The sequence below is a fragment of the Erigeron canadensis genome, chromosome 5, assembly GCF_010389155.1.
Source record: "Erigeron canadensis isolate Cc75 chromosome 5, C_canadensis_v1, whole genome shotgun sequence".
NCBI classification, from domain to species: domain Eukaryota; kingdom Viridiplantae; phylum Streptophyta; class Magnoliopsida; order Asterales; family Asteraceae; genus Erigeron; species Erigeron canadensis.
The window spans coordinates 41,177,880-41,249,750 of record NC_057765.1 but is presented as its reverse complement, the minus strand read 5'-3'; the positions used below and the strand labels follow the sequence as shown (position 1 = coordinate 41,249,750).

At 33.1% G+C, this 71,871-nt stretch overlaps 7 protein-coding genes and 1 long non-coding RNA gene across 22 annotated transcripts in view; 5 read left to right on the top strand and 3 right to left on the bottom strand.

The window, feature by feature from the left end:
• Positions 1–7,334, top strand: part of LOC122600862 (mucin-17) — a 13,312-nt gene extending 5,978 nt beyond the window's left edge. For 2 of the 4 annotated variants that reach the window (XM_043773641.1, XM_043773638.1), the window contains exons 6-18: positions 1–43; positions 202–536; positions 633–1,093; positions 1,172–1,224; positions 1,335–1,442; positions 1,514–3,153; positions 3,237–3,345; positions 3,534–3,714; positions 3,973–4,040; positions 4,187–4,296; positions 4,855–5,604; positions 5,719–5,809; positions 6,949–7,334. The exon at positions 1–43 is cut by the window's left edge and continues 455 nt beyond it. In XM_043773641.1, coding sequence (XP_043629576.1) covers positions 1–43; positions 202–536; positions 633–1,093; positions 1,172–1,224; positions 1,335–1,442; positions 1,514–3,153; positions 3,237–3,345; positions 3,534–3,714; positions 3,973–4,040; positions 4,187–4,296; positions 4,855–5,604; positions 5,719–5,809; positions 6,949–6,971 — 3,972 coding nt within the window. In that variant the 3' untranslated portion in view covers positions 6,972–7,334. The remainder of the gene's footprint in view (positions 44–201; positions 537–632; positions 1,094–1,171; positions 1,225–1,334; positions 1,443–1,513; positions 3,154–3,236; positions 3,346–3,533; positions 3,715–3,972; positions 4,041–4,186; positions 4,297–4,854; positions 5,605–5,718; positions 5,810–6,948) is intronic. The other 2 variants (XM_043773640.1, XM_043773639.1) reach the window with 2 other exon arrangements.
• A 738-nt stretch (positions 7,335–8,072) lies between these two features.
• On the bottom strand, positions 8,073–14,383 carry LOC122600495 (O-fucosyltransferase 29-like). 2 transcript variants are annotated; one of them, XM_043773220.1, is made up of 9 exons: positions 13,820–14,383; positions 12,609–12,699; positions 12,405–12,481; positions 12,099–12,187; positions 11,813–12,002; positions 10,953–11,134; positions 10,256–10,358; positions 9,848–10,176; positions 8,073–8,845 (listed from the first exon to the last, which is right to left on the bottom strand). In XM_043773220.1, the coding sequence occupies exons 1-9, from the start codon at positions 14,102–14,104 to the stop codon at positions 8,422–8,424; spliced, it is 1,770 nt and encodes a 589-aa protein (XP_043629155.1). In that variant the 5' UTR covers positions 14,105–14,383; the 3' UTR covers positions 8,073–8,421. The 2 variants fall into 2 exon arrangements, with proteins under 2 accessions (XP_043629155.1, XP_043629156.1); XM_043773221.1 differs by having other exon boundaries at positions 12,609–12,693.
• A 29,951-nt stretch (positions 14,384–44,334) lies between these two features.
• Positions 44,335–45,603, top strand: LOC122602369 (metalloendoproteinase 1-MMP-like). Its single transcript, XM_043775063.1, has 2 exons — positions 44,335–44,707; positions 44,789–45,603. The coding sequence occupies exons 1-2, from the start codon at positions 44,335–44,337 to the stop codon at positions 45,457–45,459; spliced, it is 1,044 nt and encodes a 347-aa protein (XP_043630998.1). The 3' UTR covers positions 45,460–45,603.
• Positions 45,604–46,648: 1,045 nt separating this feature from the next.
• Positions 46,649–50,004, top strand: LOC122600030 (protein NONRESPONDING TO OXYLIPINS 2, mitochondrial-like). 10 transcript variants are annotated; one of them, XR_006323984.1, is made up of 5 exons: positions 46,649–46,888; positions 47,724–47,896; positions 48,652–48,790; positions 49,500–49,662; positions 49,748–50,004. XR_006323984.1 is itself a non-coding variant. In XM_043772665.1 (3 exons), exons 1-2 carry the CDS (start codon positions 46,737–46,739, stop codon positions 47,872–47,874), a joined length of 303 nt encoding a protein of 100 aa, XP_043628600.1. In that variant the 5' UTR covers positions 46,649–46,736; the 3' UTR covers positions 47,875–47,896; positions 49,500–50,004. The 10 variants fall into 10 exon arrangements, 6 of the variants coding, with proteins under 6 accessions (XP_043628600.1, XP_043628602.1, XP_043628601.1 ...); XR_006323986.1 differs by lacking the exon at positions 49,500–49,662; XR_006323983.1 differs by having other exon boundaries at positions 49,500–50,004.
• A 1,344-nt stretch (positions 50,005–51,348) lies between these two features.
• Positions 51,349–54,920, top strand: LOC122600771 (U-box domain-containing protein 35-like). 2 transcript variants are annotated; one of them, XM_043773530.1, is made up of 10 exons: positions 51,349–51,617; positions 51,721–51,839; positions 51,931–52,052; positions 52,132–52,325; positions 52,565–52,887; positions 52,969–53,073; positions 53,167–53,404; positions 53,492–53,595; positions 53,668–54,420; positions 54,609–54,920. In XM_043773530.1, exons 1-10 carry the CDS (start codon positions 51,419–51,421, stop codon positions 54,789–54,791), a joined length of 2,340 nt encoding a protein of 779 aa, XP_043629465.1. In that variant the 5' UTR covers positions 51,349–51,418; the 3' UTR covers positions 54,792–54,920. The 2 variants fall into 2 exon arrangements, with proteins under 2 accessions (XP_043629465.1, XP_043629464.1); XM_043773529.1 differs by having other exon boundaries at positions 53,167–53,595.
• Positions 54,921–55,045: 125 nt separating this feature from the next.
• On the bottom strand, positions 55,046–56,886 carry LOC122600770 (putative pentatricopeptide repeat-containing protein At5g47460). The gene has a single exon (XM_043773528.1). The coding sequence runs from the start codon at positions 56,847–56,849 to the stop codon at positions 55,113–55,115; it is 1,737 nt and encodes a 578-aa protein (XP_043629463.1). The 5' UTR covers positions 56,850–56,886; the 3' UTR covers positions 55,046–55,112.
• Positions 56,887–62,755: 5,869 nt separating this feature from the next.
• LOC122601828 (protein FAR1-RELATED SEQUENCE 5-like) lies at positions 62,756–64,513 on the top strand. The gene is made up of 3 exons (XM_043774564.1): positions 62,756–62,932; positions 63,296–63,790; positions 63,890–64,513. The coding sequence occupies exons 1-3, from the start codon at positions 62,783–62,785 to the stop codon at positions 64,511–64,513; spliced, it is 1,269 nt and encodes a 422-aa protein (XP_043630499.1). The 5' UTR covers positions 62,756–62,782.
• Positions 64,514–67,508: 2,995 nt separating this feature from the next.
• Positions 67,509–68,159, bottom strand: LOC122598841. The gene is made up of 3 exons (XR_006323756.1): positions 68,100–68,159; positions 67,667–68,008; positions 67,509–67,595 (listed from the first exon to the last, which is right to left on the bottom strand). It is a non-coding gene; the product is annotated as an uncharacterized LOC122598841 (long non-coding RNA).
• Positions 68,160–71,871: the final 3,712 nt, after the last annotated feature.

The window sequence follows — 71,871 nt, the reverse complement described above, 5'->3', positions numbered from 1 at the left end:
TCAAGTACAGGAGAAGATGGCGTGGAGCCTTTAAATTTAGCAGGTGATCTTCCTTCGTTTTTCTTTAGTGATCTACAAAATCAAAATAATTTAAGGATATATTATGTTTGATTTAAATTCCAATATGTGATATGCCAAATAAGATTCAAATGCAATTCGATTATGTTAATGCTATTCTGATTACTCTATCGGATTTCACAGTTAATACTTCGAGTGAGCAACAGACTTCTGTTGAATTAGCTGCTCCACCTGAGATCGCCATTAATCATGAGGTGCATAATAGAGATGGTGCTGCTGTTTCGGATAATCCTGAAGATTTCTCTGTGTTACAGACAAAAAATGTTGAACTTTCTGAAAGTGTAGGAGTTGTGCAAGAGGCCACCAAAGGCAACATGTATGAGAATTCCCCACTTTCAACGGTGAGTAAAGACGATGGGGGCCTTCAGCCTGTTTCTTCTGTCAGTGAGACAAAAGAAGTGACATTTTTTACTTTTGATGTAATTGCAAGTGATGGTCAAAATCTTAGCTTGTTAAAGGTATCTATCTGTATTTTGTATTTACAATAATATACATGCTTTATTTTTCTACATCATAACCCTTTCAATGTTCCTTTGTCGCATACCTTTGCTTAGAATACAAAGGTATCGTCTGCTAGTTCTTATGGTAGCCAATTGGATCCTATCAAGTTGCCTGAAGGTATTCTTGCCGGTTCTCAACTGCCTGGTGTTGCTGCCAGTGAAGCTGGAGCCAAATTGGTTTCTAAGCGTAAACCAAGGAGACAATCAGCTGGGAGAGAATCTGCCAAGAAAGGGAACGAGCTGAAGCAAACCACTTCCATAAGGCGTTCACAGAAAGGGGAAAAGACACCAGCATTGATAAACCTTCCTGCAAGTGGACATGTCACCCCCCCAGCCAAAGATTTGAAGTCTAGTGAGAGCATTGAGTGCAGCAATCCAAAGCCAGGTGCTGGTCAGCCCATCTCTACACCAAATCTGCCTGACCTGAATAGTTCAACCCATCTATTGCAGCAGTCATTTACTGACAATCAACAATTGCAATTGCGAGCACAAATTTTTGTATATGGATCATTAATGTAAGCACTTATAGTTTACATGCATATGCACACACAAGTTTGTCTTTTCTTTTTAATTTGCATGACTGACTGTTTCAGTTCTGGAGTGCCACCTGAAGAGCCTCATATGATTGCTGCATTCGGGCAATCTGGTCAGTCTCACTAACACTTTTCTTTAATCAAGTGAACCAGATATTTCAGTAAAAAAAAGTCGGGTGGAAAATATCAGATCTCATATTATTGTTTTTACATGTGTTTACAGATGGTGGGAGGACTCTGTGGGAGGGTGCTTGGCATGCATGTCTAGAAAGGATACATCGCCAAAAGTCCAAAGCCAACAACCTTGGTACCCCTACACAATCACGATCGGGTACTTAATGCTATTATTAACTATTTGAAGCTCCCTTTTGTTTATATCTGAACTCAATCAATCTTTTGAAGTTTCAGGAAACAGAGATTCTGAAGAAGGAATAAAAGTTGGTTCTGTCCAAAGCAAAGTTATTTCTTCACCAATCGTTGGTCCTATGATTCCCGTTTCATCCCCTCTTTGGAATGTTTCTACCCCGTATGATGGTTCGCAGTCGAAAGCAATGCCAAGAAGTCATTTTCTTGATTATCGCCCTGCACTTTCTCCGCTACATCCTTGCCAGTCTCCACATGTGCAAAGTATTGTTGGACATAATCCATCCTGGCCATCTCAGGGCCCACTCTCTGGTCAATGGGTTTCTTCATCACCCGTTACTCCTTTTGGTGCCCGTTTATCTGCCTTGCCTATAACAGAGTCTGTAAAATTAACCACTGTCAAAGAATCAGGTGTTCCAGGTAATCCGATCCCTGTGGACCCCAGTGCTGGTTCAACTGTTTCTTCTGGGCCGTCTTCTGTAGCCAACGTGAAGAAGGCGATGGTGTCATCAGGTCAGCCTTCAAGTGATTTAAAAAGTCGGAAGAGGAAAAAGGTTTCAACTAGTCAAGCAGAGATTGCACCACTATCTGCACCTGTGACTCATTTGTCGTGGGCCCCTCGTACAGAAGGCTACAACCAAATCTCGTTTGTTGCTCAAACTCAGGCAAATTCAGGGACTCCTCTGGCTACTAATCATTCTTCAACATTAGCTTCCTTATCAACACCTCTACCCATCATATCTAAAAGCAATCATGGTGAACTCAGTCGTGGTGACCAGAACATGGAGAAGATTGTGACAACAAAGGATATTGAAAGCAAAATTGAGGAGTCCAAAGTACAAGCAGTAGATGCAGCTGTACATGCTACAGCTGCAGTTAGTCACTGCCAAAGTTTATGGAGTCAGCTGGAAACACAAAAGAGTTCTGGTTTGGTTTCAGATGATGAAGCAAAGCTAGCGTCTTCAGCCGTCTCGATAGCAGCTGCTTCATCTGTTGCTAAAGTGGCAGCAGCTGCGGCCAAAATTGCATCAAATGTGGCAGAACAGGCAAAGTTAATGGCTGAGGAAGTATTCCGATCAAGTAGGACTGAAAGCAACATAATTTTACATGATAAAGCTAATACAGTCATCTCCGCTGCCAGAGAAGCTGCTCGTCGAAGAATTGAAGCTGCTTCTGCTGCTTCAAAACATGCTGAAAACTTGGATGCCATTGTAAAAGCTGCTGAGCTGGCTGCAGAAGCTGTGTCACAAGCTGGGACAATTGTTTCGATGGGTAATCCCTTGACTATAAGAGAGTTGGTTGAAGCTGGTCCTGAGGGTTACTGGAAGACTCAGTTATCTAATCAGCAGGGTTATATTGATAAACAGAGGGTTAAAACTGCTGCTAACGGCAAAGAGTTTCAGACTTTCAAACACGGTGTATCACTGCAAGAGGGTCCTGGTGACATAGCCAAGAAGCAGATGATTTTGATCGATGGCATTTCAGGTTCAAGTACTAGCATTGAAAATGGAAAAAGTGTAGTAAGTGGTCATAAAGGTCCTGACTTGTCCAAAATGGTTGAGGTAATTTCTGGATCAGAGTTTGCATCTGGTAGCACTTATGATGTTGACCACAACATTCCTCAAGGTACATCAGGGACTTTGAAAGAGAACATTATCAGAGAAGGCTGCTTTGTTGAGGTAATAAATATGTTTTTACCTAGATCAACAATGGTTCTTGTGAAGCTCTTGCGTTTTTGTTCATCTATTTGCCTGTGCTATAGGTTTATAAAGATGACGACAAGATCAAAGGTGCCTGGTTCGCAGCAAATGTACTTACTCTGAAGGATGGAAAAGCATTTGTCTGTTACACTGAAATCAAATCCGATGATGGTAAGATGGTACAAAGATTGTATAGATTGGTTAGATGGTGTGATATTTGGTTTCCATGTTCCCTGTTGGTAATTTTTGGGAAACAACAATGTTCAGAAAATTTAGGCAGACTGTTGTATATTGACTGGATTGTCTTACTATAACACCTCATTTTTTGTTACTCACAGTCGTGCTATATTCTTCTCTAGGGTCAGGAACATTGAAGGAGTGGGTTCCACTTGAAGCTGAAGCCAGTGAGGCACCCAGGATACGCATTGCGCATCCCATGACAACACTGAGGGTCGAACGCACTAGAAAAAGAGGTAGAACAGCCATTACAGATTATGCCTGGTGTAGCGGGGATCGAGTTGATGTGTGGTTACAAGATCGGTAAGAACTCTGTAGAATGCCTTACACTATAATTTGTCATGCCTTAGTGTATTTTGATGAGTAAACCATTATACAACCCATTTCTATTGTTCTTATTTATGAGGCTTAAATGACAAATGTATATATATATAATATAGAATGACTTGATTACTTAATATATATGTATATAATATAGAATGACTTGATTACTAAAATTATATGTCCATTAAATGTGTTTAATGAATACCTACTTAATACTGCCACAACATCTTTTTGTAGCTGGTGCGAAGCAGTTGTCGTGGAGACAAATAGGATTGATTTAACTTCTCTAACTGTTCGATTTCCTGGTATGTATATTTAATATGAATTCGACTTTAAAATTCTCTAAAAGCTTGTGCTGAAACTTTGACATATGGCCAGATTGTAACCTTATTTTTTGAGGGGTAAAGAGGATTACTCTCGGTAACATTAATTGTAACAATCTTTGTTGCAGCTCAAGAAAAGATGTCGGTTGTTAGGTCGTGGCATGTCAGGCCAACTCTTATCTGGAAGGATTTCAAATGGATTGAGTGGTCTAGTTTGAAAGGAGGGCGTTCTTCTGAGGTTAGTTTAATCTGTGCATTATGGGGTGTTTGGATTTTTGTTATGAAGCTGTTTATCTCGATTTGAAGTTGTAACAATAGGCTTTAGTGATTGTGATTGTCTTTATTTGATTACTTAAGGGCCAAATAGTCAATTTGAATATACAAATCTGACTTTCTGAAAGCTGTTAAGTTACTTATGCTGGCATGCAGCCGAACTTTTTACCCACGTTTTCATTACTACTGATGCTGATAATGATATTATTGGGGTACCAAAAGACAAGTTTTTATAAGTTTTATTAACGGATAGGTTTTACATAATAAGGTTTTAATTGATAAAATTTAAATGCTCATATAGTCATGTTTTAAATCATCATACTTGATGAATGTTTGTAACTACAATTCAAACTTCGCATAACAGAATACATAAAAAGACCATGTCATGCACCATCTATAATACAACTGTTTTTCAGATTGTGATATCAAATAATCAGTTCCCGATTACACTTCCAAACATCCCCTAATTTAATAAGTGTTAATTGACTGTTTGGTTTCTCACCCCTTTTAACGAATTATACAGGGTGAAACACCGCATGAAAAGCGACAAAAGTTTGGTGATCATATTTTGGAAAGTAAAGAAAAAGGTAAAGAGTCGAGTATCGTTATCGATCTTGTTGAGGCAGGGAGACATCAAGATGCAAGTGTACTCCCTTCATCTGTTCAAGGAAGTTCATTTGATATAGGTAAAAGCTCTAAGAATGAAAATAATCTTAACACTCATCGAACAATGAAGAGCAGTATACAGAAGGACAGGTCGAGAGTGGTGTTTGGTGTTCCTAAGCCGGGGAAGAAACAAAAATTCATGGATGTGAGCACACATTATGTGCCAAATTATTCAGTCAAGCCTGCAAGTCATATGATGTCCCGTGGGTCCAAAGATGATTCTAAAAATGATGCCAAGGAAAAGCAAGTTGCTGAAGTAAAATCCAAAAGAAAACCACCAATTCCGTCAGTTAGACCTTTAGCTCAAAAGGATAAATCTAAAACCTCCAAACACATGTCACGTGATGCTATTTTGACTGATAAAGTTGTCAAGGATTCTCTCCGAGTTGATGAAAACTTGTTGGGTCACCAAAACCAGGTGGATTTTGTCCCTTCGTCTGATACTGAGGATGGAAGAGCAACTTCAACTTCAAAGGCATCTCAGCGATTGAACAAAAGAAAGATTGCACCAGGTGACAGGAAGGAAAATAAAGTAGAAGTGAGAGATATATCAACTTCCGAACTGGAGCCACGTAGATCAAATCGTAGAATTCAGCCAACTTCAAGGGTGAGTCTTCTGGTTACTGTTTCACTGATAATATGGTTCTTGTTGCATGTATATGTGAGGTTTTGTTGACTACCTAAAGCAAGTATTTTGATCTCTCCTTGTATTTTGCTGCAGCTATTAGAAGGATTACAAAGCTCGCTGTCTGTCTCAAAGATACCTAGTGTTTCACATGCAAGTCAACGAAGCCACAAGGTTACATCAAAAGGTAAATATACTTCTGCCTCAAAGAGCAATTTGAAATCATAGGATTCATAGCTTCTCACCAAGTTAAGTGGGATAAATGGTGGGTGCATGCATTGTTGTCCGTGAGATGGATGTTTATTCCACTCAAACTATTTATGCACAGACCAAGAAATTTAATTATAAACGCATAGTTTGTTTTGTTAATTGTCATATCTGTTGTAAATTTGTTAGCCAACATCTTATCGTTCCTGCTTTTCTATTAGGTAAATTAAGATTTGCTAAAAATGTCAATTACCCTACAAAGTATCTACCGAAGTAATGCAGTTATTATCTTCTTTGATATAATCAATATAACCCTTTTATAAGTTTAACCCAACTGAACCCATACATAAGTAAATTGGTCAAAATTGGCAGATCTTTTATATAAAGTCAAGCTTTGGAAAGCTTTTATGATCGAAAGAAGGTTGAACCTTTTCATGGTTTTATAGAATACAAACTTTACTAGATACTTGTACCAAAAGGTCGCTAGCCAGTACATTTTGTTATCAAAACAAGTGTGTTGTCAGTGTGGGGAAAAATTAAAAATGTGTTGGATTTATCATCTCACAATTTTTTAGTTTTTTTAGTTATCTGATAATTAGCATATTAATATTTGATAACAAAATATGGATATCACTTCGTTAATAAATCATTTTAGAAATTGCTTGTGTGACTTTTTATCAATGATATACAAGCCTAATCTATCAATAATACACAAGCCTGACCTGTTTATAATTACTTGTGTGACTATTTATGAATAATATAAAAGCCTTATTTGAAATTGCTTTTACTCACTTAGTGCAAAGAAGCCGTTCATGTTTAATGTTTACAATCCTAAGCCATTTCCTTGTATTCACAGTTTTAAGACCGCCCAACAGACCTTGAATTCACCTTTGTCAATCTTTTTCTTTTACAAGACCTCCAAAAGTGAAATAACACCTCAAAAGATACCGTATGCTCCCGGTCATGGCTAGTCACACCCATTAGCGAGCCTGTAGTATGGCTTAGAATGCTTGTTAACATGACTATTCATTCATTCTTGTTCATTGCTTCTGTGATTTCCCTTATAATACATTCTCAAACTTTAAAAATCTGTACTAACTCGCTTCTTCATCTTTGTAGCAGGGAGTACGGATCCTCGCTGATAAGAATGTTTCTAAGCAGATGGAATTGAGTCCAGTTTCATTGTTGTCTCTATTAAGCAGAGATTATAGAACTAGGAACGGTTGCCATAAGCCTCCATAACTTACCACACCTAGTAGAAGATGGTATCAAGTCCAATTTCAGTGTTGTCTCTAATTAAACAGAGATTATAGAACTAGGAACGGTTGCCATAAGCCTTCAGATATCAATTTTTTTCTTTTTGCTTCTTTTGGTCTATGTATATGGTCTTTTCTATGGTTACACTATCATGATTGTGGTAAATTGCTTTAGACGATTACCATGAGATTATTGTGTACTTTTGGATGGATACATGATCATATTCTAGCCTACTGTCTTATCCACAATTTTAAAGCTTTTACCACATTTTTTGCACTCAAATATGGATTGGAGCGGTGTGTTTGAACTTTGTCAACTCCAGGTTCTACTGTTATAGCTTGAATACAACTCTAAAAGACTAACAAACCAAGTTCAAGTTATTACTGTGCGAGTATTTGAGACTTGAATATAATACATATGTTTTCGGGTAGTAGATGGGGTAAGGTTCTGTTGATATCAAAGCTTTTGCTTCATTTGGGCTCAAGTTCAGCTTATATTTTGAATTGAATCAACCATAAGTTCAACCTGAGGTTATTTGACTTGGATGCTAAAATAACATCCAACTGCTTCTGGCATGTTGCATGTTCGTTGATTTGAGATGGCCTGGTGTCCATCGGCTATTCGGGCTGAGGGTAGTTGGAAAATTAACTGGAAAGTTAAATGCAATAGTGTTAGTTATGCGACTCTTTTAGTAATATGAATGCTATAAAAATTGGTTGGCGTTTGTATGATACGTTTATGCATGCATCATTTATATCAAGTGAGGTTTGTAGGTGTCGATGAACTTTAATGTTATCGATGTGGGGTCACTGTAGTAGGTGTGAATGTGATTGTGCCATTTTATGTCTTTGTATGTATATATGTATTATATGTATCCATTTATAGATGTGATATGTGTGTGGACTTTTGGTTAGTATCCCTAGCAGCCTAGGCATGTTTTCATAGTTAAGCATTATTAGAAGTGAACTTCTGTAGATGATTAGATCTAATGAGTAATAGTATAAATTTGCTAATAAATTTTGAAGCCTGCAAAACATCCACAGGCTACTAAACAACAACATCCAATCCAGTTCATAGCCAATCCCGTCAAGGACGGGTCCTACCTTACAAAAAATATTACCACACTTGTAGAAGTCTGACACTTTTCTATACAGAGTAATCTCAAACCCAGATGTCACTACTAAATTTCTTGAAATCCTAACGAAAACAGTGGCAAAATGGAAAATTACAAAAATATAGATACAACAGCGAGCCAACTTAGCTCATCATATAAATTCCAAAAAAAAAAAAAAAAAAAAATTCAAATCAAAGACACTATCAAGTATTTTCTTGCCATTAGTTATTAGCCAAAAACTGAACACCATCCTCTTCTTTTGTTGTTGATGATGATGATTCACGGTTTCCAATCATACCTGAATTTTCTATACTCTGCACATTATGAACACCTTGATCTTCTTCATTGCGCCCATATTCAGATTCTGCTTCCGGGTTGAAGGACAACTTTGTGAGGGTTTGGTTTATGTTGTAGTTGCTGTCGAGATCGGAAAACTTGAAGGGCTTCTTGCAAATACAAGTAGACGGGTATTCGTGGAATTCACCACGCCCGGTTTTCATCTCATCTGGTTCACCCAAGAATCCTTGTTGGGCTGCTTTTACCTTTTTAGCAAATGTTGCCCATGGCATTTTATCGCGTTTAAAAAACAAAGCATTTAGCTTTTTGGCGTTTGGACGGATGGTTCTCTTATGCCCCATGTATCTCCTGTTGAAAGATACAAAGAAGAGTTATGCTTGCTCTTTAAGAATAACCAAATCATATATTCAAGTGCAAATAATATAGGGATAAGTATCTTGTAATGTAACAAACTTTGAACGAATATCTATAGTAAGAAATAACTAAAGTTGTGTGTATTATATGTAAAGAACTCGAAAAAAATGTTTATTGTATGTAACAAAATGTATTCAACCAATTAAAATCAGACAAGTGGCACCTTTATATGGTTGCCACGTATGTTTTCTTACATACAATAAACATTTTTTAAAGTTGTTTACATACAATACACAAAACTTTAGTTATTTCCTACTATAGACATTCGTCCAAAGTTTGTTACATTCCAGGATACTTATCCCAATAATATATGATTTCCGGTTAGGGGTAAAACCCAGAAAACATATATAACTTCAACAATCTTATTTCTATGATCCGTCATCTGTAACAAAAAAACACATTTTCCTATATAGGAAGCTTTGCAAGTTATTGTTGCTAACTTTCCCATAAAAGGATTGCAAGTACACTTATAATGCTCATAAATTAACCCAAAACATTGTATCTAGTAAGATCGGGTTTGCTATTCAAAAAGGTTAGCGGCGCAATTTGTGGCCCGACTACCTGCCATTGTATTGTAACGTTTTTTCGAATCGATTAATGGCTTAATTCACATTATAAAGTTATATTTGTGGCTCGAACAAAGTTTTAGATATTTGATGAATGGTCAAACATTTTCCTTAAACATTGTTTTAAGTCAAACGTACACTTTTCACTTGATCAAAAAGTACATGAAAAATACAACTTTTTATTTATATGCATGCCCAGATGCCCCTAGTATATCAGAACAATGTCACAGTTAAATAGATTTTTTGGTTTGGATACACGATATGTGTTTTCTTATTCCCTTTAAACCATAAACCCTAGTTACTAACTTGAAAAAGATATTCATAAAGATATTACATTCTCAAGGTTATAGTAAGAGTTCAATATCCATACCTTCGACCAGCAAGAATTTTCGCCATGTTTCCATTGTTGTTGGTTACAAAAACATCACTTTCATCACAAACAATATAGTCTATAGCAGCAAGCTGTGAAGAATATGGAAGAAAAGGTTCAAGCTCTTTGCTAGCGACCATTTCCTTTGTGTAAAAGTTTGGAAACAGTTCCCTAAGAGGCTTCAAGGTTTCTTCTCCACCATATATTTCACCTGATGCGACGTAAAGATACGTGTTATTTTCAAAACCTAGTGCCCGCAGCATTAAACCTACTTCGTGAGGTGTTAGAGGACATTTTCCTCGCTTCCGCTCTCCATCAGGACTTGTTTCCTAAAAGTAAAGAAAAATACATTTAAAACATCTGTAAAAAGGGTGAATTTTGGACACAATAATGTTTAAGAAATCTCACGGGTAATGTTGCCCATCTTTTCCTGATTTCACCGAGCTCATTTCTTTCTTTATCCCCACCACCATAGTAACAACCCGAAAATGCAAGCATATCAGGCTCAAACCTGTAAATCACACACTGATTAACCATCGAGCATGGAGCATAGGACTTAATAAAAAAGAATGTATTGAACCTATATAATGTAGAGGTGACAATTTGACACATTTACTGATGTGTGGGTTGATCTGAATCATATCTCATTTCTAATGGGTCAAATGGGTTTAAATATATAATAGCCCAAAAGAAAACAAGTTTTAAGTACAGAACCTCTTATATCAATCTCATTTAACATATTATATCATTGTTAGAATAATAGGAATATTTTATTGTATACACATCTGACCTCGACTTAATTTTTTTTTAAATGGCCAGTAAGTGATATGGGTTGATATGACCCCAACCCTTTTGACCCGTGCAAAAATCAGTCAGTGTTGTCCGTTGCTCATCGCACCCTACCATACTACCATTTGCATTTGAGGTCAGATGTTTTGGGAAGTGCACCATGCAAGACCACAAAAGTACCCTCTACTCTTAAAGCAGTCAGTATAAGGATTTGATTTGAGAAGGGGTGGTCTTCTTATGTACCTCACTCATATCTTATAACAGTGATTTTGATGAAGGCATGAACGAATTGGAAATTTGGCATTGAGTGACAAACCTCAAGTGAATTGCAATAAAGCGAGTAGACATCTTCCTCATTTCCATAACAATTTTCTGACCAAGATTTTGAATTGGTTTTGTAAAACGTAAAGCGTGATAGTTGACCCGACAACGCAACCGTTGTAGCTCTTCATCAAGATCACTAGCAAGCCTATAATCAAACTTAGTTAACTGAACAACCTGCACAATGATTATAAAGCTCATAAATAAAGGGAACATACAAATGTGTATGTATGTATAGCCCAACATGGCAACATTGCACCACTTTATCCTATAAAAACTGAATATTGATTTCCATTTTGGTTCCAAGTTAAAAAATTTAAAATTACTTATTATGTCCATTACCACCATGGGGAGTATATGCAAAACGTTAGGCGTGATTAGATATAAGACACCGTCAAACACTTTTTTTAAAACTACTTTGTTACAACTACTAGCCAAGTTGCATGTTGCCTTCTGCAAGGAACAAGTGTCTTTTTTGACCCATATTCTCATGAGTGGGTCAATTCGGAATTACGAATTATCTTTAATGGGTCAAACAAGTAAAATCTAGAAAGTTGGCTAAAATGAAAACAGGTCAAGGATGTTCAAAAGTCATCCCCTAGTGTAGTTTGGTTGCAGACAACCTATTCTGTTGTTTATTCAGGAAAAAATCGGATCATGATCGTAATAATATAGTTTTGTAATAGCATTTATCATAGTAACGTAATTATAGTAGGGTAAAATTTGGACTAAACTGTTTCAGTTCAACAGCCCATTTCATCAGGTAACACTTGCTACCCAGCCCACCTATATTGACACCTCGAGGGCGTAGGGACAAGAAGGTATGTTAAATTGAATCTAGATACAATATCTTACACGTCTCTTTGTAAGTATTGGCAGTACTTCACTGAGGTAAAATTGAGGTTCTGATTTTCTCGGGACACGCATCGTGTAAGGTGGTTTTTCAAGTGACCTCATGAATTTGTCTGGGACTCTTTTGACAACAGGCACATCCTTAGCAAGATTAGATATGAACCAATCAACATCAAATATGTTGGCAAAGTCACTGGAATTATAGAAAGAAAAAATCGTCATAAGCTCGATAACTTCTTTCTCCAAAAACGTAACATAAAATTGACAAAAGATGTCTCAATTCACTCACCTATCGTCCTTCCAGTATGAGTGATGATCCAACTCAGGAATGACTAGAGTAGCATTTAGGATCCGTGCAACAACTACGGCATCAGTAATCTGCATGCATGAAATTCATCAGTAAAAACATAAAAGGAAAATAAATATCCGTGGAAACAATTAGAAAAAAAGAAACAGAACTTTGAAGATCCGTAATTTAAAAACACTTCTAAGATGGCTTAAAATATGCACCAAGAGGGTTGTCATTTTATCAACAATATGACTTTCTGTTGATCGAAGGTTGCAACATAAGCTAGTCTTAAAAGAAAACATTTACCCCGGTTCTTTGTTGATTCAGTCCACCACTGGCAGCAATTAGTAGATAACCGTTTGAAGGCAGGTGACGAGCTGGAGCTGTATACATCATTAATTTCAAGTTTAAAGAACCATGATATACCAATAAAACATATATCTTAAGCTTAATCATATTGAAAAACAAGATTTGAATGTTGTAAATGTAGTTATAAGTCGGAAGGCTTACGTGCGTAATAAGGGCTTCTCTCACTGCATCCATAGTAGAAGTTTGAGTACTTGGATTTCCATATGTCAACTGGTACAGCGCTAGTCTGGTGCTATGTTTTACATAACAAAAAGAATAATCCGATGAGTGATTGCAATATATACTTGGCTAGACGCAAATATACGAACTCTTGATAAGCACAAAAAACATACAGAAATACTCCTAAGAGCAAAGCTTTAAATGTCATATAAAAATCTTGATACAAAGCAAAAACTTGCAAGTACAGCATAAAGCAGACCACTTTCACTTAACATTCTATTCTTATTCGCATAGAAATTTGGGGATGAGGATGAGACCTTCAAGCAATGCAACAAAAGAAAGATTCCATAACAAAACTTCACTCCAGAAATTTTTTCAACATGTCATTTCGAATGCTTCCAAGATATTGGACAAAAAAATATATTAAGAAAATCCAAATTTTGATAACAAAATAGATAAATGCGATATAAAGCAACACCAAGAATAAATTTTTACAGGCGAAAATATTTTGCACACAAGTCTTTGACTTTGGCTACAAGATTAAGTTTGGCTACAAAATTTAAGCTCAAAAACTTAAGAAATTTGACAGCAAAAAGAACTGATATTACAAGCAACGCAAGAAAGTTTCAAGAAACATAATACTTACCACAATAAACATCACTTTTGTTCAAAAAATTAGACCCGGAAAATGAAAATACAAGCTTAAATTCCATATAAAAAAATCCAAAACAAATTAACAATTTTCTTTTGGTATATTGCGATGGTCCAAACCTCATTCATCCCTTTAAACAAACAAACTTTTGTACTTAATATGAACTCCATGTCTAAAAAAAAAAAAGTCACAAATTAACATTGCTCTAACTAGTAAACAAACAAATTATAAATTTTGAGAAAATAACTAAATATGTTACATACATTTTGTGACAAGTGTTTATTTATGTGTCTATAAGATATATTTTGATAACTATAGTACCAGAATTAACAAGCTGAAAGCAATCGTACATACAAATAATAACCGCTCTTTCTAAAAATAATAGGTGCAACACTACTTTTTTGCATATTTATTTATGATTCTTGCCGTTCAAAAAAAATAAATAAATTATGATTCTTGGGACTACAGTTAGCAGAATCCATTTAAAAGAAAAAACACTTAAAAAGAAGATAAGAGTATAAAAGTTATAAAAAAAAATTACCACTTTTTTCTTCCATAATCTTGTTTTAACAATTTTATGTGAATACCATTCATGATGAGAAGAAGCAAGATGACCAGTAAAAAAAGACACCAAACCCAAAAGAAACAACATCACCCCACAAACCACCGGCCATGAGATCCGCCGTCTCTGCCCACCGCCAACCACCGTCGTCTCCGGCGGTGACCATAACAAACAATGATGCTTCAAGTTATTATGTTTATATCCATGATTTTTTGCCAAGATCAAAACTTTTCCACTATATCTCCAAGATTTTGCTACCCCCATTTGCTAAAAGTGTATAATATATATGTATTTACTATATACGTTTGTATTTCTCTCCAAAATTTCATATTACATTCAAGAAAAAAAACACACTTCACACACACTGTATGTATATGTGTGTATATATATATATTGGTTTAAAAATATGTAAATGAATGTTTGTGTAAATGGGGTTTGTGATTTGTTTGCCTCCACCGAAATTTAAACCCTTAATTGCGGCTAAATATTTTTTATTTTTTATTTAACTTGGTGTGTGTTTTTTTAGAGAGAAAAAGAAAGGAATGAAAAGAAAGTGTTTGAGTGTGTCTATGATTTTGTAATTTAAGTGGACAATATATATTAATATAATAATTTTCAAATATTTATCTATTTTAATTTTTTTGTAAATGGTTGGTTTGGTGGAGAGAAAAAGAAAGGAATGTAGAGTGAGAATGAAAAAGAAAGTGTGTGTGTGTGTGACTGTGTGTTTTGGATTTTGTGATTTAAGTAGACAATAATTATTACATTATTTAAATTTAATTTATATTAATTAATATTTTGGAATTGATTGGGAGATTTTTTTGTTTAATATTTTGTTTTTTTTATATGTATTTATAAAATAGTGGTGGGACAGTGGATATGTGTGTTGGAGTGTCAGATGCAATAAACATGTTGGCAGGGTGTCCAACCAAGTTTTCACTTTTGATTCAATAATACTTACTTACTATTACAACATTATAAAATGATGCTAAATTTAAACATTTGGTACAAAAAATATAGTAGTTAGTTAAAGTATGACTGTATGAGATATATAAAGTGATTGTATTTCCAAAGTTAGTTGTGTTTCTATCTATGTTATAACTTCAGTGGTGTAACGATAACATATCACTATATCATATCTGGATTTTCCAGTAATAAATTTTGGTCAGATTTTTTATTTTAATATATTGAATAAAATGTCAAATAAAGACCAGCTTCGTTTAACAAAATCATATATTAAACTCTTTTTAAATATAGATATACACTATATAAGAATTTAAGATAAATTAAAGGTTACACATATAGTTTCACCATCAAAGCAATTTTTATATTCATTCAAAGTTTGTCGTCGGAGAAACTCGGTTAAACCAATGTTACCCTAACCGGTTGAACCTAAAATCGGTTGGATGATTGACGACGAGTTCAATGACATTTGATTTTTGAGGCTCAGGTTGAACTAAATTGAATATTAGTATTATATTTTTTTTAACTATTAGTTATATTTTTTAAAATATATTATCAAACGAAACATTTCTTGAGTAATAGTTACGTTGAATACCGAACACATAAGTGAATCATAGATTAACTTTGAACGTATAACTTTGCATTAAAATAACTAATAACCGATACTATCGAAATTGATATTGGAGGAATCAATTTGAAAGCATCAATGTACGTGTATTCGAAGTTCGTGATTAGCAAACATTTCTTTCAAAGGACATGTGATGCTTTTTGACTATGACCCAACAATATGCACAGGGAGATCAATATTGTATACGGATTTTGTTGTTTTATTAAACTTTATATATTTGTAAAGTTAAAATATCATTGTCCCTATCACATATAAAGCTGTTGCATTATTTTAAAATAATTCCTTCGAAGCATAAAGAGAAGTAATATGTTTGTATATGTGTCTTTCACATGTTTGGAAGTATTTACTGGAGACAAAACAAGTATATTTAATATATATTTGTTAAAGTAAAAAGGTTTGCATATAGTTCAAATACGAGTAATAATTTAAAAGATACATTCTTGGGACACACGACAGTTCAATATCAGTTTGTCGAATTCGAACAAAGTCCATCATGCTTCTGATTTTCTCTGGTTTAATTGTTTAAAGCTGATTTGTTAGGGTGGACGGAGTCATGAGGGGAGAGAGCCGGTACCGGATGGCTCACCACGCCGACCCTCGGTACCGGTGGGGAGGGGAGGAGTTTGGGCATCAATGTGTCGGTTCTCTTGCCTATAAAATCGACCGTTGGAATAATTAAAAAAATAATAATAATAAAAAATAAGAAGCCCACTCACCAACGGTTATCCTCACCTCTTTCTTCTCTTTCTCTTCTTCTTTTCTTCTTCATTTTTCTTCTTCTCTTCTTTCTTTCTGTTCGTCCCCCTGCCTTCCTTTTCTTCTTTTTTTTTTTTTGCTTTTCAATCTTAAACAACCAAAGATCATCAACATGAATAGGGGAAAGAAAGTTAAAGACCCAAAATTCTCTGACCTACCCAGAAAACGTAGAAACCCACCACCTCCAAACAACCGCGATGTTATGCCACCACCTCCTCCTCTGCAAAATAACACATTTGAAAATACGTATCGGCCACAAACCGTTGATGATTTCATTAGTGGAATGGACCCACTGTTTTTCACAACCACCCCGGCAAATGTCCAACCAATGAATACTGGGTTTTCTTCTTTCGCAAATGAAAGTCAACCCGCGTTTTCGCAATTCGCGGGTGGTTCATCATCACAATATCATCAACAGGTTCAAGAAGAAGAAGAAGAAGAAGAAGAGGTCGAGGAGGAAGAAGAGGAAGCAATACCCGAGACCCAAGTCTCGGTTAAAGCGGCTAAAGGTAAAGAGAGCGTCGTGGATGGGGGAAGGATGAAGAAAAGTATTTGGCAAAAGCTTGGTTAAACGTTTCCGAGGATCCAAACACCGGAAACGCCTAAACGGCCAATTCGTTTTGGGGGAAGGTGAAGTTTCAGTTGGATTCACACTTGAAACGTGATTCAGGACGTAGCCCGGAAGTGTGTAGGTCGAAATGGAAGGATTTGAAGCTTAAGGTGACGGGTTTTTGTGGTATCTACAATGTGAAGAAAAGTAAGATGTTGAGTGGTCAAAGTGACGAGGATGTGTTAAAGGCGTCAGTGGCATTGTATATGCGGAAATACATAACAAGTCCGGGTTTCCGCATATGGAGGCGTGGCAAGTTTTGAGGGATGCGCCGAAGTGGTCGGAGGTTCTTACTGTGGAGGGGATTTGTGAGGAGTCGGGTAGCAAAAGGGCAAGAACGGAAGGGTCGGTCCATGTACGTTCATCGGGGGAGGCATCGGTCCATATTGACTTGAATGCGGACCAGTTGGAGCAAGAAGAGGAGTGTGGGAACGACATAGATGATGCACCAATACACCCTGCTAGACCCGTGCCACCCCGTCGTAAAGCTAAAGGTAAGCAACCGTCTACATCCGCCTCCACCACATCTAAAGAATTCTTAAAGATGGTCGCTGAGTTGAAATGCGACAATGAAGATAAAAAGCGAATGTGGGAGGAGAAGATGCAGATGAAGAAGGCGATGATGGATAGCTATATGGCGCGCGGAGGAGGCTAGGAAGAAACGGGATGAGGAGATGACATGGATAGTCCAGAGGCAGCAACGACAGAGCGATATGGACTTCGTTCTTAGGCCACACGATCACCTTAGCGGGCCGATGTTGGAGATGGTTTTGGCGCAGAAACGCGAGATGTGTCAGATGCACGGATGGCCGATGCCTTAGTTGTATGTTTATGTTGAATAAATTGTATGTTTTAATTGTTTTTGTGTGTTGAATAAAATTATGTGTTGTTTTTGTTTTTTAATGTATTTTTAATTTATTAAATAAAATGTTTTAGTTTTAAAAATAAATAGAAATTAAATTAAATAGAAAAGGGAGGGGAAGGGTGGCGAAGTGCTTCTAGCAAAAGAGGAGGGGAGGGGAGGAGAAAAAAAATCGGAGAGGGGAGGGGAGGAGTGGGGAAGCCCTCCCCCACCCTTACAAGAAAAAATTGGCAATGTATATTTGTCCTTATTTTTATATAATTTGATACGGAACACTGAAAAAAGTTTCAAAACTAATTTATTTATAACAAATGGAAATGAAAATGGTTGTAGTACTTTGCGTGACAGCCTTGCTTCGAGCAATGATTTTAATCCACCATTTGTAGAAATATCTCCTAACCTTTTTTCATCAAAATAAATGTACAAGACTAAAAGCAACTATTGTGGTATTGCTTATTTTCGTCATTTACTATTAATTCAATTTCTTAGGCTATCTTCAATGATAAGGACGTTATTATGCATTCTTAAGCCTCACATCATATTCTTATAAATCCTTATACATCCTTATAAATCTTTTAAATCTTCTAATTTTATCACCAACCATACAAACATTTTTAGATATGCTTACATATCATTTTACTTCCAACTAAAAACAGAATATATTAGATACGGACAACTAATTGCATGCCCTTAGGTAAGGAAATCATTCAAAAAATATTTAATTTTGGACAAGTTTCAACGTCAACGAATATTCAAAAACACCTTAAAGCATTTAAGGGCACCCCATCGGAGATAACCTTACAAGATAATAACAATGATAACCGAATAAGATAATAGAAATGAATGACTCATTCCATTATCATTTTCATTTCGTTACCATTTTCATTTTATTCTATTTTTATAACATTCATATCAATTAAACATACCCCAAAAACATACCCTAAGATACTGAGAAATGTAACTTAGACGTTAATTGTATTTTTAAAATCGTTATGAAGAATTATTTTTTCTTTTTTATCAGTAAATTCCTATATCTATCTTACCTAATCTATATTCTCCAAGGAGGATTAAACCTCCATCCACACCAAAAACTATCAAAAATAAATCGTTATGAAAATTTATCTTTGATAGTTTTTTAAAGCATGAAATTCAACTTTGTTGGGTATAAAAACAACTCATGACTTATTATGTGATTTCATAACAAGCTAAAAAAAAGTTGTGAAACCTCATTATTATGTCTTTTACTCTAACATATATATTGTATATTGTGTTGTATGTTGCATGTACTAACGATTTAATTAATTTATATGCTCTGTTAGTTAATTTTGTCAACTAAAATAAGCGATTACAAGGTATGGTTTAAAAGTATGAATTAACTAGTGATTCCAGCCAACGATGTCTAGCCTAGTTGGCCAGAGGCACTTCCAGTTTTACCCAAGGTCTTGAGTTCGATCCTTAGGGATGACAAAACCTTAGGTTTTTCTTTCCGAATACTTGTAACGGTCCATGGTCAATATCTCATTGTCTAGGGTACGTACAAGGTTTCACCACTATACGGTGAGGTTTCCCTGATACCGTATACCAACTGAATATTCGGAAAAAAACTATTGATTCCATCGTGATGCATATTTCTAGTAACGCCTTAAAGGTTATGGGAGGGCAAAGGTTAAATACTTGTGGGGATGGGGAGCCCAATTGCAACTAAATAACATACTAACTAATCATAACTAGTCTTAACTAAAGAGTTTAAACACATAATAAGAGCATTTATTCAAAAAAAGAATATTACTCAACGGTGGTTTAAGTCTCACGACGTGATTGGAATGAAAGGGTGTGAGGGGTGGAACCACGTGCATTTATAAATGTTTTTAATTGATGAATGTGCAATAAGCTTTATTCAAAAATTTGTTGTGATAAGTGCGTGACCATACTTTAAAACTTGATTGGTATAAATATGACGCTAACATGTAAGCATATGTTATGAAAGGTTATCTCTATACAATATGCTCTTATAAATTGATTGTTGCATACGACGTTGTCCCTAGTATGATTAATTACTTTTCATTGATGATATTAGACTTAGTTTGACGTTAATTGATGTATTACATACATGGTCTTTACTCTTTATGTTGGATGTGATGTCAAATCTAGCAAAAAGTTAAGCGACAAAGACAAGAAATTAGATTATAGATTGAGTTATTATTATTTTTTTTTAACTGACAACTTTTATATTTTATTAAAAGGAAAGAAATGAAAGATCTTAGGTAAGATGTCAAAAGATTACATTAAAAGACTTGAACTATTAATTCAAGTAAACCACGAAGAATTAAAAGACTTACATCGGTTTGACAACCAAAAATAAGATAACGACACAATCGAACTAAACACCTCGTGCATACTCGGTCGAGTTGATTTGAAAAATACATTGGCACGACATCTTCACTTAGCTACTTCGGTTTGGATAAGTGCCAACAGTCTTATCGGTTGGTTCATTAGTCATTTCACTTTGCGAAAAATGATTGTCGCGACATCTTCACTTAGCTACTTCGGTTTGGAGGATTCGGTTAACCAACGAGAGAGACGTAGGGGTGGTTTACATCTGGTTGATATGTGTGTAAGTGTGTATACAATGTAAAGTGATTAAGTGAAAATATGTTATTGGTCAGTTAATCTTTGTTTAAAATTATTGATGTGATATTGATATAGGTTTTAGGCAAAATAAAACAAGTATTAAAGTAAAACAAATAAAACAATAGGTTTTATATCAGTGAAAATCACCGTACATCCTAAAAATCATTGTACATCAATTGTTTCGTGAATCTTTATATATCAATTTAACTACGATCTAAAGATCTAGATCTTATTTTATTTATTTTGCATTAATAGTTGTTTTACAATACATAACCCTATTGATATAACAAAACTCATCAGTAAAAATGGTATCAGTTATGTTGCACATGACATCCCTGTGATTTGCATATTGTCATGGTTCCTCATCGATCTAGAATTTTTTTTTAGTGAATTTCGTTTAAAAATCTAAACTTTTTAAGCACCTCACATTCTTTTGAGGGATATAAGGTGTTAAAAAAATTGTACACTTTTGTATATTTCATATTTTAAAAGTAGGTAAGGTGCAGAAATTTTTTTGATTTTGCAAAAAGTTTACAAAAAAGAAAAATTTAAAAAGATGAAAATCATAAAAGTATGCAAGCCAAAGAGATGATTTGTGCAAGGAAAGTGATATATATATATATATATATATATATATATATAACAATTTTTAATCATTCACAATAATATATGTTTTATACAGTTGTGTATTGTACAATATGATATATAGTTATATATATTTGTTGTGAATGTTAAAACAAATGTAACAAATATATTATTTCCCTTTGTGCAATTAACTTTACTTTAGAAGTATTTTGGTGGGGGGGCGGGGGGCCTTGACCGCTAATAATGGTCTTTCTAGTCCTCTTCTAAACTAATTGGTCCTTTTTTTATTCATTTATTGTGGTTCTTGAACTATTTTTGTAGTAGTTTGGTAAGGTATAGACCCCCACCATTTATGTTTTTGCCTCAAAAAATCTATCAATAGGTACAACAATTGTTTGGTAGTTTACCATCTTACAATGTTTACATTCAATTCAGTTTTGGCAAATCGAGTTGGGATGTTAAAGTCTCTGTTTTTATATTTACTACACACGTTAATCTAAAAGCATTTATAATAATAAAACTAGTCTCGGGCCTATCCGTTAGACTGGTTGAATTTAAGAGTTTATTTTCAACTCAAAAATTTTCTATATCTATACTTCTTATCAAAAATTATTAAGTACTGTTGAAAAGTTTATAATTTTGAGATACATGAATTTACTTATTTTACACATAAAATTATTGTATACCATTATTTTCATTTTAGACTTTTATCCCTTTTATACATACCAAAACCTTAAACTTTTGAGACATTAATCACGACATAAAACGCTCTGTCAATAGTATCCGCCGCAACGTGCGAGTACCATACTCGCACATTTACATACATAAGCAATTATATCAATAGTGGATGGTCATAAGTATATCTAAAAGTATAAAATGATGAAAATCAAAAAAGTAATACAAAATAATGCCAAAAACAGTTAGAAAGTGAAAAATAATCCCAACGAAATGAAAACCTGCAATTCTACTTAAACCATCCAACGAAAATAGAATGCGAAAGTAACAAAGATTGCAATTAAGACTATCTTCCTTGCCCTTACGCAACCTTAGGTACCCTTGGATATCCTTTGCGGTTAAAACTTGTTCAAAACTAAGGATTTTTTGAATGATGTCCTTACTTGTCCACACTTAATATATTTTTGTTTTTAGTTGGTGGTAAAAGGATATGTAAGGATATCTAAGGATATTTATATGATTGGAGATAAAATTATAGGATTTAAAGAATTTATAAGGATATCTAATATTCTAAGTTAAAGCTAGTATGTTTGTATTTTTATATACTTATATTTTGTACTTTACCGTTACTACCTTGATTGCTTTGATCCTTTATATATTTAGTTAGTCACATGCATGTTCGTACAATGTGACGATGACGGTAGTGTTGTTGGTAGTAGTGTGATTATTAATGTAGAAATAATTGACATAAAAAAGGTGATATAGTTATTTTAAGAGTATTATATATAGACATATTAAGTGAATATATGCAAATTTAAAAAATAAAGAAGGAAAAGTAGTTTGAGTTATTCAAATTCTTTTCTAAAAAAATATGAGGGGGTCAAATGATATATATGATAGTATAGACTATAAATAATACTTATCTGTCGTTAATAGGACAACACTAATAACAGTATGATCTTATTAAACATAGTCTTTAAAACTATAATTTAAAATGCACTAAATAATTGTATATTACAATAAAATTTGTAAATAACAATACTATATGAATTTGAGAACTTGAATATTTTACCACTGTAGACCTAAACGATATCTTCAACATCACTTAATTATTCAACAACCAAGATGCGGTTTGGAAAAATCTAAATAGTGGCATGGGATATTTTCGCAAAAAAAATTGAATGAAAATTTTCAATGTATTAGTTAAGAAACAAAAAAAACAAAGTATGCAAAAAAGTCAAAAAATAACCTATATTAAATACCCGAACAGGATGAAATGTAACAAAATTGGCTAAGGGCAAAAACATATAATATCTTTTAAGAAAACCCAAAAGAGATAATAGTGTGCAAGAACCTAAAATAACCTGGAAAAAAAAAGGATTCGATGTGAAAAAACTTAAATTGTGGTGTTGGATGTTGCAAAAAAAAAAAAGAATGGAATTTTTCAATATACAAGTATTATTTAGAAACCCAAATGACAAAAGGTAGGTAAGAAACTAAGGTCGCATTTGGTTTGCAGATTTTAATGAAATTTTATGAAATTGGATTTGAATTTCATTCCTTGGTACGTTTGGTTGTTTGACAATAAAGGAATATCATTCCGTTAGAATGTAAATATTTTCGCATTTGATGGAATCTCCATTCATGGAATGGGGGAGGAATCTCATTTCTTCTATCACTTAAATCTTTAAAAAATGAAAAACATTCCGTTGAATTGCATTCCATCATATTTCAATTCCTTTAACAAAATTTCAATTCCTTCCAAAAACATTATGTGAACTAAACGAGCCGTAAGAAGTAACTTGTAGTTGAAAAACCAAACATGACGCGATATGACAAAATCCGAATAGTAGTACGGGATGTAACATGGACGAATCATAATTCAATAAGTTAAGTGCACGTTTTCAATATATTATTAGGAGACCCAAAAGGTAAAAAACGTCAAAGAGACCAATAAGTATCCCGCAATAAAATATTCAAATGGGATACGATGTGACAAAATTTAAATAGTGATACGGGTATAAAATGAACGAATCATAACTCAAAATGTTGAGTCAAAGTATCTAATATATTAATGGGAAAACCTTAAAAGAAAAAAAGTATGAAAAATCTAAAAAAACCTTTAATTGAAACCCAAACAAGATTGGATTTAGCAAAATTCAAATTGTGGTACAAGTGTAACATGAAGTCATGAACAATAGTAATTAACTTGCCACATGAACGAGTTATCATTATTCATTAAGTTGCCTTTCATTATAAGATATAATTATTTATAAATCGTTATAATATACGAGTGCTACTCATCAACTCATGTGTTACATGGGTCTATATATGGTGTATCGGTATATATATGTTATCTTTTACAAATTTTTATTTTAAACAATAAGATATTTAAAATTCGGTTTTAGACCATATGTTGTCAAGTTTATTCACATAACAAAAGTCAAATGGAAACAACAAAATTTTTAAACACGTGTAAATTGACATCTTGATATGTTTTATATGAGAATGATACATGTAAACAAATATTTATTCATATATGAATTTATCAAGTTGTATGAAATTTTACATGTTAATTATTTGCAATTTATTTTTGTTCTCACATGGACGTTTAAGTGAATAATTTAAAATATGTATGATTTAATGTACATAGTTTTTCGGTGTTCTTGAAAAAAGAATCTGTACAAAATGATACGAGTATAAAAAGTTGTTTACGAAGATATTAAATGTAACCACTAAGGATGTTCATGGTTTGGTTTTTACCCGGTTAAACTGTAAACCGAACCGTTTAAAAAACCGAATAAAACCAAACCGTTTTTGAATTTGGTTTTGGTTTTGGTTTGTAACCGAAACCGAATTACATATTCGGATTTTGGTTTGGTTATGGGTAAAGGATAATGAATTTGGTTAAACCGAATATCTTATATTACTATTATGCATTATTAAAAATACTTACTTCGTATCTTTTTTTTAATGGACAATTATTAATGTATTTTTTACTTTATATGTCTATTTGTTTATCATATTAACTTTTTTATGAAATTAGATAAATTCAATTTTGATGAATAATTTTTAATAATGATGACAAACAAGAGTTTAGTTGTTTCACTTATGTTATTTGTTTATCCATATGGTTTAAATTTACTACTTTGGTGAAAATTGAAATTATGAACCTATTTTGGTTAATCACAACTTAGACAAAAAGAAATGGTAAATTTGTGTTTTTCATATTTGGTTTTTTGGTTTTAAACCGAAACCGAACCGAATCCTAATTTGGTTTTCGGTTTGGTTTTTCTATTTCGAATTAGGTTCTGGTTTGGTTTTGGTTTTAAAAAATAAAAAAAACCGAAAAACCCGAACCAAATAGACCAAATAACCGAAAACCAAACCGATGAACACCCCTAGTAACCACACATGTTCTTCACACCAAAAAATCTATACAGAATGACGTAGGATACAGGTATATACCTAAACATGTCAATCAATTAGAAAAATGATAAATCCTCCTAACCAATCCTCCTAAAAATCCTCTTAATATATTCACTTGTTAAGACATGGAATCCACTAATTCTCTTTCCTAATTTCATCCCCTGATTTTCCACATGTCACAATCCTATTAATTAGGAGGATTTTAGGCTAATAATTTAGGAGGATTGATCATTACCACAATCAATTTCATCATGGACATTATTGTGCTATTATGTTATACCATATAAGGGGGAGAGGAGTCATGTGGCTCAATTTTCCATTTCTCCCAAATTCTACCAATCGAATACCTCCAACTCAATTTTTCTTTTCAACCCTCCCAATCAACCCTCCTAACCATTTTTAATGACATTCATCACTTTCTCAACCCTCCAAAATCTATTTTTTTTCTTTTTCATTTTATTTAATCAAACAATCTTTCAAAAAAACAATTTAAATAAAACATAAACCATACGTATTAAAATTAAACAAAGTTCATTACACATTTAGACAAATAAAAACTAAAATGTTCGAGACATGAAAATAAACGATAGATTCAAAACATAAAAATCACTCATTAAACTCTCATCCGTAATTTTATATAATAATCATAAAAATTCTTAAATATAAAATACTTTAAAACAACTTTATAAATAGTTTACAAAAATTGGGTACTAAACTACATATTTAAGATTGTTTTATAAAGTTGGAGGTTTAAACTATAAATATGCATAAGTAAAAGGCGCTTTGGTACAAATGGGTTGAAAAATATAAAAGAATAGATTGCACAGTCGTCTTCCTCATTTGATTTTCAGACGCCATCACACCTTAGTTCACAAGATGATTTTTTTTAAATTCATAAACGGTCAAATATATGCTTTGGACCCACTTCCACACGCTCCCCAACAGTCCCGTGGCTGGCTTTTAGCCCGCCGAACTCCATGCCGTTCACATGCCGCAGGGATGGCGGCAGTGTGCAGCAAGCGGCTTGGCCAACCCGCCAGGCATGCCGCTGCCACTCCCTTCCCCTAACTAAATACATATGGATGTAAGTGACTTGTTGTTTCTTTGGACCACTTTATGATGAGATGATAATGATATTGATAAATGACTAATAAATAATGAATGATGTTCATTTTTTACCTTAGAATACTAAAATGTTGCATCTCTATATATAGGATGTCCCTGAGATGCAGCGGCGATAGTGGTAGTGACGACGGTGTGGCGACAGCGGCAGTGGTGGTGGCGACAGCGGCAGTGGTGGTAGCGATGTGCGGTGGTGGTGGTGGCGTGGTGATGAATGTAAATTAGTTGATGTAAGAAAAGTTAATATGATTATTCAAGAATTGAAAATTTTATATTGTAAGTTATTTTATTAAAGATATTATAGGTACATAAGCGAAGATATTTTAAATTAGTAAATAAAAAATAAAGGTAATATGGTGATTTCAAATTCCTAATTACCGGTAGGGGAGGTAATTTTGTTTTATATAGAAATATAGATAGATATAGATATAGAAATTGTTTTATATGCCAATAAATATAGTTTGTCTCCGTCCTTTTAAAAATCATTACCAGGTATGCAATTAATTTATTCGACTTAATCACATTGAAGATAAAAGTCAAAAGCAACTACACATCAAAAGGTCAACAGAAATATTACACCTAATACTTCAGTGCACGTTTCCGAACTTCTTTCTAATATGATACTGTATATAGATCAGTTTCAGTGAGCACTAGCGTACGCAATAATACGTGCGAAGAAACATTTTTATGATATAATTATATTATAACACAAATTGTCACTTTATTATTGTAGAAGTATTTAAAGTATTCATTTTCATGTCAAATTGCTTGTATTTTTATATATACTAGTACTGTTCAGTATAATTTTGAAAGTATTATTATTCTTATTTCATTAAGGTTGTTAATTTCATTTGATAGATGAATGTGTCTGGCAATCTAACTAGCTACATATGCAAGTATCTGCTTATGTTGCAAGTTTCATGGGATTTTTATAGATGTAATCTCCAGGAAATAGTGGTTCTTACAGTTCTTACCTTTGTTTTGGTTCTCACATCTATATATATAAAGTTTTATGAAATTTTAATGCATTAAAATGATGTTTTAAGTGTTCTTATCTTGTTATCAAACACCATTTAAATGAAAACACGATAAGAATACTTAAAGACATCATTTTTATACATTAAAAATCCATAAAACTAAGATACCATATGACTGATTATTATTATTTAAGTGTTTAACAACACATTGGTCCTTCAAAACCGAAAAAAATACGTTTTTTGTTTTGTGCATTCATTTTGATGAATATGCATCCGAGATGGATGTACAAAAAAAAACATGTTTTTCTCGCTTTTGACAAATCAATGTGTTATTTAAACACTTAAATAATGCTAATTAATTATACACTATGTTAGTTTTATGAATTTTTAAAACATCAAAATGATGTTTATAAGTGTCTAAACGTGTTCTTATTTTAAGGGTGTTCTTATTTGATTGATCATATATATATATATATAAGGGGACCCTTGTTTTGAGAACTTATTTTTTTTTAAGAATCTTGAGAACTTTTAAATTATGTATTGGATCATGTGTTTTTTTTTTGTTCATTCACATGTGAAACGTTATAAAAATATATATTGTAAAAAAAGTTTTTTTCAAAACCTTATGTATACTTGTTTGATCACATGTGAACGAAAACGTGGACATATTTATTCACAAGGTTACAAAAGGCTATTTTGAAGGTTTTTAATAAAAGTTTCTCCAACAACATACTTTTTTATATCATTTCACATGTGAATGAACAAAAAAAACATGTGATCCAATACATAATTTGAGAGTTTTCATGGTTCTTGTAAAAAAAATAGTTCTCAAAATACATAGAGAGAAAATATGTTTTATAATATAGTATAGATAGGGAAAAGTTAAATTAGAGACTTTTTATATTAGGGACTCCTTCTACCTCCTTCTCCGGCCACCACCACCATCATCTCTGACCACCACCACCACCATGATCATCTTCGACCACCACCATGATCTTCCGGCGACGGCGACCATCTCCGGCGAGACTTACATATGTGTAAGTAACTTACACATGTTTTAAGTACAACTTTTTTTAGGTAGATCACCCATCACCAATCACCCCCTATGACCTATCACCCTCTATGACCTATCACACTATGACCTATCACCCCCATCAGCTTTGGTCTATGAATATCCTTAAGGGCGAAGCCCGCTCCGAATCATAATTTTTATTCAACTTACACTTGGTTGTACTTACACATGTGTAAGTCTCGCCGGAGATGTAGCCGGAGATGAATATGGTCGGAGATGTCGCCGTAGATGATCAGGTGTGATTAGATCTGATGAAAATGGACGGTCTAGATCGAGTCCCTAAAATAAGGAGTCGCTAATCTAACCCACCCCATATATATATATATAGGGATATATATATATAGGGATATATATATATAGGGATATATATATATATATAGGTGAGATATTTTGAGACCACCTCTTATTTTAGGACCAACTAGGACCATTGATTTTTGTACACCGTCATGATCTACTACGATATACAAGACTGTTTTTGTAAAAACACTAAGACTTTCCGGCGACGGGCCCACAGAAAATCATGTGTAAGTTAACTTACACATGTAGTTAACTTACATGTGTAAGTTACACATGATTTTCTGTGGGCCCGTCGCCGGAAAGTCTTAGTGTTTTTACAAAAAAAGTCTTGTATATCGTAGTAGATCATGATGGTGGTGTGTAACTTACGAAAATCAATGGTCCTTTTTTAGACTTTTTTTAGTTGGTCTCAAATTATCTTTCCCCTATATATATATAAGGTAGGGTTAACTTGAGAATGACAAATATGGAGAGCACCGTGAGAACCACTAGTTTTCCTCTTTTTTTTTTTTTTCTTTTTGGTGTAAACTTTTAATTTTTTAATTTTTGTTTTCTGAAACTTTTTTTGTTTTTTATTTTCTTTTAACAAAAACCCATTAAAAAAAAGAAAGAATTTTTTTTTTTGAAAAAATCGATGGTTTATGCGTTGAAAATGTATGGATACGGTACGGACGTTGCCCTCGTCCGTTTTAAAGGGGGTTGTCACCGGACGCATATGAGAATGATATGGATTTGATAGGCGACGATCCAAAAGATAGTTATGGTTTAATACGGTACGGGGCTACTCCCTTTCTAAGGGCAAAACCCTTAGAGATGGTTTTTTTAGTGGTTCTTACGGTTCTCACCATATATGTTGGTTTTTACTTGATCCCTCCACTATATATATATATATATGTGTGGGAAAATGGAGTATGCGGCTATTCGCACCCAACTTGGATGAAAAACCCCTTACATATTATTTTTTTAGTATTTTGAATAAATGTTTAGGCCCCTATGTTTTTTACGGTTTAAAAAAAGGTATGTGAAAGATTTTTCATCCAATTTAGATGCCTAACAGCCTCATATTCCCTTCCTCCTGTATATATATATATACACATATTTAGTGCTATTACTAGTTTTTTGGTAACCATTGGGGTCTTGGTCTAGTGGTCGGGTGTTTCCCCTATAGGGTTTCATCCTGCAGGTTCAAGAGTTCAAATCATGTTAAGGACATTTGAAAAAAGTTTAAGCCATAAAAAGTAAACTCTCATGGTTCAAACTCAGGGTGTGCATATCAATTCCAAGGGCTGTTGCTCGTTATTTTGCCTTAAAAAAACAGCTATTTGGTTATGAATAACACATATTTAGTTGTGCATGGCATAAAACATACTTAGAGATATACATGAAGACCAATTTTCCCGACAAAGTATAAATGATACCACTTATGATACAAATTACAATTCTTGACCCAATATTGGCTTTGCTTTAATAATTTCTATAAAATAACTTCGGATTATTCGGATGTATCCAAAATATCCAAATAGTCTATATTTTAAATAAATATTTCAATATAACTTTTAGATATTAGAAAAATCTATTTTTAATATTCATAAATATGACGAATATTTCTTATATTCTTTAGCTTTGCATATAAGGCTGACAATTTTGACACGTAACCTGTTAACACAACACGACCTGTTCTTAACAGGTTTCGTGTTTGATCTTAACAGGTTTCGTGTCTTAACATGTCCGAACCTGTCAAGACCTGTTAAGATTCGTGTCTTAACAGATCCGGACCTGTTAGGATCTGTTAAGACATGTTAAGATTATACATATATATAACATACCAAGAATTGATATTATGATTTGATATATGATTTTTATAAGGTAAGATGTTTATAAACTTTTGTAATGTAAGGATTATTGTCGTTATATAATAGTTGGAATTTGTAAGAATTTTTGTATCCTTAAGGGTTTTTTTCAATATTAGTCAAAAACTCTATAATATACATGTTAACAGGTTCCTTAACAGGTCTAAACAGGTGCACCTGTTAATTTTAGTGTCGTGTTCGTGTTTGAAAAAAATGACACGATTAGTTAACATGTCGTGTTCGTGTTTGACCTTAACAGATTCGTGTCTTAACAAGTTCGTGTTTTAACAGGTTTCGTGTGACTTATTATGCCAGCCTTATTTGCATATATGGAACTCCGGATATGTGTTTGGAACTTCAATTCGGATATATCGAAGTCCAATATCCAAAATTTCGAATGGTTCGTGTCTTAACAAGTTCGTGTCTTAACAGGTTTCGTGTGACCTGTTATGCCAGCTTTATTTGCATATATGGAACTCCGGATATGTGTTCGGAACTTCAATTCGGATATATCGAAGTCCAATATCCAAAATTTCGAATATTAGAATCAAAATTTAGGAAGATTCAATTTTGAACACCCCTAAATATCACACGAACTGAGTCTACTCGCATGTTATCTTGCATCATATCTACAACACATTTATGGCTTAACCAGTCGATATCATGATGCGTGTGTTGTATAGCGAAGCCGTAAATGGCACGAACACTAGCTTAGCTAGGTTGATAGAAACTTCTGTTTTGTAAATATACCCTTAGTATATATTATTTCAATCACTAATTAATTGCTATTATTCGAGTAGTGACTAGTGAAAGCTCCATCCATGATATGGACTGTCGTTATATAGTTAAGTCGATACTCAAATATTCTACTCACTAACTAACATTTTGTGTTTTTTTTCTTTTTGTCACTTATACTTGAATACAAAACTGTCATTCATATATGACAAAATATATTATTTTCAAAAAGAGGCAAATATGATATGTAACGTGCATATGTATTCTACAAACGGTTAATCTGATAATATTCTTTCTTATACAGCTATATAATACTGACTTCAAGGAGTATTTTAATTAGAATTGAAATTCATTCATTCCCAAAGGAGTAATTGACCAACGTTTAAGCAATTAAAAAAAAGATTTAATATATAGTACGTCAAAGCTTTGCGATGTGAATTTAAAGCAACCTTGAAGTTTTTCTATATAAAAAAATTCATTCATATTTTATTTGGAGTATTCCCTATGTTATTTTTCTTGTAATTTGACTTAGTTACGAACCACCAATCATGTGATCATGATGCTTCAGATGATCTAACGTTCTTATATAATGTTTCGAGTTAAACTTAGAACATATAAAAGAATTGAAATAGTTCGAAGACAAGAAGGAAAAATTCTTTGTTAAAATGCAATCTTATAATTAGACTACCCGTGAAAATTTTGAAGTCATAATTAAACATACGTCATTTTGCTGATTCCAACCTTATAGTTTTGTTAAACTGCAAAAAGGTCAAATGCAAGCTCTAAAACTGTAAAGAAGTATAAAAATTGCGTGTTTGTCTAAATTGTCTTGTAACGTTATAACTTATTTTGTTCCTTTTTTTATATCTGCTCGATCGAGTTACGAGTATCTTGTATTTGTTAGCTTTTTACTAACATTTTCTAATAAAATTTTTGAATGCTCTTAAAAAAATAAAATAAAATAAGAAAGCGAACAGTCAAACACCATTTTCAACTATTAAGTAGATAGATAACCAATGATGACTTAGTGTAGTGGTTTGAAATTCCCCTGGTGACCTATAGGTCTCATGTTCAAATTTTTATTTCACCAACTTTGAGATATAGGTAATCCTTCTATGAAGACTTGGCTTGGGTACATTCGAGTTCAAGTATAGGGGGCAGAGTTTATCCCTATTAATTTTCGTGCCTTCAGGCGGATTAGTAGGGTTTTCCCCCATTGAGTATTTGAAATAGGTATTTCTACTTCGAATGAGTTCTCTAGTACGGACGGGTTAAGACAATGTATGCCATATCTCTCGCTGTCGAATTGCGACACGAAGTTTCAAGCGAAATTTACCTTTTTAAAAAAATAAAGTAGATGGATATGTCTGTGTTCATTTATTTATTAAGATGTTATATATTATATTATTACAGTATATAAAAAGAAATCAGTATCTACATGTTTTTTTTTTTCTTTCAAACTTAATTAAAGACAAGTGATCTATAACTTTTAGGGGCTTGTAATTTTTTTTATTTCTTTTTGTCCCTCTCGGCTTGTAACAAAAGCATTCTTGGCCCTCGAAATGAAACTATCAAGATAGGAATCAAAAGCTTCTATATTTTTTAAACAACTTAAAGGGAAAATTGGTATTTCGAAAAACATTCATTTGTTTTAACGGATAATCTATCTATAATATAACTAAAGGAGGGGGTTGGGGGTATACTTGTCACCCCTAATCCTCCTCTTTTAGCCTAATTCTCAATTCTTATTAATTTTTTAATTTTTTAATATTAATCTAAATTAATTTACACTTTTTGGTTTTTCATCATCAATTTACACTTTAAACTCAATCTAAAATAATTAATTTACACTTTTTGGTTTCCCATCACTAATTTACACTTTAAGCTAATTTAAAAATAACTAACTTACACTTGGCACTCTAAACTCCCTCCTTTAGCCTAATCCCCCTCCTAATTAATCTCTATTTTTTAAAAATATTTTTATAATAATTAAATCTAGATAGGCCGACTTTATTATTAATTAAAAAAACTTTTTATTCTTAAAAATCTCTCAAAAATAATATATATATATATATACACCCTAGAAAAAACCCTCACATATTTTTAAAAAAAAAAACAACCTACGATCAAACCAAAAATAAAAGTCTGACTACCAAAAGGTTCCACTTCCTATTATTATTATTATTATTATTATTATTATTATTATTATTATTATTATTATTATTATATCTTTTTTAATATAGTTTGTTGTTCATTATATGTAGAGGCAGTATCAGAAATGTTTTCTAAAGGGGGCAAAATTAAAAAACTCGTGAAAAATAAATATTAAAGGGGTTAAAATGTTAAAAGCTATAAAAAATTATTAAAAATCGATGAAAATTTTAAAAATACATGTCAAAATTTAAATTTTAAGGGGGGCATTTGCCCCCTTTGCCCCCATGTGGTACCGCCACTGATTATAGGTTCATTATGGTTTATTCTACAACAATAAAACATAATACCATATTAGTTTATCTTGAAGATTTTAAGTCAACACATGTTAACCATCATCTACAACTCCGTGTTGTGCATGTAAGGATTGTTTCGGAGTGGAACAACCCAATAAAAATCAAAACGTTCGAGATGGTCTGAATTGGTATGTACTTTTCAAATTATATAGTGTACACTTTTTGTTTAGCTTAACTCCAAATCGTTTAGTCTAAAATTGTTGTTTGTTTGGATATAACAAGTTGCAAAATTTTTATTTAACTAAAGTTGAAAGAAAATGGGTAAACTGGAATCAATATTTATATGAAGTTAATTTTCATATGTTTACTTTGTTTAGTTTTTGTATTGATTAAGTTGTGATATTGGTCATAGGGATTTAATATACTTGAATTCCAATTTTTTTAGCTTTGCTTAATATTTTTAAAGACTACTCGTCCATTGGACGGGCCTGAACACTAATAATTATATATAATATATCTAAATCACTTTGAATTGTTATCATAAAGCACTCTTACTCAAAACATGCTTCTATTTAACTGATTAAAGCACTTTTGGCTACAATCTAAAAAGTGTTTATAATTGGTCAAACCATGTTTTAATCATTAAGTAATACGAAGTCTGATGATAAAAATGGGATAATAGAATGAGTGCTATGCGGGCATGAGTGTCATAGTCAATACTTTATTATCAGGCACATGGGGTAGTCTTCAACATATTATAGCATGTGAAAGCGATACCCCCAAAAGTAATATACTTTGGTATTGAAATTTATATACATATAACCGCATCGTATTGCAAATTCTTTTTTAAAATTTGTATTTTTACTGAGAAAACATTACTGTATTTGATAATGACATTGTTATAATGTTATTTGTCTTTTTTTTTTTTGTATTATTATTGAAGTATAAATTGTATATGCTAATTGCCTAAAAAAGTTAGTAATATATTTGTGTGCGACTTCTGAAAGATAGGTTACTTATACTGCATGGATTCGGATTGATACGTCGTGTTTCGGGAGGAGGTTCCCTAAAGTTATCTGGGAAGATCTTGACCATTGGATGAATATCTAAGGTCAAAATTTAAAACTTATTATTAAATCTTGTTCCTTGATTTTTATCCAAGAGTCAATATTATCCCAACTTAACTAGTTAAGTTAGGATAATTTTAGGGAATCATTTCACTCGTGTTTCACCCATCTGCAACTCTAGATCGGATTTATTGCCCTACTTACCATAGAAGATTGCGGATTAAGAAACCCTCAAGTTATAATAACTTTACCTATAAAGTTGAGAGCATCTGAACCATTGGATTTAAATCAAGGGTTAAGATTCAAAAATCAAGTTTGAATCTTGACCTTTGATTTCAATCCAATGGTTGAGATACTCTCAACTTTATAGGTAAAGTTATTGTAACTTTAGAGAATCCTAATCCAGTGCATACTAAGCAATCAATCTTGTTTGATGGTGGGCGTTGTGGAAACTAATGACCCATAATTTTTTCAAATAGTACATAGATATTCCAGTGTAGTGTGTCAATGTCTTATCTTGGTTTATTTTTCGATCTAGGAAATCAAATTTGTCTTGGTCGTTATGGGCTATGAGCCCTTTTCTTCTAATGTAATTGTACCTTATGTGTATTTCGGCTTCTTGTCGATTTTTTTTTTCTCAATAAGAGTTACTTGTTCAAAAACTTTTTTTAATTTAACTTGTATCTTAGTGGTACGTGTTTGATCCATCAACTTGAGTTTGTGTGTTCTCATCACATAAGGAACTAATGTGTGGAATGTCGTGTTGTACGTATTGATACTTATCTCAAAATAAAAAGTTTAAAAATGTAAATAACGTGAATATACAATAGTTATAGTATTAGCAAACTTATATCATGTGAAATTAGAGATAATTATTTATTAGTACGTATAGATAGACAGATTATTTGGAAAGAAAAACAAGATTGTATAATGATCATTTAGTAAGTAATAGATTAACGTTTTAATTAACTATTAGCTTAGTTAACTAAGCACTGACGGTTGGAGATCTTATATATACATGCTTTCTCAAATGTAATGATTTTAGTCCGTCACCTCCTAACTCTTTTCGAGAAGGAAAATAATGGCAAATTCCAAATCATTCATGCAATTATTCTCACGGCTTGTTGGTGCATGTGGATAGCAAGGAACGAGGCATGCTTTAAGGATATTAATCCATCAAGTCAGCGGCCAAATGAAGAGGTTAAGAGCCAGAGTTTTTTGTGGATTAAAAACCGAGCTAAGCTTCAAGACTTAACGTGGGAAGACTGGTGCGAGTTCAAGTTATAATTGTGGTGTTCTCGTTGACCTTGTGCATCTCCTGATCTATAAACTCATGTAGCTCATTGGTGTTTGGATATCGTTCTTGGCGTGTAATTCTCCTCAGCTTTTCTTCTGGTCTGCTTGTTTTATTGCTAGTGTATAATTTTTGGATCATAGTTTTCATTGGGGTGTCATGGTCGACCGGGTCTGTTTGGGGAATTATCAAAAACGAGCTAGGGTGAAAACCGGTGGCTCGGCCCCTAGTCTCGGGGATTTTTTCCTGGGTTACCTCAGGTTTTTTTCATCCATTTTAGTTCCCTTGCAGTTAAGATCCGGTCATTTATGGTGTGTTATTTGCTTTCCAGGTAGCAATTGGGTTTGGTCCATTAGTTAGGGACTTGAGGTATTTTTTCCTAAGAGGTTTCATAGGTAAGAATTTAAAGCCTATAAATGAGTCTTTGTAAAACATGAAAAAGCAAACTTTTTACGCCATTACCATTTATCAAGATTAAAAATCAGGGTGGACATACAATTATTTTTGCTAGTTGTTTTTGCGGTTAAAAAAAAAAAGTAAAAAAAATCAGCGAATGACTTAAATTCTTCATAAAATTTCTACATCTCTTTTCTTATTCAATGCTATATTCAGTAGCGTATTAAAACATACCCTCTGGGATCCATGTGTGCATTTAATGAGACAACAAGTGAAGCATGTTTACATGTTTTATGTATATATAAGCTCAATTATTTAATATCTAATATTATAACTTACTAAATTATATATCTTAATGAAAAAAAGGTTATTTTAAAGAGTAAGATCTTAAACTTTAGTTAAAAAATAATAATGAGTTTGTACATGTTTCAACCAAATATTTTAATGAATATCGAGATAGCCTTGTTAATACTATATCAAATGTGGACGACATGTCTTTTTCTTTTTAAAAAGCGTGAATTATTCAAGAATAAGGGGATATTTGACATGAATTATTTTAATTGGTACGTGTTAAAGAGATTCTCGCAAGATAAATATTCATCGATCGAGAAACCTTTATCTCATATAGAGATTTGAAGAGGAAAACTTAAAACTCACTTAGACCCACAATAAGTGTCTATTGAGAATGTGCATTAATTAGTTGTATACTTACCATAAAATTCAAAGGACCGATATTTAATATGAAAATGTATAACCTTTTTATGCACGTTAAATGAAACCCTAAGAGATTCTTTTAGCATTTTCAAAAAAAAGGAAAGAAAACCTTTTAAGTAGGGGTGTTCGTGGTCCGGTTTTGACTAAATCTCAAACCAAACCAGGATTCGCAGTTAACTTATTTCAAACCAAACCGGACCAAACCAAACCATGTAAGCCGGTCCGGTTTGACCGATTCAACGGTTTCGTGATTTTTTTTTTCCATTTTTATCCCCAAATAATTTTATGCATATATATTCCGTATATATATTTTTTTCTTTCTTTTATTACTCAAATAAATATCACGAACACTATGATCTTAATATTATTAATAAAAACACTAATAAAGTTACAATTATATTGTGTTTTATACTCAAAAATTATGAAATATTAAAGGTGATGAAGGTCTCGAGTCTTATAATTTTGATCTTTGAGTGGAAAATAGTGGAGTAATGAAAATGAAAAAAAATAAAAGGATAAACTAAAAATAGGAAAGAATGAAAGAAAAAGTAGATTTATATAATATAAATAAATGTTTATTAGAATATCTTATAATTGTCTACCAAAATTTTTTTTTTTATAATATATCTGAACTAAAGTACGTAAGTAAAATATCTTCGGTAAAAGTTGATAGATATGTGAAGTAAATATATTATATATATACATATATATCTTTTGGTCCGGTCCGGTTTACGTTTTGCTCAAACTGTAACTGGACCAAGGAACCCGGTTTTTCAAAAATTAAAACGTCAGACCAGACTTTAACAACTCAATCCGACCAAACCAATCCAAATACCCCGGTTTGGTCCGGTTTTGACGGTTTGACGAACACCCCTACTTTTAAGACTTAAACTAATAGTACAGTATTAATTAATTATAAGGTCGTGTTTGGTTCACAGAATTTGATGGAATCTGATGGAATTGGAATTGAATTCCATTCCTTAGTGTGTTTGGTTGGTTAAAGATGGAGGAATCACATTCCGTTGGAATGTTAACATTCCCTCATTTGATGGAATTCCCATTCCTTGGGATGGGGGAAGGAATCTCATTCCGTCCCTCACTTGAATCTTCAAAAAATCAAAAACATTCCGTCAAATTTCATTCCTTCAGATTCCAATTCCTTTGAAATATTCCATTATTTTCAAAAACATTCCGCGAACCAAACGCGCCTTAAGTGTATAAGCCTAAGATAAACTTGGTAATGCAAAGACACGTCGCTGATATTTTTGGGACTTAATTGGTAGAACTAATAGACACATAATCATTGATTGTTTGTTTGTGACTTCTGTATCCACCGACCTTATTAGGATACATTTTCCAGTTAAGATCCTTCGATACTCATCTTCTATCTATACTATCTATACAAGTAATATAATATAATTAAAACATGAAAATGTCTAAACTGTCTTTATGCCCTTAAACTCTTTTTATATTACCCTTACTTTTACATTATTGTTTGTTAAAACAGCATACTATTCTAGTCCTATGCCTTAATTGTACCGTTTAACTTCAAAGCTAGTTGTATCGTTTAACTTTAATGCTATGTTCTTGAATTTGATTATAAAAGAAAATTGGATTAGATTAGAATAGAAAAGATATGTTCCTTTTAAATTATCCATATAGGGAAGAAAAATTATTTAACAAAAACAACTAGATAATCATATCATTTCCTTTTTCATCCTCAAAGATATGATTCTTTTTCTTTCTTACCTTAAAAAACGCAAAAGTACCCGTTCAATCCCATTGATTCCTCATCTCCTTGGAAAGGAAAGAAGAATGATTAGGGAACATATCAGCCCAACTAAGCCCAATGGACTATTTGATTGTTGTACAATCTATAGTCTGGAAAAACTTTTCTCATTAGATGAGATTATTTAATAAATTCAAGAGTAACTATATTATACTATTCCGAAAAATCTAGTTAAGTTATACTCATTAAAAAACTTATATGAATAGATGATTTTTTGAGGTCAAGATATAAAGTCACTCGTAAATAATTTTACACTTTTTACTCAATAATTTTAATCAAGAAATCAAAAATAATAATTAACATATATAGTTAACATATATATATATATATATATTTATATATATATACCCCTTTAAATTTAATTATATACTTTTTGGTTTCCATTACAAATTTATACTTTTTACCTAATAATTTTAATCAAGAAATCAAAAATAATAGCTAATATTTATATATTTAATAGAATAATTGTTAATATTATTTTTTAATATATTATATATAATTAATGACATTTTAAATTTTTATAATATCATAAGTTGACAAATTTTAACCAGGTAAGAATTAAACCACTAGAAAACATGAAGTTACATTAATCGTCGATTAAATTCCTCTTTACAGTGACCAGACACTTTTGTAACAAACCTTAGTCATTGTTTCTCATATATATTTATGTGTTATTTAACCACACTTTTGAAAAAGGGATACATCATCTATCAGAGGTCTCGCTAAGTAAAATTTTTGTTTTTTTTGGATAACTTATATTCATCCGGATATGTCTGCATTGTCACTGCACTTGTGTTTTAACGTTTTGCTCGAATAGTTTAGTTATACACTAAAATTTCTAAGTAATTTAATTGTCAATCTATATATTCCAATAAAATAATAGTCAACATATTTTAATTGAAATATTTGAGATATGTTCCTTTTAAAATATATAAATCAACTTTCTATAAAAATAGTAAGTTACTCTCCCCGTCCCATCAAAAGTGTCCACTTTTGAATTTTTAAAGTCTTTATCTCGCAACTTTGACCTTAAATATTTTTATTTATAATGTATAATATTTGATGAAAGTTATATGAGTTGATAGAGGTTTCGATATGTTTTCATTGAGTATAACTTATCAAATATTATATAATGCAATAAAAAATATTTGTAGTCAAAGATACAAAAGAAAGACTTTGACAAAATAAAAGTGGACACTTTTAATGGGATGGAAGGAGTATATTTTAAACCATGAAAAGGTAAAATTGAATATTAATAATTTTGTAACACCATGTATCTACAATATTATATTATACATATATATATATAATGTCTGGTTTAGTCAAATTATCAACGGCAGTGTTTAGAAGGCCGAGTTTAGCTTAGGTGAGTGACAACTTTAAGAACATCAACTTTTAACATTGAGCTGCAATTTTGGAGCATGTGGTGACAGAGAAGTTGCACTCTATTAAACAAAATAAAATAAATTATCGAAATTAATGATATATAATTTAGCTTGTAAATATGCGTGACTATTGTGATTAATATTATAAAAGAATTTGAAAAAAAATATAACGTTTTTATATACAACTATATCATCAATGTACTGTACATTCACCCAAACAAAAAAAAAAACAATTTTCCAACCTGTTTTTTTTCCTATTCTATTAAAAATCAAAACAACTTAAAAATTTTGGTCTACCAATAGAGTGGTTTATCTCAAGACTATTATTTCCAACTAAGTGATGTACTTTTAAAGAAGTGACTTATGACAACAAAGTCAACGTTTGTATGTATTCTTTATTTATTAATATTTTGTAGGAATAAAATTACAAATATATCCTTAAAAAAGTTTACATTGTACAAAAATTGGAGTCGGACTAAAATATACAATAAAATTTTGCAAAGTTATTATACAATAAAATATAAACTCAATACTAATGCGTTGTCTATGATGGATTATAACTCGGCAATTCAAAATATTCAGGATATATTATTTTTCTTTATTTCGATTGATAAATATCACAATTTCTTTTTTTATTTTTTTGTGTGGAAGGGAAGGGGTAAGGGAGGAGGGGGAGAGGGGGTCGAACTCGGAAAATGAAATGTAATGGATCTACTGTAAGACAATTGTCAGGTTAAAAAGTGACTGGTTTAGGTTTTGGTGGTCTAGATACTCTTAATTTAGCATTGGTATGTACAAATTGATATATGACATGTGGTTCAAAATCTGAATTACGTTGGGTTTAAAATCATAAATGTGATTCATGGTTATGAGAGTCTGCGTTCCTGTATAAAACAAATGGTAATAATATATGGGCAAATATATGTTCCTCATTCTCTGAGGCACACTCGATTGCTAGACCCCTTAAGATGTTATTAAAAAACAGTTGGGAGTGAAAATAAGACAAGATTCACCAAATTGGAGTGGGACTCCATCCAAGGTTATATTTCAAAAATTTTGCAAAGTTATTATAGAATAAAATCTAAACTCAATACTAATGCGTTGTCTATGATATATTCTAACTCGGTAATTCAAAGTATTTAGGATATATTATTTTTCTCTCTTTCGATTGATAAAGATCACAACTTCATTTTTTTTGGTGGAAGGGGTAAGGGAAGAGCGGGGGTTGAACTTGGAAAAGGTAATGGATCTACTAGAAGGCAATTGTCAGATAAAAAAGTGGGTGGTTTAGGTTTTGGTGGTCTGGACACTCTCAATTTAGCATTGATATGTACAAATGAATATGACATGTGGTTTAAAATCTGAATTACGTGAAGTTTAAAATCATCAATGTGATTCAATGTTTTGAGTCTGTGTTCCCGTGTAAACAAATGGTAATAATATATGAAAAAATATATGTTCTGTGAGTCCCTCGATAGCTACATATCGCTCTCGAGATCGTCTATTATTATGTCGTGAGTGCGGAATCCTCACGAGATAACTAGTTTGATTAGTTAACGTATATATCGCTTAATTATCAAGTAGATAATCAGCCGTATGATACTATATTCGTTTCTATAAGCTATAGAACGAACTTAGTGGTCTGGAGTACGTGTATGTCGAATATATTACCTTATTTTAGGGTATTCATTCGTATATATATGTTTCAGATCAAACTGGGCTTACTGGGCTTTGTTCTTACGAACTTAGCTGCCTAGCCCATGTAACGAAGTTAATCTTCGTTTGTACCAAACGAAGTTTATCTTCGTTTGCTTCTAACGAAGATATACATTATCTTCGTTAGATATAAGACTTAGTTATATTCCTTAGTGTATTATCAACAAGGAATCCTAACACATATTATGTTTGTACTTGCATAACACACAACAAACATCATACATAACATATATATAACACCAAAACATGTAATCGATCATTACCAAAACATAAAGTCCATAATCTATCAATTACATATATAGATACGACATAAATTAACATAATGTCTTAATCTAAACAACATATCAAATCTAAGTTGTTGTTGTCGCATCAACGTGCATCAACATGTTCTTCATTCTCTGAGACACACCCGATTGTTAGCCCCCTTAAGATGTTATTAAAGAACAGTTGGGAGTGAAAATAAAACAAGATTTTGGAATGTTCATTGGCTTGATGGTGGCAATCTTGCAACTCGGTTTAGAAGGTTGTATGCCTTGGCACCATATAAAGAGTGTGTCATGTGTGATATTTTTTATGATTTGAAATGAAAATTCAAATGACATTGAGATATTTATGATGACATGGATAAGCAATAACTTATGGCATTGAATAATTTATTTAATCATTAAGACTTAATGAGCAACACAATAAGTGTTTGTGAAATTATCAAGGTAAAAAAAACAAATGTTTATAAAGTGAAATTGAATATTTTAATTTGTTAACTATTAATTAAGAAAATAGTATTTTAGATATATATAAGTATAAAAATATATTTACCCGCGTATTACGCGGGACAATAATTTAGTATGATATATAAGTAATGATACATATATCATTTCATTTTTCTTTAACTATAATCGAGACTAAAACATAATTATATATATAACACCTGTTATTATCTCTTTATCTTATTTTCTAGAATCTTCACCATTTCATTATAACCATCTTTAACAAAAATGCATCAAACATTGCGAGGTGTTTTGAATAGCTTATCAAAAGAAGTTTATTATTAAACTTCAAGCCTTCAAGGGCAGTAGTCATAGTGGTAAAAGTTTGGTTTCTAAGAATGAATATACATAAAAGTTCCAAGTTAGAATTTTAAGAGTAAGGAACAAAACCCTTTGTAACTATGGAGGTTCACCAGCGATGACTATCTTGACAACCTCTAAAGTGGGTGGTCGCCTTGGGAAGCTGGATAAGTTGACTTGTGAAGCAGATCGAAATACCTAGTAAAGGGCTCCTTAAATTTAATTAATTTTCTTTTATAAACTTTGCATTTTAGTGATGTTGATAAATACACATTATTTGGTTTTAACGTATCTTAGATGAAATTTGTTTCATGTTCTAAACAAAAACACAAGAAAAAGCTATCTCATGCATTAACTTAATTAAACCCTTGTCAACTTAGTCGTGATAAACTGTCATCAGGCATGCTTTAATCTAATGTGGACAATGTTTTTTTTTTAATCCAACTTAAATCAAAGAAGCTTGAAAAGTTCAAAGATCGTTATACACAATATAAACTCAAATAGAATTCTATCCAAGTGGGGTTGACCCAAGTTTGCCCTCATGAAAGCTAAGCTCAGAATCTTGAAAATCGCATGGTTTGAACCAAAGAATATCTACCTAACTTTCTCCACCCATTTCTTGTTGCATATACAAACCTCACAATGTGTTTTTGTAATTAGAGTTTGTCACCACCCATGGGTCACATCCCAACATAGAAATTACCCACAACTTTATATATTATCTTGTTCCTTATATATGCTTTCCTACATGCATACACCCATCTAATTACAAACAAACACCCATATTATATAATATCATATCATAATATAAAATATGATTAAGTCCTTCAAAAGTAATTAAAAAGAAATGAAGATTGATTAAGTTTGCCAAACTACTTAATTAACCAAATTAAACAATAACACACCCAAACTAAAACAATACCCAAGTCATAAAGTTTTGGATAAATCAAGGGTCATAATAAGTTGGGAAGTGATATATCTACAACACTTATTAACAAACTACAACAAATGTACACAGTTTACTGTACAGTTTACAACTATGTAAAACATATATTGTTGTAGATGGTTAATAAGTGTTGTAGATATATCACTCCCCTCATAAGTTAATAACGACAACTATATGAATCATGTTTTAACATATAGAGTAATTAGGATTAATTACTTGGACGTGCTACAAACAATAATAATTAATGTGTACCTAACTAATTAATTCCACTTGTCAACAAAAAAAAAAAAACACTAATTAAATCAGGTTATCCCTAATAACAAATCCAAACCATAAAACTATCTCCAAAAAAAAAAAATACTTGTAATCTTGTAGTGTATTTTATGTAAATAACAAGCAGCATTGTATGTTACTTTGTATCTACTCTAAATGCCTTGTATAAAATACTCAAAATCCTAGCACAAAGTTAATCCAACAAACCATGTTTAGGGGTTTATGTTACATCATCTTTTTCTTTCTTTGTCTCATCCAACATGTTTTCCCCGCCAGAATTCTTCCTCCAATATCACCACCTGAAATAAACGTGACAAACCTCTTAGAAAACAACACGTGGCACGACTTCTCGAAGTTCATAGACACAGGCAAGGGAGCTAAATTTCCTGGCATGTCTGAGCTCAAGAAATACTTCTATAGATTTGGTTACATGGAGTCATTTGACAATTTCACTGACGAATTTGATGAGACACTAGAAACCGCCGTCTTGAGCTATCAACAAAAACTCGGATTACCTGTCAGTGGAAAACTCGACTCCAATACCATTAATCAAATAATGTTACCAAGGTGTGGTGTCTCTGACTTTATCACCATAGGACAAAATTTTGGAGGCCCTATGGAGACACAGTTCTCACACACCCTCAAAGACGACCCTGATCACAACACAGATAAAGATCATAAAATTCATATGCATAAACATTATGCATTTTTTAACGGTGAGCCAAGGTGGCATCAAAAGACATTAACATATGCCTTTTCAACAAGTCATATGATTGATTACATTAGTTATTCACAAATACAAGGTGTTTTTCAACGCTCTTTCGCGAGGTGGGCATCTACTATTCCAGTAAACTTTACGGAAGTAGATGATTATCGTAAAGCGGATATAAAGATAGCTTTTTATCAAGGTGATCATGGTGATGGTGAAGCATTTGATGGGGTTTTAGGGGTTTTGGCTCATGCATTTTCACCAGAAAATGGTAGGCTTCATTTAGACAAGACTGAAACATGGGCCATTGATTTTAAAACTAGTGGGTCAAATGTGGCTATTGATTTGGAGTCAGTTGCAACCCATGAAATTGGACATATACTTGGGCTGGCCCATTCTTCTGTTAACGAAGCGATTATGTACCCAAGTTTGGGTCCGAGAACTAGAAAAGTGGATCTTAAAATTGATGATGTAAAGGGGATCCAAATGTTATATGGCTCAAACCCGAATTTTAAGTACACTCCATCTATGGAGTCGGATATATCTTCGGGTTATCGACCTGGAGGTAGATGGGTAAAGTGGGTTACTATGTTGTTATTAGTTATTGTTGGTTTCTTAGTTTGATGACAAATTTAATTTATTCTTTTTTTTCCATCACTTTGGAAAAATAATACAAGGTAATTAGTTTTGTTTCAAAATAGTGAAAGTGTACAATAACTCGATCTAAAATAGCTAAAAATACAAAGATAATTATATGAAAGATGTGGTAGCCTGAGTTAATTTCATCTGTGAACTATATTTATAATTATTAAAAAAGTTTGAGTTGATGTTTCGGTACCAAAAATATAACATCTAGATTTTATACCATTATATAATTTCACCACGACAATGAATAAATATTTTTCAAAATACACGTTATGTTTATTGTTTATTGGTGTTTACCTCTACTTCATTCTTAAAAAACTCACATTAACAAGCAAACACTTTCTATAGCAATTTGTTATTTTCCCCAATCACCTTTCAAATGACCTTTTTGATTCCTTTTACAAGAATTTTAAGACTACAGCATTTTGTAGTAACGCCTGGGTCAAAAATCATCAAGACTTGGGAGTATTTGAGTCATTTTGTTAATTTTATTAGAGTTATGAAAGAAGCATATCACTATCCTTTGAAAATGTTAAAAAGCAAACGTACTGCACCTTCTTTATTACCTTAAAAAGCAACATATCATATCAGAAAGAACGAAAACATACATATGTCATTGAAAATGTATCACTAAAATTCAAAACTTTTATCTAGACATAAATAATGAAAGAAAGATAGATAAATGTTATTTTTTTTAAACGACAACAAAAATATATACATATATTAATAACAACCGCTAGCAAATTGCTAGTGATCAAATTTACAAAGTACAATTACAAAATCTAGATAATCAACAAAAAATTATATCTAGACTCATTGAAAAAAAACTTGTGCTGATTATGATGATCCAAGACACAAGAAAAAATCTCATCAACGAAAGCTGAGTCACCGGTTTTCAATTTGTGTTTTTTTTTTGGATGAAAACCCATACAAATTTCGGGAGACACGAGACTAGAACCACACTTATCATAAGTATCATTAAAGATGGAATTTACAGGTTTTAATTTAACGTAAAAAAATCAATAGATATAAAAAACTAGTCCACGGGCCTTGGTGGAAATTTTGATGGAGAGCCCAAAACATATATCGATTCGTTTTCTCAACAACTCCACCCAGATTTCATATCCGGGTAACCCGATATCTTTTATACAACTTTACCCTAAAACCCTGAACCCTACAAAACACAAACCACTTATACCATTTTTGGATCAAAATTTCTAAACAAATAATAATAATAATAAAACCAGATCTTAGAAATGGCTTCAAGATGCAGCAGATTCATAAACAAATCATCATTTTCAAATCTGAAATCCGCTTTTAAATCAACCCCACGTACTAATATCCCAAAATCCACCCCAAAATCCCCCTTTTCAACATCCTCCCCTGTTCCCAGATTCTCTTTTTCAAGGTTCTTGCTTTTTTTTTTTCCTTTTCTTTCAAGATTTTTTTTTTATATATAATTCTTGTAAGCATAGTCCAATTAATTGTGGGTTTTGTTTATTTTTTGCATTTAATGATTTGGAGTTTGCTAATCGGCTATGGTTAACATGCTATTGTACATGACGGTTATTTTTATGTAATAATATTTTACTATTAAGGATATGGTTAGCAAAATCGGAAAGATTTGAGTTTGTATGGGTTATTTTGTAGGTAAAATAATGAATTTTAAAGAGTTTAGTGTAAAAAACATGTTAAATTTATGTATGAAAAAAGTTGGATTTGATGAATTGGATGCGGCGCAATATCATTTTTTGATAAAATGCCGAAAGTTATGAAAGAATTTACGATGATTATGACCGGACGAACAATTACATTGTTGAGTATTATGCAAAAAAAATTTAATCCATGACAACGTCAAACCCAACAAAATTCAAATACAAAGTACATAATAAACATATACTTTGTATTTGAATCTTGTTGGGTTTGACGTTGTCATGGGTCATTAGGCTCGTGGTTGGTTGTCAATGTGTTTCATCCTTTCCATCGAGTGATTGCACTTGGTGATATTGCGTTCAGATGTCGGGGTTTCATGTTTGTCTCTTGGATTTTCACATTCATAAGTTTGGTCCTAGGTTTTTCGTAAGCTTTACGGTTGGTCGTCGATATTGTATGTTCTGCATCAGTTTGGTTGGTATGGTCATGTTAGTGTCGATGTAATTTGTAGCATGTTGCGAGTTTTGGTTAAATATGATGTATAGTTTATTGAATAGTCTTAGTTTTTGGTAATGTATGTGATTTGATAGGTGTCCATCTGAACTTGGAGGGGTGCAATCACTGTTACCGCTACATAATGCGGTTTCTGCAGCAAGGTTGACATCCTGCCTGAGCACAACTTCGAGGAGTTGCAGATCTCTTTCGCAGGGTATACTCTGCTGTACCTCTCCCAGCCTCTAATATGTTTTTTTGTTATTTAATTGTGAGTCACAGCTTCTCTTATTATCATGAGATGTACAGGCATTGTGTGTTCTTTGCATTTGTTGTTTGATTGCTCTGGTGTAACAAGGCTTTCATGAGTACTTTTTTTTAATAAATTTGATTAGTTTGACTTGAACTACTACTATATTGCATTGCCGTGATCAGTTATGTATTATCATTTATATGCATGTTGCCTTTTAACTTTGTTGGTACTTTTTCTTTGTGCATCTTAGGTAAAACCGAGAGTACTTTCTGTCGTTAACTAAACGACAATACGACATAGATAGAGATATTAAGTGTCAATTTTTTACCGTGCATTACGAGACTAGCATTTTTGTTTGCGTTTCTAGTGTGCAAAGCTTAATGCTTTAGTAATGTTTTTCAAATAGCATGTTCATGTAGCTACTTATTAAGATAGAAATGTGAGTTACAGCTTTAGCCAAGATAAGCTAACGAGACTACATGTGGTTATATAATAGTCATCGTATGCTATAGAAATGGGTACAATGTTAAGGTAGATGTTCCCACCGTTGTATCAAAAGGTATTCAACCCGTATCTATTTTTTGTTGTTGTTGATGTGACATCTAAACACATAAAGTGTGAGCACATAAAAATGTATATATCATATACCAATGAGTGTAATTATCATCCTTTGCACATCAGAGAATCGGAAAGTACATTTCATAGCTGATTTAGCATCTAGAATTTGAGAGGATGCATTGATTAGGTATCTGACTGGAGTTTGGTTCCTGCAGGCACATGATTTTCCTAATGCATGAAAGAAATGAACTGAGATTTACGAGACCCGTCTTCGTGTCAAGCATGAGTGCTTTGTCAACCATCATAAAAGTTATAGGGTTATAAGTAGACCGATTTACAATCACCACTGTATTAGTGAGAACTTCTACCTATAAGTCATTGAGGATTTTTTTTAAGTGTTTGGTGCATGATTGCTGTGATCTTCTATGCTAACAGACAAATATTTGATATTCCTTATATCTCCAAGCAATTTCATAGTAGCTTTATTAATTGTTTACCTAGTGGATACATGTCTAAACTTATGGATAGAGAATATGAGGTCACAACTCACACGTGCTTCTCATAGTTATAGGATCAAATGACATACAAAATGTGTGCAAGTCGTCATGCTTATAGCCTTTATAGCTAATGTTAGCAGAATATTTGAAAATTCCAAAAAATATACAAATCTGAGAAAGTCTGCATTTCCTACCATGAATTATGCTGAAATTAGAGTATTTAGTAACAAGAATTATCCTTTTGCCAGATGCATTTGATGGATCGTGATACATTTTGCTGTTTGTAGAGGTGGGCTCGAGTCATCATGATTATATCAAGGAATTTTACTCGGATAATACATGATGCATTTGATGATTTATAAACTGTTGCTGTTTGTTTGTTTGTTGAATCCTATGAATCGTTTGAAAGTAGGATCCTTGGTGTTAGAACTTGTAGCAACATAATTGTGGAACTAACTTAAATTTACAAGCATTTCCATTAATGGTGTGAAGATTTTGAATTTGACTTTTTTGCATATAGCTCACACTAGAGTATTATAGTAACATGAGATTCTCATTTTTACCAGATGAATATGATGGGACGTGATGTTTCTAGAGGTGGGATTTCTTCATCATGCTATTAAGAAGGAACTCTACTTGGATCATATATGCTTGCTTTCATCCACATTTTTTAAGTAGTAGGACGTTAAACCATTTAGAATACTAGTTTCTGCATGAAGTTGACTAATTGTGAGCACATTGTGAGTAATTTAGTTGAACATAACTTAGAAGGTGGCATCCGTATCTGATTTGGGTTCTTTTTTGTTTGAATTAGAGCTGGGTTTATCGGTACCAAGGTGACCTGTGCAGACATCTGGACTAAGAAACATTTACCTCATTGAACATGGAGGCAGAGTTTGTAGTTCGATTCATTTGTTTGTAATTCATAAAAGGTGCTTGAATATCCACAATACAGTGCAGCAGATATTGGTCTTCATTAGCAAAAACCAATTCATTTAGAGTTCTTATTTTGAGATTGCATGCACAAGTATTTCTGTGCATGTTAAAGTCTTTACATCCAACTTCCAGATATGTTACTTGTGTTGACTTTGTTTCTTGAGCTTCTGAGGCTTAAGAGAATGACCTTTCCTTGTTATTCCTGAAGTTTTTGTGTTAACATTTTGGATCAGATTCCACCTACGGGTCAAATAGATTATTTAGCTGGAATGGGTATAGCAAAGTAAATTTAGATGGAAAATACCTTCTAAATTGACATTTGTTATTATTGATTATCAGTGTATATTTGTAAAAACATGCCGGTTTCAAACCTCAAGACGAAAGCCTATGATAGTCCTAAGTTCCTACTATCTCATTGGTTCATTAGAATCTACAAGACTACAAATAAGATTTGATCAAATGCTACATCTCTTAGTGATACTGTTATCATGTAACTATATAGACCCACATAAAATGGAGGTCAGGTTCAAAATTTACTAAAGGCAAGTGTATATCTATTTATCCATGTGCGAAGATAGTGACTTACCGAACATGAGTTTATGCAACCAGAGGGATTATCACCCATTTACCTTTTTTCAAATGCTACATGCATTATTGTTTTACAAAGAGGATGAGGCAAGGGAGTTGTGTAAAAGCAACAGGAAACAACACCTTCAATCACAATCCAGCTATTACCGTAGCCTCTCTTATCCCCTTGTTGTCTCATCTTTCTCATTGTTCTCGCATATCTGTTCGACTTCATAACATAAAAACATACTCACCATCGCTCAAATTTCTTTAATCACTTAGGTTGAATTTTTAATTTCTTTAGTCACTTTGTTGAATTCCCATTGTGAGCAAACCCTGGTACCGTAGCATTCGAATTCACAAAGATTTTATCGCGTAAAGATTCATAAAAGAATTTTGCGGTGTTTACTTTTCCGCATTTAGAGTGCATCTCGATCAAGGCATTATGACTACAATTTCATGTAAACCCTACTTCACAGAACAACAAAGGATCAAAGTTCCCCGTGTAAGTGCTCCAAGGTGTGCCACATCACTTAAAATGCTTGAAAATATCCATATGTATGTGATTCAAGTGCATACTACAGAGGAATTCAAGGGCATTTCTTGGACAGTTTCGGTTCACATAACCTGTTAGAATTGAATCCCATGAAGATGATTTCGGGTTTGGCATTGTTGATAGAATCTCGATTGCATGTTTCAAATGCCTGTTCGATTCTTTAAAAGCTACTATAAATACCAAAAAAATGTGTTACGAGTATATTATTTGCACTTGTGATTAGACGACTTTTGAAAAGGTCCAACAAGCGGCAGTTGAGACTTTTACTGCAGAAAACATTCTTTCAAGTCAACCTTAATTCACATATATAAATAATTGATGAAAACTTGGTCCCCCTTTTTCTGATCTCACTTTATCATTTTCCAAAAGTCAAGCAGCCACCACACTCAGAAAAAGAATATTTTTTGGGTAATTTATGCAGAAAAAATGGAGGAAGATGATGGAATGATTAAAGGGGTAGATAAGTTAGCAACACCATCTTATTTGGTAGTTGCTTTAGCTGTTTCTGGAAATAGAAAAACCAAATTTGTTGTTAAATGGGCATTGGATAAATTTGTCCCTGAAGGTATTCTTCTCTTCAAATTGTTCTTCATTCGCCCGAAAATTACCAGAATCCCAACACCAAGTGAGTTTCTTTTTCGAGATTCATTTTCTCCAAGTACTTATATAACATCTATATTTCAAGATTAAAGGGGAAAAATTTTGCGTTTTGTTCGTTTTTGTGGTAGTGGGAATTGTTCCTGTTGCACAAGTGAGAGAGGACGCAGTGATTGCGTATAAGAAGGAAGTCGAATGGCAAACGTATGAAAAGTTCATGCCTTTCAAGAACATGTGTGCTAAGAGAAAGGTTTGAGCTTTATGTAATTTCTTGATTATATTGATGGAATTTATTGAAACGGTATTAAGATAAAGCTGTTTGTTTTTGTTTTCGTGTGTAGGTAGAGGTGGAAATTGTGCAAATTGAGTCGGATGATGTAGTAGATACATTAAAACAGGAAATTGTTAAACACAATATAAAGAAACTTGTGATTGGAGCTTCATCTAATGGCTTGTTCTCTAGGTACAGAATTCGAGCTAACGTTTTCTATTCACTACATTAGGTGTTGTTTGTTAACTTATTGATATTATTTGATGTTAAGGGGACGGAATTTGTCATCAAGAATCTCAGAAAGTATTCCTAGATTTTGTACAGTTTATGCTATAGCAAATGGGAAACTATCTTCGCTTCGAGCTTCTGATTCTGAGACTATTGGATCCACTGAAGATGGCAGCAACAGTAGTGATTCAAGTTCTCTCACCAACTCTTCGAGTTTTGATCCCGGCTTCCAAACAGGTAATGTTTGACTTTTGAGATCATAGTGACTAATTTTGTACCTTCATTTTCATTCAAAATATGTAACTTTTTTGAGAAAAATTCAAGCATGGTTGGAGTTTGTGAAGAGTAGAACACAAAGAATGATTTTGGTGTTATATATAAACTAAGATCCATATTGAATTTTTTGTCAAGAAGTTACAGGTTGACCTCAAAAGTCAAAGCTAGCTGTTTGATAGTCATATTTTATGTGTTAACAGAGTGGACAGACCAAGGTTCGGCTACTTCCTACTCCCAATTCTCTTCATATTCACTACCGATGCAACGTTTTGAAGCACTTTCATCTATAAACCGGACCCTTCACAAAAAAACAAGTTCCATAGGAAGTCCGAGAAATAAGCTTCTTGACAGCTTCCAGGGAGATGAAACAACGGTTTCTTATGGCAGCAATAGTAATGCTGATTGTAGATATGCAAATAGTACAGTTTCAAGCGATAGTAGTTTTTTGACTGAAAGCCGATCTTGGACATCTGATCAAGATACCATATCCTATGCTCCTTCTGAAATTTCTCCAGAAATCCAAGTATCTTTCTATCCTTTTGTCACATGTATATGGGTTTTCATGTTCTTGTAACATTTATAATCTGGCAACCTCTCCTCTCAGGATAATGCTATCAATTTTGAGCTAGAAAAGATGAGAGTTGAGCTTAGGCACATTCGTGGGATGTATGCAATTGCACAAACTGAGACATTTGATGCATCTAGAAGGGTACTTCCATATTCTTTCTCAAGTCAACCTTTAAATATAGCCATTTTTACTAACAAAAGTCATCTTAAACTAAAACATATTACTTTATGTCAGCTAAATGACCTTCAAAAACAGAAACTAGAGGAATCAATCAGACTCAAGGAGTTAAAAGTTAAAGAGGAGGAATCTAAAGCATTAGCTGAACAAGAGAAGAAGAAGCATCAGGTTGCTAAAAGACAGGCGGAGTGTGTACAAGAATGTCTGCGAAGAGAAACTGCTGTAAGGAAAGATGCAGAAGAGATGGCGTTACAAGAATCTAGAGAGAAGGAAAAGCTTCAGCAGGCCATAACAGGTACGTCACTGAAGTACCAGAAGTTCACGTGGGAAGAGATCGTGGCTGCTTGTTCTTCGTTTTCTGAAGATCTTAAGATAGGGACAGGTGGGAATGGAAGTGTATATAAAGCGAGCTTTTATCATACAGTTGCTGCTGTGAAAGTTCTTCATTCTCAGGAAGCTCATAGAACCAGGCAATTTCAACAAGAGGTATGTACTGAAATCTACAGAATGAGTTTTTTGTGAAGTCTTTAATCTTAAATACAAGTTTTGATTTTGCAGCTTGACGTTTTAAGCAGAATACGGCATCCTCATTTGCTTATTCTGATTGGTGCGTGTGTGGATCATGGCTGCCTAGTTTACGAGTACATGGAATATGGGAGCTTGGACGAGAGATTGTTTCGCAAAAACAACACGCCACCAATTCCATGGTTTGCTCGATTCCGTATTGCATGGGAAGTAGCATCAGCTCTAGTTTTCCTTCATAATGCAAAACCCAAATCAATTGTTCATCGTGACCTGAAACCTGCAAATATATTGCTTGATCAAAATCTGGTGAGCAAGATTGGTGATGTTGGTGTTTCAACAATGCTTAATTCAGACCCTTCTTCTACATCTACCATTTACAAAGATACTAGTCCAGCGGGAACCCTTTGTTACATCGATCCAGAATATCAACGAACAGGATTAGTTTCTCTAAAATCCGATGTTTATGCTCTTGGTATAGTGATTTTGCAGTTGCTGACTGCAAGACCAGCAATTGCATTAACCCATGTGGTGGAGACCGCTTTTGAGGATAATCAGTTTGCCATGATGCTGGATCCAGAAGCAGGCGAATGGCCGATTGATGAAGCTAAGGAGTTAGCTATGTTGGGCTTGAGTTGTGCCGAACTTCGACGAAAAGATAGGCCGGATTTGAAAGATACAGTTCTTCCTGTATTGGAGAGACTGAAAGCAGTCGCTGATGAAGCTCAAAGAATCACATCTATGAATCGGAACACCCCTCCTAATCACTTCATATGCCCAATACTCAAGGTATGTTTCATAAGTTTCAAAATGTCAGGTAACGAGTCAATATGGAAAATCTGTCAAAAATGTCAGGTAATGGGTCAAACCCCTTCTAATCAATTCATATGCCCAATACTCTGATAACACATTTTTGTCTGTCATACTTTTAATTTGTATAGACAACTAACGTGTAAATTGCTGATGTCTTCATACAGCATGTAATGGTTGATCCTTGTGTTGCTGCCGATGGCTACACTTATGATCGTAGGGCAATAGAGAAATGGTTTGAGGAGAGTGATAGTTCCCCAATGACAAATTTACCATTGACAAGCAAGAGCTTAACACCAAATTACACCCTTTTTTCTGCACTCATGGAGTGGAAACTAAGAACACAGTGATCTGAGTAAGAAATTTAGCATTTTTTATGTAAATGTTTTAATTTTTTTTCAGGTTTTATGTAAAAGTCAATATTAATGTACATGTTTATTCCTCGGAAACATGTTATTGCATTCATTTTCAATTTTTCACATGAAATTTTTACTATGAGTGGGTCGGACATGCTGGGTCCAAGTCTAAATAGGTTACAGGTAAGATTTTAATGTTGGAACAAATTAACCAGTCAAAATGAGTAAGGTGAGGTTAGCTCAGAAACTTTCTGAACAACAATTTTAGATTTTATATATAATTTTAATGTGTAGGATTAAAAAACTATAACATCATTACAAAGAGGAGGAGGTTGAAACAACACCTCCAATCTCAATCCAGCTATAACCAGCCTCTTTGATCATCTTGTTGTCTCTCATCATCTTCCTCATTGCTCTCGCATCTTCCCACTTACCAAAGAGTGAATATATGTTTGACATCATAACATAAACATATTCGCCATCCCCTTCAAGATCAATCACTTTCTTAGCTGCAATTTTAGCAACTTCCAAATCCCCACAGATTGCACAAGCTGCAAGCAATGCCCTCCAAACATTTCCACACGGCTCAAACCCTAGGCGGTTTATCATCTCTGCAGCTCTCCAAACTTCCCCTTCGTGACCCATAAGCCGAATCATACATGAACAATGCTCAACCGTTGGATCTATTTTGTAATCCTGTATCATTGATTCAAAGTATCGGTTTGCTACATCTAATGGAGTCTTGTTATGCCAACAAGCCAATAGAACATTCAGAAATGTGATCCCATCTGGTAGTAGATCTTTCTTTTCCTTCAATTGCTCAAATACTTTTATCACTTTGGTCGAATTCTCATTGTGAGCTAATCCTGAAATCATAGCATTCCAAGTCACCAAATTTTTACTGGGTAAAGATTCAAATAAGAATTCCGCGGTCTTTACATTTCCACATTTAGAGTACATATCGATCAGCGCGCTGCCAATGACTACAGATTCATGAAAACCGTGCTTCACAACAAAACAATGGATCAAAGTCCCCCATGTAAGTGCTCCAAGGCGTGCCACACCACTTAAAATGCTTGAAAATGTGAACTCGTCCATTTGTAAGCCATTCAAATGCATCTTACAGAAGAATTCAAGGGCATTTCTTGGGCGGTTTCGGTTCACATAACCTGTTAGAATCGAGTTCCATGAAGATGAATTCGGGTTTGGCATTCTTGATAGAATCCCGATTGCTTGTTCTATGTTCCCAAACTGTGCAATGCCACTAATCATCTCATTGTAGGATATCGTATCAGGGTTTGGCATTCTATTCAAAAATTCAAATGCTTGTTCGATTCTTTGGTTTCTAATACTCGCAGATATAACTGAATTCCAAGAAAACGTGTCTTTGAACCACATTTGATCGAAAACCCTGATTGCACCTTCACCACACTCACATTTTCCATACATATCGATCAAACAATTTGATACAAAAGTACTACATTCCACACCAAACTTAACAATCTTGGAGTGAACACACTTCCCTAAATGCATTAAACTTAGCTGCCCACAAGCAGCTAAAATCGTAGTAAACGTGTAAGAATCCGAACAAAGACTCGAACTTTCTAGCTTAACAAACAAACTTAAAGCCTTACGAAACATACCCGAATGAACATACCCGGAAATCAACGAGTTCCAAGCTACTAATCCTGGTTCAGGAATTTCATCAAACAGTTGATGTGCATTTTCTACTAGATCCATTTTAACATAAAAATTGATCAATGCAGCGGAAACATATATATCCAAAGTGAACCCAGATCTCAAAATGTAGCAATGAAGCTGTTGTCCATAGCTATAAAGACCCGAGTTCGTACATTCTCGAATCTTGTGAACTAAATCATGCCCATTTAGTATTCCAGCACTGTTGGTTTTTTCACTGCTGTGGCCTTTTATATGGATGTCAAAAGTTTGGGCAAATTTACTGCTTGTGATGTAGTGTTTGTGCAAGTAAAAGAGTTGGGTATAATTATAATTTGGTAAATACGTTTTTGTTATTTTAGCAAAAAGCTTCATTAAGTCTTCTTATAATTACTCAATGATTATAATTTGGTAAATATGCACGTCCCTTCCTTGAACTTATGTTCCGTTTTATCCTAGATATCAAGTCTGCCCTAAAGCATGTTTGTGTTTTCCTGTTTTGGTTTTTCCATACATCCTCTTATGGTTTATAGGAACTACGACTGGTTTTTAAAAATTATGATAATGTATTAGGATGTAGCAGCTGAGAATTTTTTGTACGGATACGAAAATTTTCAAGCGATGTGGTGTAACTAAGAACATTAGTCTGGAAATTTGTAAAAGTGCGAAAAACGGTGTCTAAGACACCGGTCTTACGATTTCCGGGCAAAGCCGGTGTCTTAGACACCGGTCTTACCTTATGTGGCAATCCAATTCATTTTTCTATCGTCAAAGAGGCCGGTTTAAATGTGATTTATTCATTCCTGCCAAAGATGGTGTCTTAGACACCGACTTTAATCCATTGTTACCAAGACCGGTGTCTTAGACACCGGTTTTAACATTACGTGTCAATGTCCCAGACCGGTGACTTTGGTCTTTAACTGAAATCCGGTGTGTGGAATGCCGCTCTTCGCTTCTTAATTTGATCGGATTATTTTTGTTGCACTTGAGTTGTCGTGTGTTGTTCCAATTTTTTCCAGCCGGTTAGTTTGAAAAGAAAAAGGTTGAAGAAGATAAAGTCATAATGTTGGTACAGTATATGCTTACAAGTTAGATGGGTGAAATATATATATATATATATATATATATATATATATATATATATATAATATATATATATATATATATATATATATATATATATATATATAACTAGTTTATGCCCTGTGCGTTGCACGTTTATATCTTATTATATAAAAATGATTCCTCGTAAATTATATGCAGTGAAAATAATCATAGAAATTGAACTGAATGATTACACATTATAAAGTAGACATTGATATAGATTCAAGTGCAAAAATCTAGTTAACCTCATCATGAGTGTGTCCATATTGATCGGGGTTTTCCATTACAATGTCAACCGATCCGAATATAAGTTAGTCATTTGATCATTAATATTGAGGGGGCCCCCTTCTTTTTTTTTTTTTGGGGGGGGGGGGTTATTATCTGTGAAGGTAGAACTATAATCAAAAACTTACAAGTGACATCTTATATGGTTGTCACATATATACCTGAATACATACAATGCATAGGATTCGAAAGTTCGTTACTACAATGAACACAACTTTAGTTTTTTCACACTATAAATATTCGTCTATAGTTAGTTACAATCACAGATACTAAACCCATTTTTTGAAGGTAAATATCGATATATATATATTACAAATAATTTATATAAGTTATTTATCTGTGTGATACGCAAGTATCATATTGTCTTTGTCGCTATGTGTGCGTAACTTGTTATAAATACTAATTCCTTATGTGGTATACAGAATGTAGTTTTTAAAATTATAATCTACCAATATATATATAACAAGGTCCTAAATTCTTTTATGGAAAAACAAGGACCGTTAGATGAGTTTCAACTTTTGATTACAACCCTTAGATCTAAATAATAATACCATTACCAAATTTAATATTAAGTAAACACAACATTAGTCCATCTAATTTAAATAATTTACACTTTTTTGTTTTCCATCACTAATTTACACTTTCTACCATTAATATTCAATCACTAATATTAAGAAAACATAATATTAGTCCTTGTATTTTAAATAATTAGATATTGTATATTTAATAAAGTATATATATACGTAGGAAGTCACAGATCGATCGATTAGTGTAATGTGTAAACATAATAAACTAATATATATACATATATATATATATATATATATATATATATATAGATGGAGGACAACCCCATACTCACTTTTTTCATATATATATATATTCATGCATATATGAGTTCATATTATAACTGTACTATTAAGTTATCAAATTATTTACAATTATATTATATACATTAAAGTCTTTTAAATTATCTGATTATTATTTAACCAATATAGATAACTATTAATTTATTAATTAAAGAAAAAACATGTCATTCACTATATATATTAGATACTAGATTAAACCCGTACGTTGTACGAGATAATTGAGAACATAAATATAAAAACAATAATTGATAGTTACATTATTATTCATATAGAAACAATTAAATTCTATTTTATGATTATATGAATATATTATAATTAATGATTATGATCAAAATTGATTATAAAGATCATACATGGCAACATAGATATAACATAAGGTAGATCGATGAGAACCCTTTGATCCCGTGTACCGAATTGGTACCTACGAAACCTCAATGTTGAGTTTTTTTGCATCGATGATTAACTATAATTATCAGTCTTATCCATGGCAAGAATTAAATATGCGTCCCTCAAGATAACAGACTCTCAATGATGTCATGGTGGCCAACCCACCTAAATGAGTTGGTTTGAAATTTAATCATTATAGTAAATAAAGTGTTTTGTTTATATTTACTTTTATATCGTCATTATACAAATATATAACAACCATATTATAAAAACCAACTACACTAAAGAGCAATTTTGAATATTACTATCTTCACCAGTATTAGATGTATTTAACATTACATTGTCATTATACAAAAATTTATATATCTTACTAGCCATATTTGATGCAAATAAAACTTTAAATAACAATACAATTGTATTTTAACATGTTTTATCTATAATTAATAATTATGCTATTCTTAAAACTTATTATGTTTATCTCGCGTATTTATATTGTCTCGCGTAATATGCAGAAAAATATAATTTAACTTCTATATATACAAAAATACGATTTTCTTAAATAACTATTAACCAGTTGAAATATTGTATTTCACTTAATCAACATTTGCTTATGTTGTTGATCCTATCAAATTGAAAAACTTATTACTTGACACTTTTTAATAAGTTATTTATTATATGTTTTTCTTAATAAATTTAAATGTTGAAATTTAGGATCTCTTATAAGATTATATTATGAACTTTCAAATCTTGATTATTGTATTATAATTTGCTTTTACATAAGTGATATTAATTAAAGTACATATTAAAAGTTTAAGATTTTAATTTCCTAAATATTTTAGTTTTTTAAATTTCTTATATAAACCCAATATTTGTTTCAAATATTATTAATATATAAGTACATAATCCGAAACTCTTAATATATTAATGTAAAATTAATTTTAAAAATTCCAAATGTTAACTATAAACACAAAAAGTAAACTTTCAAAAGGTGAGCAATTGGCAAGATCTTAAACTTTTGGGAAATCCATCAGGGTATAAATTACACTTTCAAAATTTGTAGGAGTGGATAATTAAGAGGGTTTTCGATATTACTGGGTTTCATTCCAAACATACGTAGTTCAAATGCTAACTACTTTTGTTTTGTTAAATTTTATTTATATGTGTATTTATATAAACATTAAACTACGTGAAAATTGTAAAAAATGACTAATATAGTTACACTAATTAAAGAGAAGTCAAATCCATATAGAACTCTTATTTATATTCCGCTAAATAAATCTATTTATATTGAATTTCAAACTATCACTTGATACAATAATTTGAAAGTGTTACTAATTGTTTATACAAACATACATTAACTTTGATCGTAAATGCGATAGTTTTCAATGAAAATTTGCTTATATGCATATTAACTAATTACAGCAAGATACTAATTAATTTACATCTTTGGCATCATGATACTAATTAATCTATTTTCAACATCTTTTTTTTTTGTAGTTGTCAATGTATGATATTGTGAAACGATAACTTGTCACTAATTAAATACGTTATCTCGCGTATTACGCGGGACAATAATCTAGTTTCTCTAATAATAAGATTTTAATTAATATTTACAGAACAAATTAAATAATTAAAAAAAAAATAATATGAGGTGATCTGTATAAAAATGCATATTGTTTTAGTATTCAAATATCTTGATTAAGCAATTTTGAGTAATACCATTTTAATGTATAAAAAAAACCATTGAATAAAAAAGAAAAAATATTATAATTTTTGATTTGTGATAATGTGTTTGTGTTATTTATAAAGAGAGGAATAGTTATTCAAGCCCTTTAAAAAAATATGAGACCCAATATGAATCACACATTTTTCTGCCTTCTAAAATCATAAAAATTTATTTAGTTCATTCAAAATGTTTTATTTCTAACACCATAGATCGATAAATTAAAAAAAATATATATATAAGTGTTTTTAACATGCCGTCCTTTTTATTATATAGGTCATTTGTTATACTTTCGACGATTTTTAATATTCATATTTTGTTGTTTGTACTTGTTTATTTACACATGTGTAAAACATTTGCTTTCACATGTAAGTTACTAAATAATCATACCTGCACATCCATGGCGGCTAAGAGCGGAGCCCGTCAGTACATGTCGGAGCTATGACGGCTAAGGACGGAACCCATCAGGTAGGTTAACAATCATCGATCACCCCTTGTGACATATCACCCTCATTTACTACCCTTTTATCCTTAAATAAGGAGTCTGTTTTGAATCAAAACTAATTAATTTTTTTATTTAGCTATCATTTTCACTTGTGTAAAAATAAAAAAAATGTATATATATTCGATTGTTTTTTTAATTTGTTAATAAATATTTATAATTTTACCAACTATATACATGAACTATGAAAAAGTTTATTTATTTAAGAGTACCTTTCGATTATATAGTATTCATATTATAGTTTTGAAATTATGACGCATATTTGCTCGTGGCTTAGATGGCACATACATCTTTTGTTGATGTCAAGCACCACGGTTCGATTCCCGTTGTTAACTAATTTTTAAATATTTATTAAGAAATAATAAGCAAAATCTTATGTGGCTGCTGACTAGATGGTGATTTGTCAACATTTGAGAGACCATCAACGTATAAACGCCACGTAAGAAAAAGATGATGTGACGATACCGAAGGTATGCCACATCATCACTTTGAGATAGAGAATTATATATATATAGAGATAGAGATATTAGGATTACTTACAAGGTGGGTAAGTCAAGTATTCAACTGCTGTAGCCTGTAGGTTTCTATATAGTATTTTTAATATATAGTATTTTTAAATTATTATAGTAATGCTTTACATAAAAATTATTATATTACTAATTTTATTAAATGTCTTGATAAAAAAAACCAAGCAATAAAATTAAATTTGTTAAATGCCCTTATTTAAAATTAAATTTGTTAAATGCTTTACATAAAAATGTAACTTCATATTTAAAGGGAGAAATCATGATCGAATATATGATGGAACATCCATGATAAACCATCAATTATATAGCTTCTTTATGCTAATTTTTAGGCTTTTAGCGGAATATTTATATGGAATAATAAAGAAAATATATAATAGACTATTTGCTCTCCTTTTTGAGCTAATAATAAAATAACGTTTTATAAATGAATGAGGAAATTATGATGAAATTGTGTTTGGTGTTAGTTTTGTGAGAAAGTGTATAGGATGAAATTGTGTTGGGTGTTATAAATCAATGAATTTTGATAATGTAAGAGGGTGGATGTACTTGTTAAAAAGTTGGGTAGATGTAAGTGAACATTTATAGTTCCTGACAACTATAAATATTAATGTACTTTTTCTAAAGAAAGATAACTTTTATTAAAGGGACGTGTAGGCCGACCACTCCTTATGTAACCCGACTACCCCTTTTGGAGCGACAGTCGCTCCTAAAGGGGTGGTAGGTTCGAATCGTACAGAAATGTTTCTGTTTTCCCGTGACGATTCATTCTTTATAAGTTCAATCGTTTCATATTCATTCTTTATAAGTTCAATCTCATTATTCAATCGTTTTGATATTCGATCGTTTTCATATTCATTCATTTTGATTTATTCGTTTTCATTTATTACTGTTAAGTGTTTTTATTATTTTAGATGGATTGCTTGGAGGAAATTTTCTTAAATCCAAATGCGCCGGAAGGTGTAAATGACGAGTTTGTGTACGAAGAGCCCGATGATGAATTTGAATCCCCAGATGTCCGTGATGAATTTGATTACGATCACGATGTTTTTTATACCAAGGAGGTATGTATTTAATCCAATCTTTTCATTTTTTGTGTTGTTATTTTGTGAGTAATTGTATTTTGTTATTATTCATTAGATTTGTTGCTATAAAAGTATGTAAGAAAACTAATTATTAAAACTACGGATAAAAAATTGTTTATAAAAACATATTAAAAAATGTACGTAAAAATGTAGATTAACAAAAGCTATTAAAAAATTGTTAAAAAAAAAGTGTATAAAAAAGTGTATTATAAAAAAGTGTATTATAAAAAAGTGTATAAGAAAGTGGATTATAAAAAAGTATATAAAATAGTGTATTAAAAAAATGTATTATAAAAAAGTGCATAAAAAGTGTATTAAAAAAAAGTGTATAAAATATTTCAGGTGTTTGACACACACATAGATTTGGTAGACTGGGCTCAAAGAACGGCAAAGGAGCTTGGTTATGTGTTAGTAACACGAAGATCAAATGTCACAAAAGGCGGAGAAGTTAAAAAGGTGGTCCTTATTTGCAACCGTGGTGGAAAAAAAGATAAGCGGTCAACCGGGGCACCCAAAGGGAGTACCAAAATTGACTGTCCATTCAAATTGGTAGGCCGTCTGACAAAGGACCATAGTTGGTGGGTTGAAGTTATAGATCACCGACATAACCATCCATCAGCTCGTAATTTGGAAGGTATTGCGTATGCAAGTCGACTAACCAATGTTCAAAAAGAATTTGTGGACGAAAAGGCGTTGCTAGGTTTTGGGCCAAATAGCATAAGGGACCAATTGAAGGATGCATTTCCCGACATCTTGACCCGTTCACAAGACATTTCTAACTACCTGCGGCAACACCGGCTAAAGCACGCCCAACAACGAGGGGAAACTCGAATGCAAGTGAAATAAGAAACATATTTGCATGTGGATCATATAACTATATGTTTATTTTTTAAAAAAATACGACTTCCTTATACTTTGGTTGTTTACCCGTTGCAGATCGTGCTCCAATTACTATCTGACCATCAGTACACGTATCAGTACACGACGGATAGCAAAACCGGATGTTTGACCAATCTCTTTTTCGTACATCCTACATCACTTGACATATGGCGTGCATTTCCTTGGATCATTGAAATAGACGCCACGTATAAAACCAACGTTTACAACATGCCGCTTGTTGAGATTGTGGGTGTCACTCCAACTGGCAAGACATTCAGCATTGCGCACGCACTTATTGAAAATGAGCAACATGCGGCATACACATGGGTGTTACAGTGCTTGAGGTCGACGCTCGAAGAAGGGTTCGTCGTGCGTGTGGCACTCACTGATCGGGATCTGGCCCTCATGAAAGCGGTTAAGGATGTGATGCCGGAAACGAAGCTGATATTGTGTAGAATACACATTTGGAGGAATATTGAGTTACATGCCAACCCATCGTTTGGGTCAAAAAAAGATTATGGTTCGTTTAGACACCGGTGGGATAAACTCGTAAACTCAATCACAGTTAAAGAATACGCAGAGAATGAGCAGCGGCTAAAAGTATTCTTGGCAGATAAACCAAGTATATACATCCCGTCCCCATACTGTTTTTATGATAACGCTTACGATGTAACCATGTAGCTAAATCACTTTTTATTTTCCTGCAGATCTTTATACGTATCTACAAATACAGTGGCTTGCCTCGTACAAGGAGTTATTTGTGTCATGTTGGGTCGACCAACACCGCAACTATCGTAACTACACTACCAACAGGGTTGAGAGCGAGCATTCTTTGCTGAAGTCAGTTATGCATCAAAAGCGGCTTACGTTCCACAGAATCGTTGAATGTGTTAACTCTATTGTCAGCGGGCAATACACCGAAATAAAGGGGTCACTGGAACATTGCAGGCAGTACAATCAAAATAAACACAACTATCCCTGTTTAAAGGATTTGCTCGGTAAAGCCTCCCATGTAGCCTTGCAAATTATGGTTGACGAAATTGATCGATTGAAAAATACAATAAAAGGGGACGTGTCAAAGTGCGGGTGTACGGTATGGGCTAGTTGTGGCTTGCCATGTAGTTGTCGACTTCTAACATACATGCAGGAACGTAAGTACAGTTCATTCAGATACAAATGGTCCATTTTACTTAAAAATACTTAATGTAATATTTTTATTCCTGCAGGAAGGCGTGTACAAGAATATGAGATAGATGCATTTTGGTGCAGGCTCGATATAACCCCGCCCACCTGCCTGCCTGGAAATGTGAAGAAAGACTCGGATGATGACGAGCCTGTTGAGGCCTTTTGTGGCGAGGTTACTGCTGCCTTGGAACGACAACCCATAAAACAAAGGAAAAGCTTGATGTCAAAAATAAAGGACCTCATCTATCTGGGTCGGTCCAAAATCAAGGATCCAGAGGTCCAAAAGAAAACACGTGGTAGACCTGTTGGGTCAAAGAAAAAGGTATATTATTATAGTCTAGCAAATTATTAATTGTTAAATACTATACGGGTATACATCTAACTTAATTATTCATTCATTCATTGCAGATGCCAGACTTGAACGTATCACCTCCGATGCCACCACCACCAAAGTTGAAAAAGTCGAGGTCCGTGCACGTGACAACACCTAAGTATCCGGATACCGCACCAGACTCAGGCTCATGCTACAGAGACTTTCAGGCGGCGAGACACAGTGACCATGTGCCTACGCAGTCACGTTTCGCGGAGCCTGACACCGAATTACGGGAGGACACCCGTGATTATATTGATGAGTTGATCTGATCGTCACAATTTTCAGCAGCAGGGCCGAGTAATGAGCCTACAACCGAACCCTCATTCTTAGATCAGTTGTTCGGCGCAGCCGAACCCGCATACTATCCTGTGCCACCAACAGCACCAACAGGCGTAGTGGATCAGTTCTTCAGTGCCGATACTTATTTTCCTGCAGGTCCTAGCACTCCGATGCTAGCTGCACCATCATCGTACTTTGATTTTTTCAGTACGCCCACGCAACCTTCGATGCCACCAGCACCATCACCTCCGATGCCACCAGCACCAGCACCATCACCAATATCTCCCATATCAGCTGAGCAGCAATTGGCTGCTCTACCAGTACCACCACCTAACACTCGCCCACTGCAGACGACGGGTATAAAGGGTTACCTTGATGACATACCGAATGTATTTAGACCATACGTCAAGGGGATTATTAATGTCAGTGGTGATGGCAACTGTGGATTCCGGGCACTTGCTGTTGCATTGGGGTACGATGAAAACGAAGGTTACGAGTGGATCCGACTACATATGTTGGCCGAGTATGAAAACAACAAATAATTCTACGATGAACTAACAAGATGGGGACAGGTTGAAGCGAGGTTTTTTGAGGGGTTCTCAAGGTCTTATGTAGGGGTGTTTAGACCAACTGGCTACTGGATGCACATGACTATGGGGGCCATGTTGTTGTCCAACAGGATGGGTACAGTAATTCACTGTTTATCTACTGCCGCCAGTTGGACTTCGTTCCCATTTACCTATGGTCCTGATGAGATGCCTAGGAGAGAGCCCATATCAATAGCATTAGTACATGGTCACGGTCACTATATCATGGTGCAGTTGGAAGGTGACTACCCGATGGCCCCGGAGATCGCATATTGGGTACAGGATCGTGTAAGGCCTCCCGTGAGCAAATGGAAAGATTTGTACCGACACCGCCAGTTAGCCTACAATAGATACATAGATGCAACAAAACCTCCTCCCATCTATATGGGAACAGTGGACTCATCTGATTAGGATTGTAATAAAGTTTTTTGTTTTTTGTTATGCCCGTTTTTTTGTTTCCTTTTTTTTTTATTAAAGAAAACTTGGGGTGTTACTTCGTAACTTTATCATCTTTTTACTTGCTATATTACTTTTAATAATATAATAATACTACGAAATTTGGGGTGTTACATTTTTGCAAACCGGATAGTCCACCATCATCATAAACAAACAGTAAACAAATAATAAAAATGTCCATATCAAACACAAATAATAAAAATGTACATAACAAACTGTATTTATAAAAATGTCCATACTTCGTACAAATAAAAAAAGTCTAATCACCGGAATCGTCGTCGTCCTCACCGGCATTATCATCACCCACACCTAGTCCGGATACAGAGCCTGTCCCACTAAAAAATCCACTCATATCCGACAAGCTACCAAATTCCCCTGATGGAGGTCCATAATGCGCCGATGTCCCACCCCATAACTGGCTGGGGTCGAAATACTCATCACCAGGCTGGTTCAAGTCAACATGGTGGCCGGAAGGTTGGGATCCAGAGGGGCCAGAATAGGATCCAGATGGGCCGGAGGAGTATCCTTCCGGAGGTCCATAATGTGGTTGCGGCAACTCAACAGGGAAATCATGGGATCCGAAACCCCCTGAGAATCCTCCCTAGTCCGCGCTGATGTCCCGATCGCGATCCAAACGCTTCCGGGAACAACTGGGTTGGAGGTGTCGGTGCAGGATCCTGTGAATGTCTCTCCTGCGCAGCTTCCAGACGGGACTGCATATAAATAGTAAGGTAAGTTTAATAAATGGAGCAGTAATAAAAAGTAATTTAACTTAAAGTTATGTATATACCGCAACTTTCGGAGGTTGTAGTCTGTGGGTTGCCGCCCAAGTCGACTCCCACGTGGGCGGTGGCCCCTCCTTCTTTTCGTTATGGTGCTTGGCCTGCAAACAAGTCAAATAATTAGCATTAAAAAAACACAAGAATTGTATACTTTTGTTAAAACCAAACGTACCAACGCCCGATCGTGGGCAAGAGAAATAGATCGCCGACCCTAAGTCCCCACCGCCTGTTTGGACCGGTTTGTCTTGTTTGTCTCGGCCCGCTTGACCCGGTCATCCCTCGTATAGAAACGCAATAGTTTTCCCCACTCTTCCGGGTCCATACCAGCTGGCGGTGCTGTCTGCAGGGTATCTGCTGCGCCTACACCCCCCCGTGCTGTAAAATGCTGAGATTTGAATTTTGACTTTCTCTGCCTATATATGCTAGCTGCATCAGCACGGAAAGCCAGTTTTGCTGCCTTCCGGGTGGGGTCGTCCTCATCAAGCTCTAAGTACTGGTCCATCGCAAAATAGCGCTACATTGTTTACAAATACAAGTTAGCATTTTCGGGGTTATCATTGAAAAACATATTAAGTAAAAAAATATAAAAAGAAACATATTCTAACCTGTACTTCCTCCAAGATATGGTCCCTCATAGACTCAGGCACATCGTCCCATGACTCGTAGTACTGGGGGATATCTCCGATCAACGAGCCTAACAAAGATTTGTACATAGCCCCGTAGTCCCCGATCGACTGAAAGGTCTTTGATTTGTAGTCGAAGTACATGGGTAACGGGCCTCCATTTTTCTTGAAGGCAGCCTCAAGGTTTAGATGTTTGGCTGCCCCTCTTGGTGGTGGGGGTGTTTTCTTTGACCCTACAAAACCAATAAGTAACAATAACATAAATAAGTTACTTTAAACGATAAGAATACAATTATTTCAATGCATAACTAAATTTAATGTAAAGTCAATTTTCTTACCGCTGTTTTTGCAGCCTGTTATTTTCTTCCACCACAGTCGGTGCGGATCCCTCCCATCGCCGTCGCCGCCATGAGCTCCTAGCATTTTTCTTATATCTACATAAATAATACACGTATTATAATACTTTTTATATCAACTTTTTTAACTACTTTTTTTTAACTTAATTTTTTATATGACTTTTGTACTACTACTTTTTCAATATATGTTTTAATATCTTTTATACTTATGTTTTAATACCTTTTTGTTTATACATTTTTATATTTTTTTATTTATATCTACATAAATAGTACACATATTATAATACTTTTTATATCAACTTTTTTAACTACTTTTTTTTAACTTAATTTTTTATATAACTTTTGTACTACTACTTTTTCAATATATGTTTTAATATCTTTTTATACTTATGTTTTAATACCTTTTTTGTTTATACATTTTTATATTTTTTTATTTATATCTACATAAATAATACACGTATTATAATACTTTTTATATCAACTTTTTTAACTACTTTTTTTTAACTTAATTTTTTATATAACTTTTGTACTACTACTTTTTCAATATATGTTTTAATATCTTTTTATACTTATGTTTTAATACCTTTTTTGTTTATACATTTTTATATTTATATCTACATAAATAATACACGTATTATAATACTTTTTATATCAACTTTTTTAACTACTTTTTATAACTTAATTTTTTATATGACTTTTGTACTACTACTTTTTCCATATATGTTTTAATATCTTTTTATACTTATATTTTAATACCTTTTTTGTTTATACATTTTTATATTTTTTTATTTATATCTACATAAATAATACACGTATTATAATACTTTTTATATCAACTTTTTAACTACTTTTTTTTAACTTAATTTTTTATATGACTTTTGTACTACTACTTTTTCAATATATGTTTTAATATCTTTTTATAATTATGTTTTAATACCTTTTTTGTTTATACATTTTTATATTTTTTTATTTATATCTACATAAATAATACACGTATTATAATACTTTTTATATCAACTTTTTTAACTACTTTTTTTTAACTTAATTTTTTATATGACTTTTGTACTACTACTTTTTCAATATATGTTTTAATATCTTTTTATACTTATGTTTTAATACCTTTTTTGTGTATACATTTTTATATTTTCTAATACAAACATTTTCTAGTACAAACTTTTATAAACTTTTTTTTAAATATATTTTTTATATACTATGTAATACACTTTTTTTACATTTTATATTTTTTACACTTTTTTACAAACATTTTTACATAACAAAAACAAGAACAACAACAAGAACACAAGAACAACAATACATTAAATCTATGGGCGTATACAATACGTTAAATCTATGGGCATATAAGATTGATCCTAATACATCTATGCATAACAAGAATAACATCAAACCAATACATATACTATATAGCAAATTAATAGATACGAAATAAAAAAAAAATAAAAACTTACTTCGAAGTTCGGTTTACGAAAGGGGTAACGACGGGTCGCTCCTAAAGCCTCACTGAAAAACTGGGTCGCTCCTAAAGCCTCACCGGAATATCTTGGCCGGAAAATATGGGGGAGAGGGGGGTTGGATCGGTTGGAATGGAGAAGAGAAAGGTAGATCGGAATGGAGAAGAGAAGGGGAGAAGGAATGAATAAGCAGGGGGATCGATCGGTTTTTATTTATTCGAGGCACCCCTTTAGGAGCGACCGTCGCTCCTAAAGAGGGGGTTTGACGGGTCAACGGGTATATGCGTAGGTATCCGCGAGCAATTAATGGGTCTACCCTTTAGGAGCGACTGTCGCTCCTAAAGAGGGGTGGTCGGGTTACCGAATATTCCGTGGTTGGGGTATGTGGCCTGTTTATTAATGGGAATTGATTTTTACATCCCTAGTATCCCAACTACACTTTTTGATATCCCAACCAAAAAGTGTGGACCCTCATGTCTATAATGGTATATATGATATAGTCTAAAGCGAGCCCCCTGTCATTAATAATCTGGTCGGGTTACCAAAATAATGGTCGGATACCAGGCGCCAATTTTTATACTACACATATTACTTCCTATACTACAATTATTTTATCATGACCATTTAGCCCCTAATAATTAATCCCTGTGTTTATTAAATTTACTCTATACCTTTCTCTGTTAAACCCCTCTGTCGTCCTGTCGTCTTTTATTGTATTCTCATTTAGTTAGATGATGACTCCTAACCCCTTTCTCAGTTACAGGAGAATCGATCTTCATTTCAATCTTTTTATTCATTATCGTTCGTTTATCAATTGTTACAAATTTAATTGGGTTCAAGATTCTAGTGAAGGCCAAATGTCAGCAAGCTCCATAATGGCGAGGATTTTGCTATCTCCAACCATCTAATGTTAATGGTATTGGGATTGATATCAAGATAGATTATGAGTAAAACAACTATAATGAATTAAAACATAAATCGATTCAATTATAAGTTTATGGTAATCAATATTCTCTTTTTGGTTTTTTTTTTTGAAAGGTAATTTTTATTTAAAAAATCGCCAACTCACAAAATAGTGGCGTGGCCGACATATATAAGTATACAATTACATATATACATTGAAAGAAGTCCAATCAATTCAAAACTTGATCTATTTCTAAACCACAAATAACTGGTAATCTTGATTTCGTGGATAATCTTCTCAACATTTACCCCAACACCTTGAAATTTCTTCTCGTTTATTGTCTTTCACACGCACCAGCATGTAACATATATGATACCTTTGAAAACTTTTCTTGATTGTCTCCCCAGCCCCATAAACTTGTTTAGCGCGAAGATATCGGCGACCGAAAACAAAAAGATAGGTGCCACTTTACACAAAATGGTAACTTTCTGTCAGATTTCCAACGCCACCTCACGCGAACAAAATAAGTGTTTAGCCGTCTCTTCCCCTGCATGGCACAGTTCGCACTCTATCCCTCCAAAATTACAATTAAGATATCTCTATTTGTTAAGTTATGCGATTCCTTTGAATCATTTTTATGTTTATGCTAGTGATCAGTAAGGATATGCAAACATATTTTTTACGTTTTTATATGTAAATGTCAATGAAAGAAATATTATAAAAACAAAACAAAAAAAAATCTTAAATAGAAAACTTAAACCAAATTTCCAACTGTTTATGTCATAACCAAAATTTTGTAGTATAAGAAGTAACTAGAAATTTACATGTCTCGCGCTCCGAGACTTCTTTATCGTGTTTATGGTTGTTATAACACGCTTTTAAAAACGAAAAAAAGCCCAAAAAACGTATATCATATATATGTTTTATAATAGCCACAGTTAAAAGTTTGTCATATTTTATCAAAATTTTGTCATGTGAATATATATTAATTTAAAGGAAACATGTTAAATAAACAAAACAGAAAG

Coding starts and splice junctions, on each gene's coding strand:
- LOC122600495 (XM_043773220.1), bottom strand. CDS start 14,104: ATGGGGGTAGCAAAATCTTGGAGATATAGTGGAAAAGTTTTGATCTTG. Junction 12,003..12,098: donor TCATACTGGAAGGACGATAG/GTGAGTGAATTG, acceptor CTATAATTCCAG/TGACTTTGCCAACATATTTG. Junction 11,135..11,812: donor CAATACTTACAAAGAGACGT/GTAAGATATTGT, acceptor ATCATTGTGCAG/GTTGTTCAGTTAACTAAGTT.
- LOC122602369 (XM_043775063.1), top strand. CDS start 44,335: ATGTTTAGGGGTTTATGTTACATCATCTTTTTCTTTCTTTGTCTCATC. Junction 44,708..44,788: donor ACCAAGGTGTGGTGTCTCTG/ACTTTATCACCA, acceptor ACCCTGATCACA/ACACAGATAAAGATCATAAA.
- LOC122600030 (XM_043772665.1), top strand. CDS start 46,737: ATGGCTTCAAGATGCAGCAGATTCATAAACAAATCATCATTTTCAAAT. Junction 46,889..47,723: donor CCCAGATTCTCTTTTTCAAG/GTTCTTGCTTTT, acceptor GTGATTTGATAG/GTGTCCATCTGAACTTGGAG.
- LOC122600771 (XM_043773529.1), top strand. CDS start 51,419: ATGGAGGAAGATGATGGAATGATTAAAGGGGTAGATAAGTTAGCAACA. Junction 52,888..52,968: donor AAATTTCTCCAGAAATCCAA/GTATCTTTCTAT, acceptor CTCTCCTCTCAG/GATAATGCTATCAATTTTGA. Junction 54,421..54,608: donor TCATATGCCCAATACTCAAG/GTATGTTTCATA, acceptor GTCTTCATACAG/CATGTAATGGTTGATCCTTG.
- LOC122600770 (XM_043773528.1), bottom strand. CDS start 56,849: ATGAAGCTTTTTGCTAAAATAACAAAAACGTATTTACCAAATTATAAT.
- LOC122601828 (XM_043774564.1), top strand. CDS start 62,783: ATGGATTGCTTGGAGGAAATTTTCTTAAATCCAAATGCGCCGGAAGGT. Junction 62,933..63,295: donor ATGTTTTTTATACCAAGGAG/GTATGTATTTAA, acceptor AAAATATTTCAG/GTGTTTGACACACACATAGA. Junction 63,791..63,889: donor GAGGGGAAACTCGAATGCAA/GTGAAATAAGAA, acceptor TACCCGTTGCAG/ATCGTGCTCCAATTACTATC.